Consider the following 70,902-nt stretch of genomic DNA (forward strand, 5'->3'; position numbering starts at 1 on the left):
GGCATGTCGGGATTTCCTATTTACCAAGTAATAAAAAATGTCTTGTTCTTTGCTCAGAGTGATGAATCACTCCCTGCATTTTCTTTTATAAAATGAATCACACCGATTTTAGCTTGTTTCCACAACCTTTTAAAACACCCTTCATGACTCTCAGTACCATTTCAATTCTGATAAATTAACATTAAATATTAAATTTCAACCTGTTTTTGACAAGGCCACCTTTCAGTTTTCTACTTCAGCTTAATAAATCCAGCTCTAAGAAGAAAAGAAATAAGGAACAACTAAAGCTGCTCGGTGGATGTCTGGTTTCTTTACAGTCTAAATAAGTGATGAAATCGTTTAGAAATTCCACAGTAATTAGTAATAAAAGCAAGCACAACTCATCTGCAAATGCAAAGCGGTGGGTAAGCTATGAATAAAAAGCATATGCCTGAGCCAGAGGGTGGATTTTTGCTGTCTAAGGCATAATGATGAATAATAGCCTTATCAACAAAGCACAACACATCCCAACATGCTGAGATCTTATCGCTGCTCATTTCCTCGGCTTGTGTATCCTGAATCTCTGCTGGAAAATGTGTTGTGTGGTCCCGCTCGCGCTGTAACTGACAGCCTAGTCATGTCAAAATACTTGGGCTTCCTGGCAGAGGTCTTTTCACGACACAAGAAAGAAAAAAGTGGCAGAGGTAAGCAGATGCATCAGCAGTATTTGCAAAAAGTCACCAAAATTCCCACCAGGGACATGTCTGTCATTAAAACAAACAAGAAAAGAACTGATGAGTGCATTAATCAGAGCCGGCCGAGCGTCGGTGGTGAGCTGTAGTCCCTGCCGCTCCTTCCCAGGATTGCACCTGAGGGAGGGGGGATTATCGCAGCTCCACGGTGGAGCTCCTTGTATCTGAAATCTGCCTGAGCTCATCGTTTCTGCTCCTTGCTAAGAGTCTGTGGCTGGATATCAAGCTCAGGCAATCTATTCCCCTGCAGAGCCCCGGCTGTCCGGCATCAATGCTGTGCATTGTCGAATTATTAATTAAATGTATGCAGGCATAATCAGATGCAGACATGGTCAGACCTCTGGGACAGCTAACATAGAATTGAAGCTGAATCTAAATTGCAGATGTCTTCTTGTTGTTCAATGCCAGCAAGCGATGCTGTTTTAGAAGCTAAAAGCCTGTGGCCTTTAAAACATTTTAGCATCACATTGCACTTAATCAACTTTTACTGGGATGTGAAACATTCACGACTAAGAGTTTTCTTTATGACCTATACTCGCCAGATATATTCATTGAGAAAAATCAATGTGTGTGCTTTTACACTCCAGCACTACAGTGGAGGCTGCAGCGCCAGTGTATTTACACGGACGGGATAGATAAGATGTGGGTGTATGCGATGGTGTATGTTGTTTTCAATCCTACTCCACATTATAGAATGTAAATGCCACAGCTTTCAAAAGTAAAGCAAAGTCCAGGTCCTGCCACCATATATTTCATTAACTTTTGTTAATGCAGTTGCTATGGCTCCAGGGTATTTGCTGAATGCTCAATGCACTTTTGCTGAAATAATAAGATCTATCAGTCATAGCAAAGCAAAAACAGCTTAATTTGCAGAATAAAGGTCATTCTAGCTGTTACTTTTGACGGACTCTGACAGAAAACTGTGCTCTAACACATTACAAGCAAACTCTCCAAGAAACTCTGCCTTGAAACACATTACAGCACACCGGTTATGGACGCTTTTTAAAATCAAAGTCAACTTTATAATGCTGAACCGACTTGCTTTGCCCTTATGAACTGGATCCGGCCCACTCATTATATCCTCACTGCTAAAGACTTTGGTTCCCCCAAATCCTGACACTGCTCAGGCTGCTCCAGACATTTTGCACTGCCAAAAACCGTCGGACAGCATATCTGGCCTATGGAGGAAACTATTTCTAAACATACGAGCTGACAAGTGTTTACAAATCCTTTAATTCAGGCGTGATTAGGAGATTACTGTGCCTGCATGGGTCCAGAAGCTTCTCTAATTGCACTTATTGGAGAAAAATAATAATAATCAATGTGTCATCTGAATCAAACAGAAGAGAAAACTGTCCACACGAACATCTGATTCTTTCTTTCTGTGAGGTCAAATCCACGCAGTGGACATCAATGTAAAATCAAATTCCCAACACGAAAAGCATTTTTGTTCCCTCCTTTGCCAATAGAATGTGTCCTTGTGAAGTGAGAAAGCTGTCAGCCCTCCACCGCCACACTCTTTCATTAATCAGCACTAATTAAATGTATTGATTGAGCCAAACATCGGGATTTCCAGTTGAAAGGGTTGACTAGACTGTAAAGTGCACACATGAATAAAAACAACACCAACAGAAAAGAAAAAAAAAAAGCACTCCACCCAACCATGAGCTACTTATGTGCCCTCCAAGGATTCGGAGGCTTTGGAAGAGCCCAGAAAATAAGACAACAATGTGTCTGCTCACTTCTCATTAAATAACGCCAGAGTCCAAGGCTTCTCAGAGGCAAATGCCGTCCTTGGATCTGCAGAGAGCTGAAGCCACTGGAGCTGAACTGAGTATCAATTTGTTTCCTGGCAGCATGACCTCTCAACGATAGAGAAAAGTTGCGAGAAAACACAGCTTTAAACCAGTCCTGACCCCAGAGGTCCACGGCACAGTAAACGACGGAAAGCTACATATCAAATGTTTTAATGAAAAACGGCTTCATTTGGAGGGGGAAATCACTTTCAGGCTCGACAGGGCTTCAGAATGCATACATGCCCTGGCAGACGGTGTGTGGATTCAAAAAAAAAAGAAAAAACCCAGATGAATCCAATTTTAACAGAAACTCTAGAAATAAAATATTGCGCTCACTGAATTTTTTATTTGACAGATATTACTGTTGTTTATTTTTAGAACGTTTTTTTTTATAACGTGCATGACTAAATGTGCCCGTTAATGGGACGAGGTGACTTAAAACCTAGTGGCCGTATCCTCCTAAAGAAAACCATGTACCATCAAATGAATTCACTTGTCAGATCAATTCACTGATTTGTTTTCTTAACAAATTCAACTGAAACTCTGCAAACCAGGGACGTTTCAGACGGATTATCATTTGAAGGTGACCATGAACATTAGTTCTGGGCTCATGGTGAGCATTAACTATTCAAGATGCTCAGTTTTCACAAGACAATGCCAGCAAAAAGAATATGGGGATATTTTTTTATTTCTTTGACAGACTTAATTACAGCTGCAAGGAAATGATAAACCCAGCAAAATGAGACGGGTATTCGTCCAAACATAGTTCAAAACAGCTGCTGACTTTGTTACTTCAGTGGATTAAAAACTAGTTAGGAAATGAAACTGATCATCTAACTTCTTCACACAAAGCAAACAGTATTTGTAAGTTAAACATGAGTTTGGACGATATGAATTATTTATTTGTGAATATGGATGTGTTGTTTGTGCAGTTCTCTTGAGAAACAAACACCAGAGAAGATTAAAACCGTGAAGTGACTAAATCCTGCAAAAATGGAGGCACCAGTTCCTCAAAAATGAAGATAAAAAAAAAAAAAAAGAATTCAATAACATATGCAGACAGGGAGGGAGAAATCTTACTTTCAAAACATGACCTGACATCTTCACACGTCAAGTGTCGGTGTGAGAGGTCAAAACGAAACCTGCATAGCTGCAGTGCCAAGGTGCATTTATGATAAATGACTTCATGACAAATTGCTGTAATGCGGAGACGCCATGCGGAGCCATGTGCCACAATGTATGCAGCTCTAACACAACAGGAGCTACTGTAGTTCTTTTCAAAAAAGACTGTGGATGCATGTGTTGGATGTGTCCTCCTGTGACTTGATGAGAGGAAAAGCTTTTACAAAAAGAAGTTTCTGGTCTGTTTGTCCTTCCACAAAGAAATCAGCAGCTTTAATGATTTCATTATTAAACCATGGTGCAGATCGGCCCATTGACTAATAGACTAATGCAACTTTAATAAGGTGATTTAGACTGCACTCTGTTGCCATCTAGTGGAGAAAACCTGATATAACACTTGAGTGTGAGGTTTTTTTTCTCTCTTCTCTCTCAGCACAATCAAAATGTTCATTACCGCTGACAGACTCGCTCCTAATCTTTGACTTTGAAGGACAGAATATCACATTAAATCATAGTTGGAGGAATTAATCTTGGCCGAAGACGAACGTTGTGGCAGTGGAGTCGCACAGACGCATCTTAAACTCCTGTTAATCTCCAAAATGTAATATCTAATAGCTGGCCCACAAAAAAATGAAAAATGACAATCTGCCCACAGAACTTATCAGAAACCCTAAAAGCATTACCATAAATATTGAAAACGTGCACTACAGTTATAATGGGATACTTATGCATCCTGTAAGACTCTTCACAACAATTAATATTCACTGCACCAGACTATGCTTTTTTTTTTTTTTTTAATCGCTGTGTCTTCAAACTAATGTTCTTTATTGGAGCACATCGGTGGGGCGATAACAGGCTACATGTCTGCAGTCGATTCTCAAACTCTCCGGGATGATACAGCCCTTTTCTTTGGCACGGCGCGCGCACTTTATACCCGGGATAGACTCGCCAATAGCCTAATTAAATAGAAAGCACACTTTGTCACATCAACTAACAGCAGACGCCATAAAAGAAAAAAAAAAAAAAAGAAAAGAAAAAACAAACACTGCACGGCAAGTTACTGCGGGCAGCTTCAACAAGACGAACAGAACAACACCTAACTAAAGCCATTCATCTCTTTTCACAAACATCTGCAAAGCTGTTTATCACCACTGATACGGTCGGTGGAGGTGACACGCCTGCTGCAGCATCATTAGCCTCCTCTGCCGATTAAATCAAGAACCGCTTTCTTTTGTTTTGGGTTTTTTTTTTTTATTAAATTCCCCAGAGGAAGTAAAATGCATTTGAACTTACCTTTTCAGAGGAAAACCTGCGCTTCAAAGTTATCGCCCTGAAGAAAATAAAATGATAATTCAGCGGGTCCACTCTGCCGAAACGTCTCCCATCTTGAGTCAGAGTGGGACTCGAGATAAAGGCGGTGCAGGTGGAGTTTCGGGAGTAATTTTTTTTTTTTCTTTCTTCCTCTCACGGGCACATGCACACGCGCGTACACACTCAGGTGAGAGGAGCCGTGGCAGCTCCGTCGCGCTCCTCTCTCCTCTCCTCTCCTCTGGGCGAAGCGCGGCCCACTTTAAACTCTCATGACGTCATGGGCGCTGATGCTGATGCTGACCCCCCCCCCCCCCCCCCCCAATCCACCTCCTTCCCTCCCTCCCTCCCTCCCCATCACCCCGCCCTGAACTTCTTTAGCCCCCCCCCCCCCCCCCCCACACACACACACACACTCACAGCATCAGTATCATTAGTACAACACAACTTGTGAGATGTCTCTCGACAGGCACACAACCTGTAGGATGTAAAGTGTTCTCCCCTCTAATTCTATAGAGAATCACTGGTCTGCTCTCCATACTGGGCTGCAATGTTCAAAATTACATGAGTGTACAAATTGCCTGGAATGGTGTAATCATTATAATTAGATACTATATATTTCTGCAAGGGTGCACACTTCACATCTCCATTGAACCAAAAGGAAAAGATGAACTCACATCAGATGGGGAGAAAGTGCCTTTTTTTCCCCCACTATTAAGATGATTGTCTGATATCCATGCTTACTGATGTAACCCAGTTGAGTTTCAAGAAGAAGTTGAACAGAGAAAGCCCTCACCACAAAGTTTCTTTGCTTGGATCTTCTAGAAACATGGTGCAATAGTAAACGGTGCTAACTTCATGTTTTAGTGAAGGAAGAAGTTTATGTTTTGTTTAGTTTTTCTGCAAGGGGGAGTTGTGAAACTCCACGTTGACCATTGGAATCAAGGACAATGGTGTACTCCTGCACTTCCGGTCCAGACTTGGCCTATGGTACATACACAAGAATTATTGACATTACTTAGATCATTTGAGGCCACGTCATATGGCCAATCTTGATTGTTTTTCATTTTCCATATGAGTTAACAGCAAAATGATTTGTCTTCACAATTATGTTTAGTAATATAAGTATTTAAGTGTCTCTTATATTCCACGGAAAAAACTGATCATTAGCACTTTTATTTGTTTTGAAGAAAACAGTCCCTAAACAACAACCTGTGTTTTATTCTACAACTAAAACAAGTAGTGAGATATCTAGTGGAATTATAATTGGAGCTGTCTGACATCAGATTTCTGTAGGAGTATAGATCTTCAGGCTTAAACTCCACCAATCAACACATCTACACGTAACAACGACCACTTTATTCTTATAAAGGTGATTATGACGAGTTGCTGAACTTGGTTCCCATCCATCAGGAAATCATGCAGACGAGTCATTATCATAAGGGTCATGTTTCCTTTGTTTCCAGTCTTTTTAACCAGGTTTGATCTCGATTCTTGAGGAAGTGATTAGTTTTTTGTGTTGCCTGTTCCCCCCTCTGCTTGTTAAGCTTACACCAGCCCGTGAGACTTTCTTTTACATTTTCTAATGAAGCATTGGAACTGATACTGATGTCTCTTCTCTTGGAAATACTACACAGTTAAAACACCTCTTAAAATATATGCACGTTTATCTTTATTCCCTTTAAACGCATCCATTTCCTTTAAATGCGCTCTTCATGATCGGTACGTATGGTGTTGTAAAGTCATGAAGCCCACTAAATAAATGTAATAGGAGTCTATTGTACTGTGTAGTGCCGTACACGCAACTCACATTTCTCTGTGCATTATTACAGTATGTGCTCACTCTGCTTTAAGTGCACACGGGTGAAATTATGGGGCCTCTTTAAATTGTTGAGGAAGGCCAGTTAAAGAGGTTCATTAGTCATGAACCCAAGGGCTGACCAATGACCAATCAGATTACAGCGCCACCTCATGTCACCATGGCAGCTCCAACCTGTGCGGGTCAACAAAGTCCAACCAAAGCAAACGGTGTGTGCATGCGTGTGCGTGTTAAGTAATTTACAAGCACTTGTTCAGGCTCAGTCCAGCTGAGCGCTGGACTTTTTGTTTCCTGACTTTATCAGAAATGTGCTCTCGGTCGCATTCAGTGTATGAAGTCCTCGGTGTATCATCTCTGGCCAGGCTCCAGATGAACTGCATCTGCTCCAAAGTGAAAGTTGCTTTTGCCTCTGTATTAGCTGGCTGAGTTATCTCACCCGAACAGAAGGGGACAGCTCCACCTTCCCATTGCCACAGGCTTAGGGACAGTTTGTTGTGTATGAAACATGAAAATCCATTATACTACTGAAGAATCTGCAAGCTAATTATTTGCAGGGGGGGGGGGGATCCGGTCCAGCAGTTATTTGTTTTATATGCCCTCGCTTTCTCCTTTGTTTTCTTTCGATTCCTTTTCAGCAAATAAATTATTCATCTTTTTTGAATTTCGTCTTCCTCTTTATAACCTTTACTCAAGAAAACATTCTACCTGAGGCAGATTTTAAACATTTAAGAAAGCAAATGAAGTTAAGAGACCCGAATTAAAGAGCGAGCTTCAGTCCCATTGGAAACTTGCATTCTGTTCACACGGAAGTCTCACTTAAGGTCAAAGAATTAATGCAAAGAATTTAATTCGATCAAAACAAATCAAATATTTGTATCAGTGCGCATTTTGTTGATTGTGGATTGAGGTAAGAATTTGAAAAACTCAACATAAGAATCATCAAATAAACATCACAGAAATTCTTAAAAAAAATTAATAAATCAAAAGCGACTCATCAAATAAAATGCTAATGCCTCTTGAGGACCCGCTCGTCCTGCCACTGCCTTCTCGTCCTGTAGTTGGACAGATTTACATGTTTGGGACCCCGACTACTGGCCTTTCTTCTCAGTCAGAGCAAGTGGCTGCTGTTATCGGCTGCTTCAGAAGCCGTCTTTGTGGCCCGCTGAAATCCCTGACCACAAATCCCCAAGTCCCCAAACAAAGTAGTGGTGGATGAGGCAACAAATCCAGAGTATCAAACAAGGCATAGCGTGCTCTGCTTTTCCAACCCCGCTGCTTGTCCTCCATCAGTGAGACTCAGCTCTTCACTTGCATGTCTCCCCGGCTGTCTCCTGTTGACACAGTGTGTTTGGAGAGTACAGTGACTATACCATCGCACTGTAAAGAAGACTCCACAGGATGGCAGCTTGGTGGTGTCTGATATTAGTTCAACATCCAATTTTCATTTTCCACATTTGTGCTGGTGTTTAGTGTTTATTGTTGATTTCTGCCTCGTCTTAATGCTACAGGCAATATTCTCAGTTTTTCCTCGTCATACTAAATATACACATTTAGTTTGAGATAAAAAAATAAAAAATAAAATAAATTACCACCGTCTCTTTAACAGTCTTCTCCATCTATCTTGCAGCTTTTGTCATCAAACTTTTTGGTTGCCAGTCTCAGGCTAGAATGAGTTGAGGCAGGAAACACCAGACAGGCTACCTCATTGGTGCCTACAGGCAATTTAGAGACACGGGTTCATTTCAAATGACGCTTTTGGATTGTGGGAGGAAACCTTAGTGGCTGGAGAAAACACACACATGATCGTATACAACATAGAAACTGCACAATTCTGAACAAACACACAGTCCAAAGTTTTCATTTTCACTCCATTCCAACAAAGATGAAACTGTCTTTAAAAACCTTTCGTCGAAGTATGTGGGGATGATCCAGACTTTCAGAGACACTGACTTGAGAAAGATAAATTGATGATCAATTTTTAAAATATGCCTTCCAGAGATTTTAGGATGTTGTATAAACAAAAACTCAGGTTTCAAGGACAATTTAGATGTGATTTTAAAAAAAAAGGGAATTTACTTGGATTAAAAAGTTTCAAAATTACATCTTAATTTTTTGATTGGAAAACATGTTGTAGATATATAGATAAATACACTAACATGTCTGCAAATGTAATCATTGTGAACTTGGAGCAGGTAAAAATAAACTGCTCAGGTGTAAACAACACACTGCTTTCGAAACATGCGCACATCATTCTCATACATGTAAAGATAACACTCGAATTAATTGAAGTTTTACTTACATTTCAAACTCTTTTAAACTCTCCTGTGATCAAAATAGTCCTTCCAATTATAGTCCGGAAAAATAGTCCGTCAGAAAATGTTGTCCTCCCAGAAACCAAGCCTGTTGTTTCGACCACTGTGCACTTCCGTTGTGGCTTTTGCTTTTGTGTTGTGGCGTTTACAGTTGCAGTTGACCCTTCCGGGCCACCATATGATACCTCTGAAACAGTGTGGGTGGGATTTGATATGAGCTGTGCATGCATGAATGCCCTCAGATTTCTTTCAGATGAAAAAAAAAAAAATCTTTGCATGGAAGAGTGGTCAGACATTTTCAGCTGGTCGATATCAGAGATTTGTGGTCAATTAGGCTTGACGCCCACAATAAGTTATTTCTGCTAAAGGGGGTAGTACTATAGCTTCTGGTGCCAAAGCAGCATTTGTGCTGAAATACAGGGTTTTCCACAGAATTATATTGCATCGATCGATAGTTTTGGTAAATGTATAATTGAAAAGGCTAAATTGTCTTTATTTGTTGGCACTGTTGAAGAAGATCACGTCCATCATAAGCCCAAAAAGCAGATTGTTTCTTTATTGCTCACATTGTTTTCACTTCCCAGTGTGCATCATCAGCAGGATCCACCCAGGACCCAAGCTTGAGTACCGGGAGTAAGCTCATGCATGTGCAGGGAGAACATGCCAACTCCACACCGCAAAGCCACTAACCAGGAGGTTTTAACGGGGGTCTTCACGGAGGGGGACTGATGACTTCAATGAAATGAATAATGCAGCTACAAACTGCCAGGCAGCTGTTGTCTCTCTAAGCATTCTATTTGCCTGCTTCCACATAGTCAGACACTATTCACAGTTCCTAAATAAATAAAAACTCACCTTCGTAGGAGCTGTCTGCTGCTGTCTACATGTTGCTAGTGTCTCTCTGCTCCTCGGATGCTGGTTTTCACGTATTCATTAGTGTATCAATCAATTTTCTTCCAGAAGCGTATTATACCAAGTTCTGCATAATGAGGAAAATTGTATTATCACCCAAAAAAAAAGAAGAAAAAAAAAGACTTTCATGATGATGGATTAACTCAAGCAGACCAAATTATCAAACATGCATAATTAGTTTTCTTCCAACTAAGTGATGTAACCTCATCATTAGACTGACCCACATGGTGTTAAAAGAGCAGCTAACTTGTAAGAACAAGATTCCTCTTGTAATTAGACACAAAAATGCGGGTTGTCAATGAGAATTGATTATAACATGTCAATGGAATCATGAATGAAAGGATGAGTTGTGTGATAATTTCTCATAACGACCAATGATGGCGATGACAACAACACAGCATGGATGACATGATTTAATTGATTCCTGATGGGTCTTGCAGCAGTTTCTTCCTCACTGTGAGAAGGTCGTGGGTTTGAATCCCAGCTGAGCTTTTCTGTTCAGGGTTTGCATGTTTTATCTCCACATCTTACTTTCCCAAACGAAATCGATGTGAGGTAAACAGTCACTCCAGAACTGCCAGAAGGTCTCAATGTGGGATTGTATTTCGGTTTTTCGCCCCCTGGCTGGCGACATGTCCAGGGTTTGTGCTGCCTTTGTCCATAGTTGGCAGCACTCCAGCAGGAGCCCTGACCTGGACAAAGCGGTATAGATGGTAGATGGATTGATGGTTCCTGGATGCAGCGTTCCCTCTCATAAATACAGGAGGGGATGGGAAAAAGAAAAATGTGTTTATGAAGAAAAAGATTGCACAATGATCTACTGGTGGTATTTTTCTTGCCACCATTGCGTGAATTTTGCCAACAAAATGCCAATATCTTGCTTTTCTAAACAACTGAAGAAAAAAAACTCAATTTACAGATTAAACTATAAGATATCTCTTTGTGTGTTTGCAAGGTTATTCTATTGCTTGCATTATTACAGTGGAAAGAAATATTTTTGTTAAAGCTGGCTCAGCAATAGAACCAGCAGGTGGCGGAAGAAAAAAAGAAGAAGCTCCATTATTATTTAATTCCAGAAATATTAAGTTATTTTTGTACCACTGAGTGTGAAAGAATTTTTAGCATATTGACGTTTGCTTGCCTCTAAGAGGTCTACTTGAATTGTTGTCTGGTTACAGTTATATTTGTTATATTTGTCAATCAACACAGAAGAGCTTGAATACTTATAGGGCATCTTTCAGAAAACTCTAGAAGGTTAATTCAAGAACATGCCAAGTGTCTTGTTTTTGTATATGGTCTGAGGGCTGCATGATGATGCCATGGATTTTCTCCAGATACACTGAGTTCCCTCCCACAGTGCAAAATAAAGTAGGCATGTGAGATTAATTGATGACACTACGCAAAGCAACAGTAGATATGAAGAGAATTGTGTTGTAACTCTTCAAATGGTAATCCTGTGAAAATGCGGGACATCAGAGGGGGAAAAAAACCCGGGTGTAGATGTTTCATGGTCGATGTGGGAGACCTGTCGTCAGGTCTGATATGCACAAATGGCCACAACCCAATTTGTCAAAAGCAACTTACAATTCAAAGGGTCCCTGTTTCGTGGAGCTCGAGATAGGACATGACCAATCTCTCCTCTCTGTCAGGCCCGCTTTATGAAGAAAAAGATGATTTTGGCAACAGGAAGCTTTTGGTAAACCAGGCACGATGCGCTGGCCTTGTGTCTGTCGGGACAATGTGTTGAGACTTCGGAGTAGTTTATAAAAATGGCAGGGAGTTTCAAGTTCTGCTTGATATCTAATCTACATGGTGCAGTTAGGCTGACAGCTGACACATCATTCACGAGGGAAGGTCCCCTGTCAAATTGAACCATTCAGTGGTAGTTCTGATTAATTCTTTCCACAGAGGTCAAATAGTCTGAGTAATACAGTGTGTGCCCCCCAACCACTCTCACCCCTAATAAACTGAAAGAATAGATCAAAAACATTTTGTTCTTTTTTATCTATTCCAGAGGTAATTTCTGAAGGTTGGGAGTGACCCCTTTTTAAAGGTGAAAATTATTCCCGTCCCCGCCGCCCCTCTCCCAACCCATCTGGAAAGAGTAGTTTAGTTCTGTAAAAAGATTGCATAATGCCATAGTCAGCAATTTACAATTTTAATTTAGAAGATGAGCGAGACTTTTAAATTAAACAGGAAGCCGTCGCCCCCGTCGTGTCTGTCCTCCTCCGTCTGCTGCTGATTTGAGACTCTCTGTTGATAGCTGTATCAAAGCCGATGTGTTCAATGCACCTGACGATGCAGGCGTGTGCACGTGTATGAAAGCCCAGGACCGGTGGGGTTATGAAGAGTGACAGGGTTCACATGGGGAGCTGGTCTGGAGGACCCAACAGGACCTCCATTGAAGAGACTGCTGGATGAAACTAAAAGCCAGTCTTAACTTGCTGTAACTTGCGTAATGATCCTTTTATGAATCTAAGTAGCTTGTGGCGTACAACATCGTCCAACATTGAACACTTCTTTAATGCCAATAACTATCAAATACACACAAGAGCCTGAACCTACTTCAGATTTCCCAAATACAAATGTTTAGTTGCTGCAAACCCTCTGAAAGTTGCACAGTTCTCCCTTATTCACAATAAATATGTGAAGAGGCTGAGACAGTTAATGTCAGTTATTTACAATCCTGGAAACACACATTAAAACAACATAATACGATACAATTTATGCATTATCATTATTATAAAGGATAAGTAGATATCTTTCTCAATTGTTTTGAATGAATAAGCGCATCTGTAGAATTCGGTTCAGAATCACACATAGCACACTTTATAGGAATTATCACTTTGCCAGTCACTAATATATTCTCAAATCATGGTGTTTATTCTGACCCCTATTTTTAGATCATGCCCTACATGCTACTCACAGAGTCCCTGAGGCATCATGTTGGACACTCCTGCATCAAATATGAGGACAATTTCTATTTGTTGACAATAAACTCGATATTTTCATAAACTAAGAGATGTACCAAAGGTGTATTAGTCAACTATTATTGTTGTTGTTTTTAGTTAGTTAGTTAGTTAGTTAGTTATATACAGAGCACATGGGTTTCAAGCATTATTAGTCTGCAACATGCTTGAAATGATGTCTTTATTTGTAACCACCAGAAGAGTACTAATCTACATGAAGAATCTGAAATTCAAACCTTTTTCTCCAATCTTTTCTCAATCGGACAAGATGTGCAATAGTTTTAAGTTTGTTCAACTTTTTTTTCACCACAAAAAAATCTGTGTAAAAATAGGACTAAAGGGTCATTGAAGTCACACGAGCTGCTGTTGAAATCAGCAGCAGCCTTTTTAATGCTATGAAGAGACACAGAAAGTGTCAACAATCATGTGAGAAACCTAATTTAGAAAGGGAAGTGTTAGATGGGTATTGCTGTGGATGAAATCACACCACACTGAATCCTTGGTGGTTTTGGTTCAAAACAAAAAAAAGAAGAAGAAACGGAACAAAATTAGCCTGGTTGCATGATAATGACCCAATATAATGAAGTCATTTTGAGCGAAACTTCAAACAGGGCCATTTGTAGCATCACAGACAATATGAAGACAAAACTAAAAGATTTATTAGTTTAATGGGAACTGTCAACAAACGGAGTATGTCGTCAAGGTTTACCACTCTAAGATCACAAGTTTGACATGCTTCTATATCTTATCTAAAATATGTGGGGTAATTCTACATTGTTCTAATCAAGCTACAGTTAAAGAATAAAGCTAATTAGATACATTGTATCAAGAGACTTTCAAATGAGTTCACAAATTCGCCTGAATTAAAATATTTTGTGCTTTGTGCAATAGTATTATAACAAGCGGTTTTTAATGGAATCTTTCTTTGCCTTCAACACATACACTGTTCACCAATTTCAGAGAAGAGTACGATTTTCAAGGTGTACTCAAGCAAATCTACAAAGTACTGTTGTCCAAAGCTCAATATATTTTTTAAATATTTTAACAATATTGATTATGTTGCAAACACATTCAATACTCAAATTATGCAACAAATTGTTGTGTATATAACCAGTTAAATTGGTTTAGATTAGATGCAATAGCTTCCCTTATATAATATGAAGTGCCTCAAGTGAAAGACCTTGGACCCCTATGTGTGTGTGTGTGTGTGTGTGTGTGTGTGTGTGTGTGTGTGTGTGTGTGTGTGTGTGTGTGTGTGTGTGTGTGTGTGTGTGTGTGTGTGTGTGTGTGTGTGTGTGTGTGTGTGTGTGTGTGTGTGTGTGTGTGTGTGTGTGTGTGTGTGTGTGTGTGAGAATCTGTAAATGATCGGTCCTGCCTGAATGAACTCTTTGAATGAAACAGCTTACTATTGTCACACAATGTCAGTACCACCTATCCCCAGCAGGGGGCGTGCTGTCACAGCATCAGTCACGCTGTCCGGAAGACCAATGTAAATATTTTCGTGACGTTTCATTCACGTCCACCCATTAAGAAGAATCGGATCCGCTGCAGCCCCGCAGCTCCACACGCCACTGCTGTGTTTCCTCCTGACAGTGTCCTCAGACCCTCCGATTCCTCTCCACACCGCAGATCCTCCACCTGCCCTCCCTGCGTCCATCCACCCCGCTGCGGCTGCACCAGCTGGTTGAGCAGAACATGCAGAAGAGACGGAAGCCAGAGCCCATCCAACTCAACCCGATCCCCGATGGAAACGCGATCAACGGCACCGGAGCCACCGAGTGAGTGTCCCTGACCACCTGCTGCAGATCTGTAATCCAATTAAGTCTGATTCCTGACTGCAGCCAATACCTGTGTGTGTGTGTGTGTGTGTGTGTGTGTGTGTGTGTGTGTGTGTGTGTGTGTGTGTGTGTGTGTGTGTGTGTGTGTGTGTGTGTGTGTGTGTGTGTGTGTGTGTGTGTGTGTTTATTGATTCCACTGATTAATAATTGAAACGTTTCATCTATGACAAGACCCCCACAGTGGTGCAGTGGTTAGCAGTCTTAACCCTGGTTTGAGTCCAGGTTGGTTTAGCAGGGATTTCGGTGTGTAGTTTGCATGTTCTCCCTCTGGGTACTCCTCCAGTTTCCTGCCACAATCCAAACACATGCATTTGATAATAACTGGTGAATCTAATATTGTTCAAGGGTGTATAGAATAGAATAGAATAGAATAGCAATACTATTATTAAGTGATTACTCTGTAATGGACAGGTATACTCTGCCTTTTGCCTGTTGTTGACTGGGATAAGCTCCAGCACCTCACTACACTGCACTGGACAAACTGGTATAGAAGGTGGATTATTCTGGAATACAGATTCTAAGAAAAATCTGAAGAAACATGTTGACAAACATAAGAGTAATATGAATCTGGCATTTTAAAGAAAATCTACACCCAGCATATGTGCTTCATTAATGCTGTCATCAAAATAGTTGGTGATTAATTTGTTGTCAGTGTCAATAGTTATTGGTACTAACCAGCAGTGATCCATCAATCCATACATACAGTTTCCCACAGTCACACCGACAAGCAACTTAGCGTCACTTAGGGACACTGCAGGGAAATGTGAACCAATTCTGATTTTCTAGCTCACAAGTGTCCCATATCCCATCAGTTTTTGTGACAGTGTGAATGTTGCCATTCCGATGTTTGCACACCAAAGCCAGGTAACAAATCCGACATGTATCCGATGTCTTTCATTGCGACCGCTGTCATGTATCCGCCTTCCACGTTAGTGACGGGATGCTGAGTCATGACTCTGTGCCGGAGGAAGCGGCACCGCCGAAATATTAAAAACTGTGCTCCTTTTTTCTCAATCTCCTTCTTCTTTCCCTCTTTACCATTTTGTCTAGATGTTTTCGGCTCCTATTGCACAACCACTTGAAATTGGATACACATGGGCTGTGGTTGTAGCGTCCATATTTACTTCCGTAAACAGCCTGCTCGGCGTAACGCCTTCTGCGCATTCCTGTCACTTTGGGTTAGATAAGCATCAAGACCTGCTGTGTGAATGTCGCCTCATGTAAAATACATGTTGCTGGACTGTGGAAGAAAACCTATGTATGGAAAGGGAGAACATGCAAACTGCACATGCCAACAACCACATGACTGCGTGGCCATAAACGGCAGCTTGAAATAAGAGAAAACAATTAGAGCTTGAAGTGAAACTGTCACAGAAAATTTAAACCATCCTTCAGTATTAGTTTGTCCCACTTTTATCAACACTTTCTTTTCTTTTCTTTTTTTTATTAATTCAAGAAAACACGGGATATGATAATAATAAGTCTGAATGTGTGTGTGGTTATCCATTTCTCTGTTGTTTGTCCTGTGATGGTCTTGTGAAATTTTAAATCAAGCACCTAGATCAGTGGATAGCCCTGCAAGAAGTCCCCTGGTTCAAACCTGCACATAATCGCTTTGTGGAGAGTTTGCATGTTCTTCGTGTGCCTGCATGAGATTTCTGCAGCACATTGTTTCCTAAAAGGCTAAGTGGTGGATCGAAATCTGCTGTACGTGGAGGTCGCTGATGGGCTGATGAACTGCAGTGGCTTTCTGTGGCTTTCACAAAATCACATGAGAATTAAACATTTCTATCTTCTTAGATATCTCTTAAAAGATGACAAAAAAAAATGACAGATGTTTTGTTAGAATAAAGACGCCTCTGTTGTCGTTATGTAGAACTGCGGTTGTTAAATTTATAGATGCAACGTAAGCTAGAGCTTTGGTAGATATAGCAAAAATCTATATACCTGAACATACAAGTTCATCAGTTGTTTCATTTTCATTTTGAAGGTCAAGACACATTATATTTGGTGCAATATGTTTAAAAACTAATCTTTCCTTTGCAAAATGTGTTTCCATCTGCTCCAGGGTGAAATGGTCTTTATCCTCAATTTAGATTAAGCATGTGTCAAAGTTGGAAGATTATACTGATGCGGGATTGATAAGCACTTCTCACACGTTTGCATTGTTATTGCGCTTCCACATCTTGTCTGTAATCTGCAGCTCCTGAGTCCTCTTCGTTGTGTTCTGTGACTCTCACTTTGTACGGAGACTCATTAGTCCTAGTTTGCCCTTTACGCGAAGGCAGCGTGTAGAATGATATAGCTATGTGTTGGCCTGCTCCCATCGCCATTTGACAAAAACAAAGTAAAGGAGATGTAAAGTTGTTGTGACACGGTGCTCCAGTTCTCAGTTCACACAGAAAATCTCCAGTCAGTCCTGCAATGAGCTCCGTCAGTGGCGATGGGAGTTACATAACATTTTCTTCCATTATGATGCCTCCTTTTCTAATGTGTTGAAGAGGCACAATATATCAATGTTGCATTATTGGATCACACATCTGAGGGCCATCTGTGTCTTTGGCAAGGAATTACTTCAAAAACCCAACACTGCAATACACTTCTTTTATATTATACCGCTTTATTGTGTCAACAACAGTTAGGAGAGGATACGAAATGGTGTGGGGATGTTTTTATTCTAACCTAGGAAGGGATGGAAGGAGCGCAGCACCTTAAGAGATACCTGAATACTCTTTGAATTGATCAAATTGTGATAGTTAGACAACCAGCACAGAATAAGACCAAAACTACAGCTTTTGTGGCATTCTCCCAGTCTGCAGCGGTCAGTACGTATCACAAGTGTTCCAAGGAAGGAAAGGGGTGAGGTGGTTTATAAAGTCTCTTTGATGCACGTGAGGAATGACGAGCTTCTATAGAACAAACTGCTACAGAAGGTCATGCATGTTTTATGTTTCTCTGCTCCCGCACACGTGATTTCATTGAATGGGTCATTAACAAAATGTTTCAAGAACACACTCGTATTCAATATACTCTCTTACTCCATAAAACATGCACACATTTCAATTTGAAGTGCAAGTTCAGCTTTATTTACCTACTTATGAATACATTATGTAATCTCAACCCTCAAAACCATGCTTCCACTGTTACATGTCTACACACAGTTGCTAGGATACAGGTGCACCTTTTGTAGCATTGAAATGTTTGTATAGTTGTTGTTGTTTTTTAAATTTTTCAAATATTTCTTTCAGTGAGGTAAGAAACAATAGCTCGGAATTCAACATAACTTAAAAGCATCAGAAATTACAACATTACATTCATATTTGTGGTAAATGAACCAAAAAGTGAAAACCTTCATGAAAATATCCCAGTGTGTTTATTGTCACCTTGATAACGTGAGATTTTCTTTCACGGTTCATTTCATTTAAATTCTGTATATTTGGAGCGGCTCCAGAGACGCAGCCGTTTATCAATAACTGAATATCCACTCGTGTAAGCTTTGGATAACAACCAACGCTCCTCTGAACTGGTGAGATTAAAGTGGGTGAAATAGACATTTGGCAAAATATGCCAGTCCATATCTTTATTATTTCCTTGTATTGTTACTTTAGACTCTTAAGAAGCCAAACGCTGAATGTGATTAAGATTAATTTCTTGTTTTACATGATATTACAGTGACAATTTCCTCTGCCATTAACTCTTTACAGAGCAGTCTGTAGCGTCCAGTGGTCATTTCATCCACAAAGCCAAGCCTCTGCCACAGCGCCACCACTTCCTTGTGGCGTGTGATTTGCTTGTGGAAACCTGCAGATTTGTCAAATCCTTACAGTCCAGTAAAGGAAATGATGATACTTGAACTCAAATTGGGTTTTTATTGCTCCACAGACGGTAACAGGGCTGGCTCACTCTTTCCCAGGGATTTAGTACAGTTTAAATTCACCGCCAAATGATAATTTCACTTCAATTCCGGTCTGTCCTTTCATCGTCATCTGATTCTTGATATGCACCTGCTCACCTGTTTCCTCGTGCTAGTGTACAATACAATCCCTGCTGCTTCCTATCAGCCGGACCCTTTGTGTGTTATGCATTCTGTCTGGTTTCAATCTTCTGCCTCTTTATTACATCTGGCTGCCTGGCTTTTCTTTTTAACGCCTAATTTTTTCCACTCCTACTGCAGCAACCCCATCCGCCGCCCAGCTCCATACCTTCTTTTATTGCATTACTTTTAATCAAAGGTGGATTATCTGAACTTTTGATCTGTGTAGCCGAGCTGCATATGTACGTTTATATAGTGCCGTAGACATTACAGACCATGATTGTTTTTCATTATCAAGGAAGCTTTGCTCCAGGAGTGCTCCACAATCGAATGCTGCTGAAGAGAGCGAGTCCACCATCTATTTTACATCAATTTGTGAAATCCACAATGTTGTTCATCTTGAGAAATTTAACAGATCAAATGGAAGACCATGCGCGGCTGCAGTGAGGCTTGGACCTTTTCAGTGAGGCTCCCACTCATCACGCCAATGTCTGGTTTTACATTTTTATCTCTCTCTCTCTCTCGCTCTCTCTCTCTCTTCCTATATACAGAATGAAATTCAGCAGAAGTCTGATTATACAGCTTTTGTTTAATTTGCTGAGCTGGAGCTCGGAGTTGCTCGTTATTGTGCTGCTTGTTTGGATGCTCCAACGCTCCAACGTGTCGTCTTGCAGTGAGTCGCTTGTCATAATTTATGAGTTCATTCTGAATATGATTCATTTATTAGATTCAAATGTGTTGTAGAAATGAAATTATGAAAAACAAGCAGGACTGTGGTTCTCAGGACCATAATTGACATCAGTGTTCTATAATGAGCTGTTCATTTGCGCCTCATAATGAGGTTTGAAGGGCGCTGTGTGTTAGACCTGCAATATATCACAACTTCATCATTTATTAATTATTCTTCAGTGCACCGTGCATTCATGATCTACATGTTAACATGTTTGGCCAATCTCTTCATATTGCAGACACCCAGGAAAAGTGACTAAGAACTCTGAAACACGACTGATGCCCATATGATTTAAAGAAAACAAATATAGAAAAACAAAGATTGTTTTAACAAGTTAAAGTGAGTCAGAGAAGAGAAAGAGCACAGTTATTTGGAAGTACAAATTTCAAAGCAGAAATACTTTAACATCATATTCATAAGTGTTTATATCAGTTTAGGTTAAGTTTCGAAAACTTTCAATGGCTTGGAAACACTAAATGTGCACATTTCCAATTTTACAAAGTACAGTGGATTAATACTTTGCCCAAAGTTATGGCATGAAACATTCAGAAGATTAGCCAGATAAAGAAATGCTCATATCTTTCTAAATTGATCTTATCATAACTTTTGACTCTGAGATTTGCAACGACCAGAAGACTATTTTCCGAAGAAAAAGAAAAAAATGTGAGGGAAGTTTCTTGATCGTGTTTAAAAGTGACACATTCATGAGTCCCTGCAACTCACACAAGTTTCATCTTAGAAACTCCTTCACAAACTCAAATCACAATTTGTTACAGCTCACTAATCCTCAACTTGAGAGGGGCAATCCTACTGAGGACACGTCCATCCTATTGAGGAAGATCCGATGTGACAAACACTCCTCGTCTCTCAATCCTCCCACACAGTATTGGTTTCACTATTCAGGTGTCTCTTAATTCAGACTTATTAGACCTCTTGTCTGCTTGCATCTCTCAGACCTTTTCCACAGTAGCCGACAATGAAAAGAACAGGCGGTCTGTTAGATATTGATGATGAAGTTCTTTCATATATCCCAGTTAGCCAAGAGGAGACATCCAGTCATCATCAATGTTGTCTTCATTTCGGTGTCCTTCCAGGTGGGCGTGCTTGATACGTCTTCAATCCTTTGCATAGTCTAATGTGTAGTGCACAATATGTGTGATCTATGGCCTGTTCTTATATGGATTGTCTGAGCCAGTGATTTGTCTTCTCTACAAGAAGCTACATGTCATGGCACTGACTCTTAAGTCAAAGTGTCCCTGAGAGGATGATAAGTATATCTTATCTTAATGAGTGGTAACCTTATGATCAGATACTCGAACTCCCTCAGCGGTATCAGTGCCAGGAAATCAGGCAACCATTGTTCATCCAAAAAAGAAACTCCTTACATTTATGATTAATCTGCTGTGATAAACCATTTTCAATACAATCATGTCTGAAACAAAGAAAGCCTGGCAGTTGTTTGGAATAGGAAGCAAGAAGAGGACTCACGTTTCCAAACACATTTAAATGATCACATTATTGTGGGTAATTTGTACCATGACACAGGATGATGGGATGCTGACAGAAGCGAGCAAATGTGTTGCATAGTGGTCGTGGATGAGCTTAATCCAATCGATGAGCCTCTTACTGAAACCAGACCATTGCACTCTGGTAAAAAAAAAAAGAAATGCCATTCCAGCCCGCCAAATGCTTTCTGAGAATGAAATGGCTTACAGCCATGGCGGGAAGTGTACTGAATGACCCGCACAATGCCAGCCAGACATGGGATATTATCAGAGGAGCTCTGAGAACAAATAAAAACAACCTGTTCTGGATCGACTTCTCTCGGCTATGAGCTGTTTGCTGATTACATTGATAAGTCCCTGTCATGACATCAGTCCAATTTACAGTGTCTGTGTGCCTTGTTTTAATCTTTGTTCATTCACCTTATGAGGGTTTGCTCTGTCCAGTCAGCAGATGTTTGTTCATTTCCTCACAATGATGGTGTGAATTTGAAATGAACTTGAAGTGTAAACAAATACATTGACCCATGTGGACGTTGGACATTTGTGTAAATAAGATCCATGATCATCTAGTGGCATCAAGTGTGTGAAGTAGCTAAGTTGCAATGACTTATTGTGGCAACTTCTGTGAAGAGAGCCGCTGAATAGAAACTCCTATTAGAGACTAAATGATATTAGAACTAACCAGATTTGTGAAATAAAGAAAATGAGCATGAGAAAAACTATGCTATTAATTGCCTCTGGATTCCAACACGTCATTAACAACTGTATTTTGTGATGTGAAATCCATGAAGAAGTCCAACTTACAACTAAATACTACCACTTGTCCAGAGACGAAGTAAGTGCAGCATCAGAGCAAGAGCGGCCATAATAAGGTCTGAGCTTTCTGAAGGGAGGCTTACACCATCTTTTATATTATGAAATGTATTTCTCTTAATCAGTTTAGGTAGAAAGCTGCAGATTTTATTGAAAACAAAAAGAAGTCCTTGACTGCAGCAATGCAATTTTGTTTCATAGTATTTTAGTTGTACGTATCTTTAACATCAAAGAAAACAAATACTTCCACATCTGCTGGCATAAATCATGTGACATGAGAAGCATATAGCTCAACACATTTTTCAGAGGACATGTCATCTTCTATTTGTTTCTTACATCCAAGCTTATGTCCTTGGATGTTTAATAGATGGAGCACAAAAGATGTGCCATGCTTACTTCACGCCTTGCACCTGGAGGGTGGGGGCTGTGCAGTAAACACTGTGGTCCTAGTCACGTATTGTGTTGAGTGTGTTCTGGGTTACTCCGCTCCGCAGATTCTACAGCCTCCTCCACCTCCAGCTCTTGTCGACAAAACGCCCACACCGCCCACATCAAGCTCAAACTCAGCTCCTCGTCTCCATGGATATGCAGGCTTGCTGTCAAAAATAAAACCACTTAACCCTCTCTTTACTGCGCGCAGGGAAGAGCATCCTTTCCTGCTTCATAGCCGCTCTCCACTGAGTCGTGATCAAGTGTATTAAATGAAAAGAAGATCATCATTAAACAGAAGGCTTGTTGAAAACAATCTTTCTAACCTGATTTGAGAAATACAGAAGAACAGCAGAAACTAAAAGGAATTAAGCGTGAACAAGACGCTTTGATTGACTCCAATATTATTTTGACATGTATTAATGTTTTGTTTTTGTTTTTTTAATAAAAGCAGAGTGGTACATTACACGGTGTGGTCAGCAGAGCTAAAAGATATTACCATAGGTAAAGGCAGAAATCCATCCATCCAGTTCAGTTCTGTTCAGTTTTAGTGTGTCCCCATAACAATTTGTGTTGCAGCAAGTGAAAAACACACAAATAACACACTTACAAACATACTACATACATGATATAAAAAATCTGTAGAACTGAATTAGAATGAACTAAAACAGTTTTGACTCCTAACAATATCAACTTTGAAATCAAGGTTGTTGAAACACCATCCTAATATAAGATCATGCCACCGATCAGATTTAAGTGTCAGTATGACTCCTCCTACCCTGTTCCAAATTCCATTCATCCATCCATCCAGAGAGACAACAACACCTACAGCCATTTACATCTATGGTCAATTAAATATATCAGTTCACCTTATTCACATGTTCTTGGACTGCAGGAGGAAAATGGAAAAAAACAAAACATACTAGGAGGACATGCAAATTTCACACAATAAGGGCTCAAACTCCAACTAATGTTGGGTTTTGCTGTGAGACAAAAGTGCTACCGCACTTCTCGAGTCTTGAACACAATGGTTTTAAAGCTTTACAAAGGCATTATTGTGTCCATCTTTTTCAATGGAGAATGGGACCAAAACCCAACACATTTCAATCCTTTCAGTCTGGTTGGCTCTATGCTTTGTTTGCTCTGTAGTATCAAGCAAAAGTCACTGTCATGAAGTTCCGTCTCATCTTTCAAAATAAGATATACATGTAGCCTATTTAAAGAGTTATGTCTGGATGAAGTTAGCTATGTTTCATTCAGGGACGAATACATGTTGTTAAAACATCTTTGTCTCTTATTTGACTCTATTCAAGAACCAACTTGGAGGCACTGCAGAAAAAACTGGAGGAGCTTGAGCTGGATGAGCAGCAGCGGAAACGCCTGGAGGCCTTTCTTACACAGAAACAAAAGGTGGGAGAGCTGAAAGATGACGACTTTGAGAAGATCTGTGAGCTCGGAGCGGGCAACGGAGGAGTCGTCTTCAAGGTCTCCCACCGACCCTCTGGTCTGATTATGGCCAGGAAGGTGAGCTGCATCGGTGAAAAGGCTATTTTCATTTTCAAGCTGAACAGTAGCGATAGTGATACTCGTATTGTAACGACTTGTATGTTCTTTAATCATCTGTATTTTCTGTTTTTACTCGCCTCCTCAAGCTCTTACGTTGTCACTGAATGCATTGTTCAAGTTAATTATTTTCTTTATTACTCACATAGTTTGTATTATTTTCCTGTTTGTGACAACATCTACAGCACGGCCTGGTTATTGTCTTTGTTTTGACATTTATGGAGGCAAATGTCCCTTCAGAGGTTCCAGTGTTGAATGTGCAATGTCCTGCCATTACTGCACTATATTTCTCTCTAATAAAAATATTAATAACAGTAATGAAAAAAAAGAGGAATCTATGTCAATGTGATGTTGCCTTCAGGGAGAGAAACATAACTGCATGTGTGAGAGGGAGAGATATAAGAGCATGAGTAAAAACCTGAGGTCTCCTGTGTTCCAGCTGATCCACTTGGAGATCAAACCAGCCATCAGGAACCAGATCATTAGAGAGCTGCAGGTGCTGCACGAGTGTAACTCCCCGTACATTGTGGGCTTCTATGGGGCCTTCTACAGCGACGGAGAAATCAGCATCTGCATGGAGCATATGGTACTTTTCTTTAATGACGTGCCTTCTGTAGTGTTTCAATAGTATTCACTTTGAGTCTCGCCCCCAGAGACTGCACTGCACAAGTGTCCAGCAGTTTTGAAAATTTCATGTACACTGGCGTGAGATCAAAGTGACTTTCTTTGCGTCTTGTTTCATAGAAATGATTGGGCATCAGTGAATGCTTTCCTTCAATTCATTCTCTTCTCCTCGCAGGACGGCGGCTCGCTGGACCAGTCGCTAAAGAAAGCAGGCAAAATCCCCGAGCAGATACTTGGCAAAGTCAGCATCGCTGTGAGTACTTTCAACACCTCTCCCACATATTCACGTTGCATCTATTTTTATTGCACATACAATAGCATTTGTAATCTGTGAATTCGTACTGGTAGTTTTGCTGTTGCAGGAACATATTGTTTGTACGCTGAATGTTCTGATGTGCAATGTTGGTCTTCACAGGTCATTAAAGGGCTTTCTTACCTGCGGGAGAAACACAAGATTATGCACAGAGGTCAGACCATCACTTCATTTTCTGAAATGAATAACGAAGCTCAGTCCCTTTAATCATACTTTTGGAACATAGAAATACCTTCTTCTATGTTACTTCTTTATGTTTTCTTGACTCCAAAATAGGTTTTCACACTTAGAAGTGTATGTCCAGCGTGTGGCAGTCAGCTTAGTCGAGTCAATCTCTTTAAATTTGTATTTACTATCACATCCTTTACAATAAATACAGCTATTTATTTTACCCCTCCATCTGACTAAATGGAATTTGTCTGGAGCTGCAAAGCATTCTTTAAACTAAACTCTATATCTGCCCCAACGACTTTGCTTTTTCCATTATATCGAAAGCAATAATACATGAAAACTAAAACAATGATGTCAGTTCATTGATGTCTATGTGTCGTGTTATTTTAGGTAATTTAGCCAGCAGGCAGTTAACCCCCAGCCTGTCCAATCCTGTAAAACCAGCATTGAGTTTTGTCCTCAGTTGAATAAGAAAAATGGCAGATTGACGAGTAAGCACAACAGAGGCTGGAGATTACGAACTAAAAAACTTGAAAAGAAATTTTAAATAAGTGGGCTGGATACAAACTGTGTGCTACTCCAGCTCACTTCTGCCATCTAATGTACAAAACGTTTCCTCAACTTTGATATACTGCACCTTTAAACGCTGAACATAAACCTGCAGTTGAAAGCTGCTGGGCAGGTGACATGATAGGATGTGATGTATGTTTTAGTTCACAAAATATAAAATAGTCTCCCTTTGGAAGATTGTCTGCTGTGCAACATTTAAAAAGGCTGATTAAAAAAAACTCTTGTGACATGTGATTTCTTTTTTAAAAGCCCCATGAGAGCAGTGTGCTTTCGACTCCTGCCTGACAGTGTAACATGCTGTAGAGATTTGTAGAAAACATCCCTTCGTCTCAATTGGACTGCCAGTATTCATCCCTGATGAGCTGCTGACTGCATTTTCTTTGTACAGAACAGAAATGTGTATTTGGTGCCTCATCACTTAAGACTGAAATCTCATCAGGAGGGGATTTATTACTGACAAGAACTGGAGTGATTCCAGTCAGCGAAAGACGCCAGTGTTCAGGATTTATTGTTCAAAGACAGGAATGAAAGATTCTGATGCCGTCCTTTTTGTGACATTTCTGTTAATAACCAGAAGCCAATGATCAATCTGCGGTTCCCTTTGTGTTTGTGTGTTAAAACAGATTCATTTTGTTGTGTGCTGCCTTCAGTCTCCTGTTGAACAGTTGCACAGTGTCCTCCTGAACGCTGCATGTCCCTTTCTTCCCCAGATGTCAAACCTTCTAACATCCTGGTGAATTCCCGCGGTGAGATCAAGCTGTGTGACTTTGGAGTCAGCGGACAGCTTATAGACTCCATGGCCAACTCCTTCGTGGGCACGCGCTCTTACATGTCGGTCAGTTAAAATGCACACGGTGCTTGTTCCTTGTAGCTCTCATTCACATCTTATGACCAGCACCAATATTACTATTGCGGTGGATGTGTTGCGCAGCCGGAGCGTTTGCAGGGCACCCACTACTCCGTCCAGTCGGACATCTGGAGCATGGGCCTGTCCCTGGTTGAAATGGCCATCGGACGTTTCCCCATCCCGCCGCCCGATTCCAAGGAGCTGGAACAGATCTTTGGTTTCCCAGTGGAAGGAGAGGCCGCCTCCAGCGAGTCCTCTCCGAAGCCACGGCCCCCTGGGCGACCCGGCAGCTGTAAGTCCGATATGAATTGTCCCACAGTTTAAACTGGTGGCGCTTGATGAAGCTGCTGCTGGTTAAAAGGTCAATAAAATAAATGAACACATCTTAAAACATGAGTGGAGTAGTAAGACGTTTCAATTCACTGCCTTTCTCCAGCATATGGCCCAGACAGCAGACCTCCTATGGCTATATTTGAGCTGCTTGATTACATTGTCAATGAGGTGAGTTCATTTACTGTAATACTGTACCAAGTCTTCATCTGAAAATTCATACCAATGTTTAACTGGAGGTTTATTTTTCAGCCTCCGCCAAAGCTTCCCGGCATATTTAGCTCGGAATTTCAAGATTTTGTGAATAAATGGTATGAAAAAGTTATTTTTGTAACATTTTCTGTGTTTCCACAATACCCCCATTTAGTCTTAACCTAGTACTACACCTTCCCTACTGAGGAACTGAATTTAAATGAGGTTAAAAATAAATCTAAGTGTTCACAAGTGTTTCTTTTCCTCTTCAGTTTGATCAAGAATCCTGCAGAAAGAGCAGACTTGAAGCAGTTGATGGTAGGTATTGCAGTGAGGAATGTTCTTGTGTGAACAGTCACCCAACTACTTTTCTTCATTTTCAAAATATTCAGGTGCACCAGTTTATCAAACAGTCCGAGGCAGAGGAAGTCGACTTTGCTGGCTGGTTGTGCAGCACCATCGGACTCAGTCAGCCTGTCACACCAACCCACGGTACCACCATGTGAGACTTTGTATCGTCAGTAAAAACGTGTTTATACAGAAAACGCAGTGTTTCCAAGAGTTGTGCAATTGATAGTTATATTTAGACTACAAATCTACATGCCAAGTGAAAATATGTTAAATAATTGTTTAGGCCTATTTGCAGGCCTGCTTGAAAAGCCATCTTTTTCTAAAGATCAACTATTAAGCTGCTCACCCTGTGTGCTCGACCCCCCAACCCCCACCCTGAAGTCTTTACAGTGCCAGAGTCTAATCTTTGTAAGCTTCTATGAAAATAAACGAGTCTTGTGAATTGAAAGTAAACGACGGGTTTGACTCGTATTTCAAACAACTTATTTATTCATCACTGAATTCCAGTGTGAATGAACAGGTTTACGCCGTGGGTTTGGGCTTTGCAGGTGCTCCCTTCTTTGCAGGCCTCTTCTTAGGGTTTCAGCATCTTGGCCTTGATCTATGGAGAGACCAGAAGAAGTCAGTCACCATCAGTAAATACGTTCAGAACTTCTGCCTGCACTTCTACCAGCCAAGGTTCTCACCGCAGGGTCATGCTTCAGGATGGCGTGACGTCTTGCCATCTTGGCGTAAGGGTTCAGTTTGCGCATGATCTGCAGGTTCTTCAGAGGATTCTTCTTAAGTACTCTGCGATTGATCTTCTTGCTGCAGTGACAAAACGACTCAGTGTGAACAGTGTGAAAGACAATCAACTCAGACTTCAGTGATAAAACTTTCTTGCATCACTCAGGACTTCCAAATAATCAGGGTTCAGCAACACGGACCGAAGTAAGAAATCATCATAGTCAACGAGCCAACGATGTATTTATTAAAAAAAAGTGCAAAGGAGTGCTTACTCGGGTGCACGGAGTGCCTTCTGGATCTCCTGACTCTTCAGGATCCTGCTCAGGTCTGTGTTTGTCATCTTGTGCATTGGCAGGCTGAAACAAGAACCATCAGGAATTTCAGTTTCACACACAAGTAAACAAAAGTGTTCCTTTTGACAGTTGTGTTGCTCAAACTCAGAACTTCAATAAATATCATTATGTTCAAAAACACGGACCGAAGTAGAAGCTCATCATTGTGACCGACACTGTACATATGTGGCCGTGCTCACAACTCACTTGTAGTCGATCTTGAGGGAGGAGGGTTTACGCCAGGTGCCGTACAGCTCGTCCAGCTTGCGGAAGGCGCTCTCGGTCCAGATGCAGAAGCGGCCAACATGACCACCAGGAGCCAGACACAGCAGGTTCAGCTTGTTCACGTTCTGCAGGGTGATGCCTTTAAAATACAGCAAGATTAACTAATGACCTGCAAGCTCAAGAGTACATTAAATTATGAGAAATTAGGTTACAGTAAGTTTAAAGAAAATCTTTTGCAAAGCAGTGTTAGCCACTTCACTCACCATTTCCATCTTGATTTGTAATCAGAGTTCAGTTACACTGCAAGTTTAAGAAATTAAGTCACAGTAAAAGACTCCACATTAAAGTTTACCTGGGATATTTCTGAAGGCCCGAGGCTGGTGTCTTGATTGTAGATGATGCACGGCCCTCTGCGCTGGATACCTCTGCCATTCCTCATCTTGCACTTACCAGTAGCAGACTTGAAGCAGTTTAGGGTAGGTATTACACAATGAGGAATTTTCTTACTTGAACCATCACCTTTTGGTTTTTTTTAAAGTATATTCAGGTGCCCCAGTTGCCAAGTGAAAATATGTTAAATAATTGTTTAGGCCTATTTGCAGGCCTGCTTGAAAAGCCATCTTTTGCTAAAGATGAACTATTAAGCTGCTCACCCTGTGTGCTCGACCCCCCAACCCCCACCCTGAAGTCTTTACAGTGCCAGAGTCTAATCTTTGTAAGCTTCTATGAAAATAAACAAGTCTTGTGAATTGAAAGTAAACGACGGGTTTGACTCGTATTTCAAACAACTTATTTATTCATCACTGAACTCCAGTCTGAATGAACAGCTTTACGCCGTGGGTTTGGGCTTTGCAGGTGCTCCCTTCTTCTTTGCAGGCCTCTTCTTAGGTTTCAGCATCTTGGCCTTGATCTATGGAGAGACCAGAAGAAGTCTGTCACCTTCAGTAAATACGTTCAGAACTTCTGCCTGCACTTCTACCAGCCAAGGTTCTCACCGCAGGGTCATGCTTCAGGATGGCGTGACGTCTCGCTGTCTTGGCGTAAGGGTTCAGTTTGAGCATGATCTGCAGGTTCTTCAGAGGATTCTTCTTAAGTACTCTGCGATTGATCTTCTTGCTGCAGTGACAAAACGACTCAGTGTGAACAGTGTGAAAGACAATTAACTCAGACTTCAGTGATAAAACTTTCTTGCATCACTCAGGACTTCCAAATAATCAGGGTTCAGCAACACGGACCGAAGTAAGAAATCATCATAGTCAACGAGCCAACGATGTATTTATAAAAAAAAAAAGTGCAAAGGAGTGCTTACTCGGGTGCACGGAGTGCCTTCTGGATCTCCTGACTCTTCAGGATCCTGCTCAGGTCTGTGTTTGTCATCTTGTGCATTGGCAGGCTGAAACAAGAACCATCAGGAATTTCAGTTTCACACACAAGTAAACAAAAGTGTTCCTTTTGACAGTTGTGTTGCTCAAACTCAGAACTTCAATAAATATCATTATGTTCAAAAACACGGACCGAAGTAGAAGCTCATCATTGTGACCGACACTGTACATATGTGGCCGTGCTCACAACTCACTTGTAGTCGATCTTGAGGGAGGAGGGTTTACGCCAGGTGCCGTACAGCTCGTCCAGCTTGCGGAAGGCGCTCTCGGTCCAGATGCAGAAGCGGCCAACATGACCACCAGGAGCCAGACGCAGCAGGTTCAGCTTGTTCACGTTCTGCAGGGTGATGCCTTTAAAATACAGCAAGATTAACTAATGGCCTGCAAGCTCAAGAGTACATTAAATTAAAATAAATTATAGTTAATGTTACAATATTTAAAACATAAGCTGAGAAATAAAGAATTCTGCAAAGCGGTGCCAGCCACTTCACTGACATTTTCATCTTAATCTAAATTTGAAATCTCTGAACTCAAGATGCACTGCAAATATAAAAATATATGTCTCCACATTAAAGTTTACCTGGGATATTTCTGAAGGCCTTGGTGAGGCCGGCATCTTGGTTGTAGATGATGCACGGTCCTCTGCGCTGAATACGTCGGCGATTCCTCATCTTACCCTTACCAGCACGCATGCGCTGAGAGGCGTAGACCTAGAGACACAAATTATAAGAAATACTTCACATGAACATGCAACCAAAACTTCCAAGTGCTCAACATAAACGGTTTAAACTTTTAGAACTGCACCAACCAAGTGATGCGTTTGATCCTTTGTCGGTGCTGTGGCTTTAAATTTTTAGTATTTGACAATCAATATTCATAAATGTGACAAATGCAATGATTAACAGAAATCTGAACATATTAACTTGATATTTGTGGTTTAAGCACAATGTTACAGGCTGCATCACCCGCAGGATAAACTGGAGGCTTTTGTTTTAATTCAGGTAACAGTTGTATCAATCTTCTTTTCCCAGTATACAGCTGGAATCAAAATGTACCTTCTTGATGTCATTCCAGGCTTTAAGCTTCTTCAGAAGGAGCACAGCCTCCTTGGTCTTCTTGTAGCCCTCAACTTTGTCTTCAACCACCAGTGGAACCTCGGGGATCTCCTCAATGCGATGCCCTAATTGACACAAACGTGTTCACATAAGTGTTCCCCTTGATTTACCATTATGCTCAGTGTAGCTGTGTCTTGTTCAGAATTTAACATACATCAATATCCCGTGACAGCATAGAGACAGCAGGCAACTGTCACTGTCCACAGGATCAGACGCAAATTACACCATCATGACAAGTCACAAGTTAACCCCAATGAACCTTATTAAAAGCTTTATACATCAAGTGCATCTTTTCACTTTACTTACCCTTTGACATCACAAGTGCGGGGATGGCAGAAGCAGCCAGAGCAGAGCAGATGGCATAGCGCTTCTGGGGTGTGTTGATCCTGCGGTGCCAGCGGCGCCAGGTTTTCGTGGGGGCAAACATGCGTCCACCACGGCACATCTAGACACGAGTCAAGGCGCTCAAACACCAAATGAAGGTGCACCAATACTAATTAAGGGTACCTGCTCAGACTTCAAAGTTCATCAACCAGCTATGCCAGTATGCGACAGACGGCAATCTGTCACTGGACATAGAGTCAGACGCAAATTACACCATCATAGCAAGTCACATTTTCTTTCAGCATACAAATTAAAGGGTGCAATTTGTGGGGGCTTTCAGTTATGGAAGGGATACATTTCCAAAAGCACCCTGGCCAGAGCGATGAGTACCGCCACCTCTCACACGGGGGATACGGGCCACAGCTCTTCCAGTTCCCCAGGACTCTGCGCTGGTCTGGTGGCCTAAAAATCAAAAACAGCACAAGTGTGGTACTATAAATGAAAAAATTACTTTCGCAGTCACATCACTGTAAATATTTACAACACCTAAAAAACAAATGTACAAATTCAGGGAAGTCAGAACACTCACCTGCCAGCTCACTGACAGCATAGGGCTGGCGACTGTTCTTGCGCATGTTGGTGTGCACAAAATTGACAACATCGGGGCGAATTGGGGCCTTGAACACAGCAGGCATGACCACATTTTTGCCTGCAGATTCTCCTTTCTCGGAGAAAACCGAGATAAGAGGTCGGGCACAGGCCTGGACGGAAAGATGGAAACTATCAAGCAGTGATCGTAAATGATGCCAAGACCCAGCAGAACACAGTTTGATTCAGATTAAGTGAACAGAGGCCTAACATGAGTTAGCATCCCTGTCTTCACGCTGCCGTATACTTGCGCCCGGTTCAAACCAACTCAGTGTTAATATGCTTGATGATGCGGATTAGGGCACGTTGACCGTACAAAACTTATTTGAACGTGCCTAGAATGTGACTGAAAGATCCCTCAATGACTAACTCACACGTGTAACTGACTTCGTTCCAAAATGGCTCCTCGTGTTAGCTTAGCTAATCGGCAGCACTGATACACCGCTCCCCTAAACCACAACCCTGTCTGTATTCATACACAAAATGCAGTATTGTTTGTCTTTAACAGTCGGTGACACACTCTCTTACATATAACTTGGTATATTAACTGTAACAAAAGTGTTATTTCTCACCATTTTCGGTATTTATTTTAGGCTCGCCGACACCACGCTCCTCACGCTATGGCGGCCACAGTAAAAAAGGAAGTCTGTGATGTATCCGGAACGTTTTATGCCTCCGCTTCAAAGCGCATCACTTCCGCCAGGGACATCAACTCGCTTATACGTTTGAATAACATCATGGAAATACGTGCAATATATCTTGAGTGTACATAGAAAATATAATTACTCAAACAGAGCTGACCAAATGTACTCAAATGACAGAAAATTTGAAGTTCTTTGCAGCCATCGGAACTATTTCTCTGTTCCACGTTGGCGGATGATTAACATATGGACCGAACTACTTTTTTTACAACAACGTTTTTTCAAATAAAGACGTATTTATCATTTTCCACAACAGTTTTCGTATTGCACTTGTCCTTTGAACATTTTAATTTTATTTATGAGTAATGAATAATCTTTTTTACGTATTTTCTTAAAACACGCGATGACCTGTGACCTCGTGTCGTCATCACCATCCGCTCCGCACAGAGCGCGCGAGTGTCAAAATCTCAACTGCTTTACTTCGTCTGAAACACTCCTGAATTTCCCTCCTGAGTTTGAATAAATCGTTTTTACATCAAAAGGAGACCCGGGACAAAACTCTGCAATGTTTGCAAAGGTGATATCCAAAGCAAATGAGTTTTCCGACACTCTCCGGTAAGCTTTGTCCTCATGTGTTTCTACAGTTAATGGAGCTAGTTGATTTCTGTAAAGTAAACAAGGCAATCAAAGTTGTTTAATTTAAGTTTTAACATTGCTCCAAACGCCACTACACGACAGTTTTGTAGCGTTTGGAGCATTTAGTGGCTAAATGCATTCTTTTCAAGGTAAAGTTATTTTCTTTTATTGGTCTCGTCTGGATTCCAGAAATCTCCAAGACGAGCGAAGCAGTGATCCACATACATACGAGGTAATTTCACTTTTGAAAAAACCTTTGATAGGTTTTAACGATGTATGAGTTTCTGAGATTGGTAAAACATAATGATTTGTTATTGCTTACATATTGTCTCAGTCTTTATTGGGGTTGTTGATAATCGTATGCTATTTTGTATTTTTATGTTTTACAAAGGTTATAAAAACTATTATAAAATATAAAGAACCACTTTTTTTTTTTGAGACACCTGACAATCCATGCATCAAACACCATGGGTTGTGAATAGTGATGCCTTTATGCAGTAGGTCTGGTGTAAATACTTGTTATGGTGTGAATATCTTTGGGGTTACAGGATGACATCCAAATAGTGAAGATGAAGGGAGACAGACTCACTGCGGGGACTCTATACTGTGCCAGTCAGACCGTCTTTGTCTGTGAGAAAACCGTGAGTAATGTCAATTATGATACACTGGCTTAAGTTATTCGATTATTTTAAAAAAGAAAAGTTTTTCTGGCTGAATTGAATTGAGAAACATGAATTTTGACATGCTATTCATTTCTCATTCAATATTCATTGAGATGTATCTTCAGTTATGTGTTTAAAAAAAAAAAAAAGAACAGAACTTAGTATACATCACTTCTGACTTAAGATACACCAACATCTCATGTTCATAGGACTAACCACTGAACTGTATTTTTGTCTGTCTAGGTTCCCAAAACAACTGAACCAGATGTTCAACAAATGAAGGAATCGTCAAATTGTGATAATGATGATGTTGATTCTGATTCTAATTCTAATAATGATGATGATGGTGATGGAGATGATGCTGACAGTGGTCTTCAGACAGAACTGGGACCACAGCCTCTCACGGTTAAAAAAGCAAGGTGACCACTGTGAAATATACGTTCATGTTCATTTCAATACAGGACATGGAGGCAGGGTTGTACATACTGGAAATACAAGAAACTGAGATGACAATCAAAAATGTGTATTTCTTAATATGTGTAGGCAGTTGCTTTCCTGGTACACGTTATCTCAGAATCCTAATATGTCGGCTGTGGACAAGAAGCCCCCCTTACCACCTCTGTGGGTGCGATGCGACATGTCGGACCCTTCCGGGACAACCTGGTTGGGAGCTGAAACGGTCTGCGTGGCCAATAAAGTGACTGGTGTGAAGATGTACTCAGTCACCTGCAAAGGTACTGTATCCCTCACACATTCACAAAGTTACATTTGTATGCCGAGTACTCTTGTGTCATTTTGTTTTGTTTTCCACATAAGGTTCCGCTGTGGACAAGAAATCTTTAATGAGTTTAGAGGACGTGAAACAAGAGCATAAGAAACGGCACCCCTCGTCCTCGGTAAGTGAGACTCCGTTCTCACGTTCCAGTTGGTCTGAAAGAGTGTTTGTTGACACTTCATCCATTGATTCTTCCAGATGGAGATTAAAGGCAGTGCCAGGTTCAACTTGTTTGGCTCCACCATGGTTGAAAACACCATGATTGAGTCCCTGAGTAGTGTGACCGTGGATTTGAAATGGAGCAGTGTGGAGAACATCCTTGAGGTCCCGTCCCTGTCCTCCACGGCAATACTAGTGAGCAGCCATCATTAACACCTTTCCTCCCCTATAAAATCATCATTTAAAATTCAGTCTGAATATGAACAAGGTGTTCATTTTTTTCAAACAATAAGTGCACAATTAATTGATGAAGAAACAGACAGAAGTTTGAACACCTTGTGAATTTTTACTTTATCTTCATGTACAGAATATCAAAATTGCCAGCGGAGACATGAGAAGTCCAATGTACGAGCTGTACAGGGAGTTGGAGTTTCTTCAGGTCTGTGCTTTTCTGTGAACTAACGTGACTAAGTAACAACAATAATCCGACGTGCAGCTAAATGTCTGTGTTCTCTGTCATTTCAGACGCTTGCTGACGGTTTGAGAACTGGTCAGACTGAATGGCTGGAACCTTTGGAAAGAACACCTGCCGTTAGTTTGACCAAAGCTTACGTAGAAGGTATCTGCATTGTTATTGTTTGTTTACATTTTGAAGGTATCACATTGAACCTTTCACAAAAGTAAAAGGCCTACAAAGGACTGGACAAATCTTGTTGTTTTTTTTGTAAAGATGTCTGTTTACATCATCTGTAACGCCTCTGAACTGTCAAAACACAAAATAATGTTTCATATCAGCTCTCCTGTCAGCTACGTTGTGACAACAACTCCCCTGATCCATTGTTACTTTACAATGTCTTTCGCCTCCAGCCTGTTTTCATTAACTAGTTTATTCATATCCTGTTTCTGCTGACATAATTTGGCATGTCCCTCCTGACTACACCAACTATCACATGTAGCAGAGAAAAAAAGCTTTACAAGCGTCTAATAGTCAATACAGTGGCTCCCGGACTTCCCCACTACAATGGTCCAATCACAGCGAAGCTTGTAACTTCAGCTTCTCGCCGTCTAAAACGGAAGTTATAATGAAAAAGAGCAGGAGAACCTGCACACACACTTTTTTTTAGCAATTCCACAGCCTCAGAATCAACATCAATCCCGGCATCTGTCATCCGAAGGTTAAATACAAAATTGCGTTCTTTGCTTTGGAATGTGACATTTAGCATTAGCCACTTATCGTTTCTGTGTTTGCTTTCAGAGCTTCAGAGTTTTTCAAAGGCCGTGCCAGAACGGGCCACCAAAACAGCTGAGGTGGACATATTATAACGGCTTTTTTTTTTTTTTTTGTTTGAAGATTTGCTCATTTCATAGCACTTTTGGTAAACTGTTTGCCTTTTTCCTCTTTTCTCAAAGAACACAAAGCCAAAGTCTGAGACTCCTATTTTCAGTTCTTTCTTGGAGAGAGGCGATCTGGATTTTGTTGAGCAGCTGTGGGTTCTCATGAGAAAAAGTGAGTCAGTTTTACTACGAAGAAAACTTAGAATCACTTGATTCATCATTAGAAGCAAACAGTGTGAACATTTTTTTCCCGTTTGGGCTCTATATCGTAGGTGTTACTTCCTGTCAGGACATTGAAGATTGTCTGAAGTTGGTCATTGAAGCTCTGAGAGGCAGCGACCTCAAACCCTGGGTATGAAATGATGCAGCCATTGAAAAGGGATCAAAGATGACAAATTGTTGACTGGCGTGTTTTTTTTTTTATAAATGCATTTTGTGTGTTTTCTTTCACTTCCCTCAGATTCACAGAGACAGCAGCAGCTCTCTCAGCAAACTCATTCTGCAGTGTTACCACCAGCAGATCGATGCTGTGTCTCTGACAGGCGTCGCTCCCATCAGCATGCTACTCGAGATGGGTTTGGACAAAATGAGGAAAGATTACATCAACTACCTCCTTGGTAAATTGGTCTTTATTTTATTAGATTTTTTTAATGCTCTGTATGTACTGGTTCATGATTGTTGTAGTGTCATACTTGGCATTAAATAATTAAAACCAACCCCGTAAGTATTGACATTTCTTTTTCTATTTATTTGGTCATCAGGTGAAAACCTGACAACTCTGAACCACTTGGTGAGATTAATGCAGCTTTCATTACATTGTTTTTTTTCCCTTCACATTTTTCCATCACATCGTGACACTTTCATTCATTTTGTCCAGAGGTACTACCTGAGCACAGAGGTTGGTCTGCAGGAGCAAGTGATCCGACTGCGAAAGCTGCACCATCTGCTGGAAATTGTTGTCACCTGCAGCACCTTCCTGGCTCTGCCATATGACCGCCTCTTCCTTCTTACTCAGTAAATCTCTCAAGTTTTTTTATTTTTTCAATGATTCGCTTTGATTGAAGGATTAGAGTGCATTTATTAGTCTTTTCTTTCTCATAGATCCTGTTTGCAGCACTACAAAACATCACCAGAGGATGAAGAGCATGAATTCCAACTCCAAATCAAACCTGCTTTGATCTGCCATTTTTACGAGACGTAAGGGGTCCAAACCTTTTTGCATAAACTGAGATATTTGAAGCTTGATTTATTCTTTATAATTCTATTTATTCTTTGAGATGTGCCTGTAGTTCAAAAACATTACAAAGATAAAAACAGAAGGTTGGAGATTTGTGTTTGGCTTTACTGTTCACTGCTCTTCTCCACTTGTAATGAGAAATCTGGTCCAGTGTTGTTCTGAGAAATACACATTTTCATACCTTGTATTTTGCACGTCATTTGAGAGAAACTGTACTCGGAGGTGTTCCTGATGTGGTCACACATTCCAGCCTCCTTCCACTCATTGCAAAAGTGATTGAAGAGTCCATATTTTGCCCTCTTCACTGCCCTCTTGTGGTTAGATAGTACAGTTACACAGGAAACAGTTCAGTTGTTGCTGACTGGAAGGATCACGAGACTGGGGTGGAAGTTTTCTGATGACCTTTTTTTTAGGGTCATCAGATAAGCTAAATAAAAACACATTTAAGAAGATAAAATAATCGAGGCATCGTGTCACTGAGGGAGTTCTGACTGAGCAGCAAACATGGTAACAGTCAAGGACACAGCATTTCTTTTTTTTATTATTACACTTAAAATAAGATAAAATTGCTTTGACCGCGGAGCTAAAGAAATAGAACAAGGTTGAAAGCAAAAACACAACACTATTTGGAGAAGTCTCTTTTCTAAGTGGTTTTCACTGATGTGTGCAGACTGTACAGATAGCACAGGGGGATAACGTCTGACTTTGTGTCGTCCCAGGTGTTTTATTTGTTGGCATACATTCTCAGATATTTACTTCTCAAGTCATGCTGCTTCTGTTTTTGATGGATTCTTTACTGATGTTTCGCAGTTGCCTCATGAGTCGCTTCTACTGTGATTGTGGTGGATGAAGCATAATTAGGGGGGTGATAGGAAATCATTGAGAGATGGTCTGTTTTTAGGCTTACAGTCTAATTCATGGAGCAATGGCAAGGCGTTGGCTGAAAAATATGAATTGTCATTTAGAGGGATGGAGCGATGGTGGCTGAATATTTTTGCTGATTGACTTCACGTCTGGTATCTTTACATTGGACTCACAACATTAGAAGATATTTCTGATCCCAGCTGTTCATAGCTGCTGTTGCCTCATGTCTGTGTGTTTCACAGAGAGCATCCAGTGCTGTGGGGCGTTCAAGTGTCGAGTGGCCACGGGCCTCGTGAGGTCCGGACGTGCTTACAGCTCAGCGACAGACCACTGATTGATCACGTCCTCTTTGACGCAGGTGATGCCTCCTCTCCAGATGAGTACTTGAGTACTTACCGCCTCATGAAAGTACAAATAACATGTTTACTTCTTAACCGTTTGTGTTTTTAGAATACCCAAATGAAACGGTGAACGGGGACTGTGAGGATCCTGCTTTCTTCTCCACTATGGTGTGCTGCAGCCTCGCCAGCTTTGCATGAATTTACATGTACAGATTCACAGTCGTCACTTTTTTGCATCTTTATTATTACATTTGCAGCTTAACAGTGATCTGATTTAAATTCGTAAGAGGAGCCACATGAACTGCCTGCAATGGCAATGTTCCACTACAGTATTTCATTGATAAAAACTCAACTACTTGTTGAGGGAATATCCTTCCACACTGCTCCAGCATCTTCTGTTCAACTCATTACTGAAGACTGATGAAATACATTACAGCAAATATTGAATGCACATCAAATGAGTGAAATCACTTGGTAAATTCAGTTCAAATAATATGTTCTTGTTCACACATATTTCAATAAAGAAATGATGCACCTAAGGCCAATCTTGTGTGAGCGTATCGTTGTAAACATGCACACTTTCTAGTTCCGCCTCCGCAGCAGGAACATGAGGAAGATGGCACTGAGCAAAATGGATAGCGTGCACACAGTGGGAACAACGATCTCAGTTACCATCTCCATGTGGCTCGTCAAAGGGTCTGCAAAACACACACACACACACACACACACACACACACACACACACACACACACACACACACACACACATTACCAACAGGCTCGCACCACAGCAGACTGCAGACACTCCTGAAGCGAGTAATGATGCTTAAGCACAGCACTCAAAGGGTTAATGTTTTCCCCCGACACGAAATCATATTTAATCTGATTCACAGTGAGCACGAGGGATTCCTTACCATGTATAAGTCTTAGAATATTGGCAGCAGTACTCCGCTGTTCCTCTAACAAGAGAAGAAAAAGTACTCAGAGTTGATGAATGACATGTTAACCCTTTGAGAACTGCATTCAGCCAGTGGCAAATATTTCATGAAGCAGCATCTGAAGTGGTGCAAAAATGTTTTTGAAAATGTCTCGACCGTCGAGTATATTTTCTTCATTTAATTTCGTTAGGGCGTCTGCAGGTTCACAAAGACGCTCTTGCTAATTCGAAATACTCTGGACACAATTCCAGCAGTGAGCTGATCGAGGAGCTGTGGTAAAATCAAGAGTGCTCTTTTTGCTGATTTCATTTTTTTCCCCGTTTTTTAAAAAAAACAACAACAACGTGTTAGTGTCAAACTGCGGAAGCCCAATGCTGTCAGTCAGTCAGTAAAACCACACAGGCACAAATAGACAAATCACAATTAGACATGTACCCTAAACTTCATCATGCACTGGCCAAACCTTTGGCATTTCTGCATGTTCCTGGGCCTTTCTTCTAGCTGTAGGGGCAAACAAAGAAGATATCTCAGATACTCTGAAAGGTTCTTGAAACCAGGTTTGCCTTTTCTGTGCTTTTTTTGTTAATTTGTTAACAAAACAACTAGTATTCTGAGATCCTTGAAATACAATTTCAGATCAAATTTCAAAAATAATGTTTCTTCATAGTCCTGTCCTGCTTTTCGTTGTAGATTTAAAAAAAAAAAAATTATTATTATTATTATTTGGGCCCCAATCTTTGTTTACCCCAGCTAGTGGTTCATGTATCACTGGAAAGCATCGCGGATGTCAAATGTAAACTGACCTGCCGCCAGGAGCTGGTTGCTAGAAGAACACGTCTCAACGGCCTTCCTTCTCCAGTTTTCAACCTGCAGAGATTCAAAGGACAAATGCAGGTAATCAGTGACTCGTTTCGTCAGAGTTTTGAGCTCCCGTTGGCAGAGGCAGGCCCTCGTCCCGTCGTCTCACCTCGCGCTGATTGGGAAATCCGTTGGAGCTGATGACGCGTTTGTAAAACTGAACGGACGCTTTGGGATAGCGGGGCTTGTTTTTGTTCCTGAAGTCCACGTAGTACAGGCCGAATCTTTCAGAGTAGCCCTCATCCCACTCGAACTTGTCCAGCAGGGACCAGGCGGTGTAGCCCTTCACATTCACGCCGTCTCTGATGGCTGAACGACAACGGAGGACAGAGAGTGAGACGGTGACACGACTTTCACACGTGTGCGCGATGTCTGCGCTCGTTCACCTTTCAGCATCTCATTGATATAGTCTTTATAATAATGTATCCTCCAGTCGTCACACAGCTCTGTGCACAGCATCTTCTCCGAGACGCCGTTCTCAGTCACATAAATCATTGGGTTCCCGTACTGAGTCTAGACGGGAAACAAAATCGATATGAGGTGCAGTGAGTTGCAGTTTAATTAGAGCGGCGATTCAGCTGGGGTGCAGAGCACGCTTTGAAAAGTCTGCAAAAGAGTCACCTTGACGAAATTGAGCAGACGTCTGAAACCCCACGGCACAGAGTAGAGCCACTCAGAACCCGGGTCAGGCCACCGCGGGTCAACCAGTTCAGCCAGGTCCCTGTCGGTGAAGTAAGTGTTGCCGCTTCGGCCGGACGGGTTGTTCTTCTGGGTGATGTAGCGTGTGGTGAAATGACCGATGCCAAGAAAGTCGCAGGTGCCCTTCATGTAGCTCTTCTCTTGTGGAGAAAATGCAGGCAGTCGAGATGTCCCGAGGCCCTGCTGGACACTTTTCCTTCCTACACACACACACACACACACACACACACACACACACACACACACACACACACACACACACACACACACACACACACACACACACACACACACACACACACACACACACACACACACACACACACACACACACACACACAGAGCAATAATCATCAGGCGACTGACCAAGACTACTTCGGTATCAACAGTTCAACTCACCGATAAAGTCTTTCATGACTTGAGGATAGTCTCCGTGAAAGATAGGCGTGGCAAACCAGCCCAGGTAGAACTGGACGTATCTCTCAGCGGCTTCAATGTCCTTCTGGTTACTAATGTCTACCGGCTCCCCCCAGTCCCCCGACAGGGAGATGCCAACCAGACCTGCAGAGAGGAAGAGCAGCTCTCAACAGAGATCATCACTCAGAGCGACATACAGAACCCGAGTCACTATAAAGTCACCTGACAGGAACTCATGCGCTCATGACTTGCGTATTTCTTTTAGCGTCACAGACTGCTCTCCTAGAGGTTATTACTTTACCAAACTCCTGTTTACTTCAGGAGCAGGTCAGTAAAGCTGATCCAGGTCAGTCCTCCTCACGGCAACATAAAACCCGCCTGTAATGAACTCGCAGCAGTAAATAACATTAACATGCCTTTATAGATCCAGTCGCTGTATGCATGTTGGTTTACCTCAGCTGTTTTGTTGCTGCTTCTTTTCTTTATTTTTTCACAAAGCTCTATAACATCAAGATTAAACAGCATCTTCCTCCGACTGGAGTAACTTTGGTCCTTCCTCCAGCTGACTAATGTAACTTTGTTAGTCCCGTACAGCTGACAGCTCAGATGATTTACCAAAGAAACACAAAGAAAGAGCTATGTGCACCATCTAATGACTGGACTGCGTGAAGCCACTTTGGTTACATTTTACAATATATTAGTATATACTATAATCAAGATTGAACTTTCATACCACAATACAGGTTAATATTCCAGTTTTGAGCTTGTTTACCTTTTTGCTTTGCCCTCCATTGAGAATCATACGTGTGCCAAACTTTGGCATGTGCCTATAAAGCAGAACAATTTGGTTTAAAGTTTGCTTATTGCTGAATGACTTTGGTACCTGGATCTGTCACAATGTCGGGTCCGTACCTTTATCATGTGGTGCGCGGCTTTGTAAGCTCCTGTTCCTCTCAGCTTCAGGCCGGGAGCATGTTCACCCGTCTCATAGCCTTCAACTGCTGCAGACTGGAGTTATATGTCAGCACAATAACACTTTGGTTTTTTTAGGACGTATACATCTTTAAAGACAAATGTTAGAAACTGTTTCAAGAATTGGCCGAGAACATACCCAGGGATTGTTGAACGTGATCCAGTATTTCACCCGGTTGCCAAATTTTTCAAAGCACAGGTTTGCAAATTCATTGAAATGATTGACCATGCTTATGTTTTGCCATCCACCGTATTTCTCCTGCAAGACCTAGAAAATCAAAGAATCCACTGAGTCATTTAACAAAGTTCTTAAGGTTTAACTGGTGAATTGGCAGTATTGTCACACCAACCTGTGGAAGATCCCAGTGATACAGGGTAACAATGGGGGTGATTTTGTTCTCCAGCAGATGGTCGATCAGGTGATCGTAGTACTGTATTCCTTTTTCGTTTATGTGGTCGGCTGCAAATAAAGTTAAGTAACTATTAAGAGGGGATTATCTGATGTGTGAAATGACTTCCAAAAAGCAGGAATTGACAGCGGGTAACTTACACTTTATGCCCGTGGGAATGAGTCTGGGCCATGAGATGGAGAAGCGATAGTGGTTGAGCTTCAGCTCCTTCATCAGGGAAACATCGTCCTGTACAGAGAATACACAGCAGACGGAGTGAAGAGACTTGTTTTAACTTCTACCGCATCCCTGAAAAAAATAACCAGAGCTGGAAAGTAAAAGTTTACTCCCTGTGCTTGAACAAAAGCATTTGTATTTTTCACTTCTTCAATTCTGGGAAATGGTTTATAACTTTTTTTCAACGATCCAGTTACAGTAAAAAGGGTCAAAGCAGCTGATGGTAACAGTTATCAAAATGGAAATTGTAGCAGTAATCAGGTTACATTAAAAATGGTTTAATGCCAATACTTCCTGTTTCAAACATAAAACTTTTGAACTGAATTCACAGAAGTCTTTTATTTATTAAGTCCAGTCAGGTTGTGACCAGTTTTCTGTTTAATTCAGAAAATTATTTAGTTTCTAATGTGTGTTACTGCGATTAAACTGTATATCCATGCTGACATAGTTTACTACTTCAATAACCACAGTACTGTATATATGTGTGAGTCCAACATGTGCATATGACGCCACCTCTACAATGGAAAAAGGGTTAATGTGCCTTAAAAGGGCCTTGTGTATCAATAAAAACCAAAAAAATGTATCTCTATTTTTAATTATGTGCTACTTTTATACTTCTACTTTAGTAAAGAAGCTGAATTGGAACTTCTTTATTCGCACAAGTGTCTGTGCTTCTACTTGAGAAAAGGATGTGAGAACTTTTGCTAATTCTGCTCTTAAATAACTCCACCTTGACTTTGTAGTAGCCCTCACAAGACGAATCCCCAGTGTCATTTTGTTGGACTTTGCCTTTCTTGTGACTGAACACGTCCCAAATGCTCAGTCCTTTTCCATCTGTGTCCCAGGCTCCTTCTGTCTGATAGGCTGAACCTCCGGCACCCCACGAAAATCCTAACAAAACACAACACAAATAGGTCACATTTACATGTTTCAAGCAGCTTGGGGGTACTAATAGCAAAGGTTTTATTAAAAAAAAACAAAAATAAAAAAGCTACATCTTTCTAAATTGTCCATACCAGCTGGAAAAGTGCCATAATAGAAGGAGCCGCGGTCGTTCTTTGTCCAGTCGAAGTCCTCAGCCGCAGACAGACACAGCACCAACACAAGCACATGGCACACACCGACTGCACAGCGGGGCAGCATGGTACTCCGGGGTCAGCAGCACAGACACGGTCTCGTTCTCCGGGCCCTCTCTGACGTCTGAACACAGACAAGAGCCATTCACCGTGCACGCTCTGGAGCAAACGTGTTGCATCCCAGCCAGAATAAACAGATGTTTGCAATCATGTTTGTTAATACCAAAACATTAATTTATAGAAGAGACAAAGTGTTTTCTTTTAGAATCACAAGCGGTCTGGAACCATCCAACGTGATGATGGACTGTGGGGGGTCCCATGTCCCTAATGCAATACCAAATGCTGCTTTTCAAACTCAATGGAGTGTAAGCTCAACTTGCTGAGGCAGGCAGATCCCATACAAACGATGGTTTTACCTCTGTAAGCAAAGCTAATGTCAGAGTGGTTGATATAATTACGGTACGCAATCACAGGACAATGGGCAAGCTATTCACAAAAAAAAAAATGAACTCAGAAAATTTAGAAGAGCTGCTTTGGTTGATGTGAAACAAAAGCTGCAGAATTTTCTTAGCAAACAAAATGTTTAACACTTTGTCACCCTTTTGTTGAAAAAGCCATTAATATTGTATGACACAGTACAGTAGAAGACACTGGACCCACCGTTTAATAATCCCAATAAAAGCCATGTTATTTACTTTATATTATATGTATTAAATACATATGTATCACCACCATTTGTTCAAGAAATTGTTTTTGCTGGTACCCCACTTTTGAATAAATTTTAATTGCTGTGATTATGGCCAATTTTCAGCTTTGATATTCTGTAAAAAATGCATTCGCTGACATTCATCATGCTCCTCATAACATAGTGAGTGAAGGACGTAAATCAATGGCACAGCAAAAGCATAAACGTTCTCATAGAATCAAATGGTTCTAACAACATGCATACGAGTTACCCACTAAATGTACATTTCTTATTTCCTAAAATCAGGATTTATCCATTAATGTTTTAATCAATATTGTAAAAAAAAATAATAATAATTACCCTCTTGTTCAAATTACCTGCAATCCTTATGCAGAATGCATTTGCAGCTGGCCTGCGTGCTGAAGCCAATTCTGCGGGTGGATGGGTGCTCGCCTACAACGGTGGATCAGGTAGAAAAGCTGTATATATCTATTGATGCAATCTCTATTGTACATCCCCCCCCACTGTAGCACCACCCAGCTGCCCCTGCTGTCAGTGTGAAAGCTGGTGTTATTGTGAGGCACCATGCATTGTTTTAGCTGTTTAGAAAATGCTGAATGGTTTTCTGGCGGAAAGTGTTTGCACTGCACTACCCATTGGCCTGCACTCGGCCAGGCCCAGAAATTTAAACTGATATGACTGAAATTCAATGTCGAGAAAATGTAATTTGTGTTCCTCTCGTATTGTGTCTGTAAACACACGTCATCAAGTCGGTGAACATTAAAAACAAAACAAAAAAATCAGTCATACAAAACATATGCAAAACATTTATTTTGTGCTTACGATGATCATTTCTTACTTAATGCATACACACTATGTTCTCATATGGCCCAGCCATATATTTTTCATCCACAAACACATACCAACACTTTTGTATTTTGGATTCTTTGAGTGAATTGCTGCTCTCTTTGTTAATGTCTAAAATGCACAATATGTCTAATAATCTAGAAGCACTTCATAACACTGTCTCACCGCATCAATTTCCAGACATTTTGTACATGTTTTGAAATCCTGCTGATGTGCCTTCACCCCGGCAGACAAAAAGAGAGCATGTTTGCTAGCACCACACATACTTACACTGTAACTGTTACTCAATCCATCCAAATAAATTAAACTTCCTGACCAACGATGCAAAACAGGAGAACACGTGGTAAACCACTGTTCGTGAATCTCAGTAATCGTCTTCGTCCTCGTCCTCCTCAGGCATAAACTCAAGCTCCTGGTCACCTCCTTCTTCGTCCTCTTCATCGTCCTCCTCCTCCTCCTCGTCGTCCTCCTCCATGTCACAATCCACGGCGGCGTTCAGTAGCAGTTTGGTTCGATTGATCTCGCCCTCGTCGTCAACATTAATGTGAACCTGAAAGTACGTGTGGAACGTTAAAAGGCTTGTGGGTGGAACCGACTGCACACATGGAAATGCTTCAGATGAATAAATGACAATAAATGTCATGATAGATGCTCAGGAAATGGCACTGTGTGCTTTGGTTGTTCATTCTCCACCACAGAACTTTTATGTCTGTTTGGCTTTTCCCTTTCACAGAGGTCGCCATGGCAACTCGTTACCACTTACACTGCAGACTTGGAGAGTTTTTACCCCACATGCACTTCTTGAACACAACTTAGATTTAGGCCTGAGGCACCACCAGACAAGTGTTTATGATAATAATGAATTAAAAAAACAAAAACAAAACAAAAACCTACAGCTGTCTGGGGAAGATTAAATGAAAAATAATTAGAAACTAACAAAAAGTATACTCACTAATATATTCAATTTGATCATGTATAATTTTAACAGGCAAAAATACACTAAATTAAAAAAAAAAAAAAAAAAAAAAAGACCAATAAGGTTATTGATCTAAATTGTTGAGCAAATGAAATGATGTAAAAATGAAAGAGTGGTTATCAAATTTGACTCTGATCAAATGAAAACTGATGATAAGGAACAACCAGCCAAAGAGTAACAGCCAAATAAATGATTAAAACTTACTCCAGTTGAAATCTATACAAGTACATAAGACGACTATGTCCTACATCAGACACATATTTATCAAGCGATTTGCTCTCTACTCATCATCTGAGCAGAACTTCTTCTCTGAAAACTACAGTACGCCTGGTCAGAAATGTGAAGTGAGCATTGTTGATGTGGAATATTGAACATGACACCAACAGTCACTCCTCTACCAGGAGTTCTGCGCTTCAGTTCCTGGCAACAAATGACATGTTCTACCCAGAAACAACTTTGTACATGTTCTTCCTACGCTGAGAAAACTAACAAATTGGAGTTGCCACACAGAAAACACAGTCAACTGAGGAACATTACTGCACTACAAACCTGACTACTTCACTATGTATGGCTTGTGATGTACATACTACGTGTCAACTCAGGCACTGAAGTAAATAGCCTGACTTCAACAAACACACATAACCAAATCCTGTGTCCTGTCTAAACTTCTTTACTTAGAATAACCTGATTTCATGTGGCCACCAGGCACAAACCTCTGAGCACATTGCAGGGTCCTGCCCCGACTGACCTCGACAACAATAGAGAGACTCACCTCAGGTTCTGGGGACAAACGCTGAGAGGCTCCCTCTTCTGTTTGTGCATTTATTATAGACTTTAATGCTCCTTCTTCAAACTGCAAAACAGACACATGAAACATAAACCACATGTTGTACACAAACACCAACACTATTTTATTTTGGGGAGGGGGGATTCACACTCACCTTCAACCTGTTCAGCTGGTCTTGTAACATGACTTTGATTTTGAGGAGAGTCTCCTCTTCCTTCTTCAGCTCCTGCAGACGACTGTGCATGTTGACTGCTGCCGTCAGACCATTCCTCAGCACTGCAGAACAGAACACAGGTCAGACCCTCTGTCAGTTTTAAAATGTAAATATTTAAAGGATACCCAAGCATTCATGAAGACAAAAGAATAGAGATGCTATTACAGGAAATATCATGTGTGGTCGAGGATGTATCAGTTGGTCGAGTACCTTTACTTTCTCCTTCGCTATAGTTTAGAAACAATATGCATAGATTGTGGAAAACAAAAACTATTTGACCAAGAGGCATACAGGCAATAAGAGCGAAATAAGAGCCATCATATGTGGACAGAGATGGTTAAGCTGAGGATCTTAAAGGAGATTGTGTGACGAGAGAAGAATAAAGAGAAAAACCACTTGCACTATCATTTTGTTGATTTTTGTAGATTAACTGCATTTTATTTGTAAATGGTTAAGTTAAGGTCGATATGTCTTTCCTGACACAGTTAGAGAAGTAATACTTCATGTTAAACAATGGATATACTCAAAACAAACACCTCTTCAGTCAGGTAGTACCTTTGTAAAGGTAGAATTAAATCTGTAGATAACATAGTGAGTGGAGACAATACAAGATACTCATAGTGGTATAATTGACCATGTTTTTATTTGTCCCGTTACTTAGTCTATAAAGATCCCATGTGACAATCTGACCACTTCACACTCTCCTAAAATAAAACACTTTTAAACACTACAGCGTTAAACCCACCAGGACCCCCTCAGGAAGGACTAGTACCACAAGTAGTAGTAGTAGTACATGATCTTCACAGCAGAAAAAACCCCCGATAAACTGTGTTGTTATTGTGAGCTAGCGGAAAACAATGTCGCCGAATAGCCTCAGAATTAAACGTGTCTTTCTGTACATGCAGCACAAAACTGAGCTGGAGATGAGTTACCTCTGTTTGAGAATCCTGCCTACAGCTCCATGCCAACGTGGAGACTGGCGATGGGGGGTCAGCGTGGCTCTGATGGTCGTTATTTTGTTGTTGTGCTACAGCTACGAGCTAAAGTTTGGTTCCACTTCCGGGCTGCGGCCGCTTTCAAGGGCTGTCGGAAATTGCGTGATTACTAGTCGCGATTGACCGATGTGTCGGATAAAATCAGTATTTCCACCATTAAAATTACTTTAAGGATCTATTTATTTTTATCCGAGGAAAAGAAGTAGAAGTGACAATGATTTCACTTTTTCTATTTTGCTTGTAAAATAAATCCCAACAATTGTAGATGCTTCTTGTATTATTATTATTATTATTATTATTATTATTATTATTATTATTATTAGTAGTAGTAGTAGTAGTAGTAGTAGTAGTAGTAGTAGTAGTAGTAGTTATTAATTGACACCCAGAAATACGAGCTCAGTATAAACACCTGAATGCAGCATTAACCGGAGCGGGACCTATTGGTTTGGCGCCATCTGGTGGTGAAGCTGCTTACTGCTTCATCTAGGAGGGTAAATAAAATAAAAAATATATAAAAAATATGGTTGTTTTATCAAACTTAAACCAAATGTTGGTGTCAGAGGGTGAAACGACGAAGGTACCTCTTAGTGTTTTTGAATATTTGTAACGAGGTAAGTATTATTGTAAAAGAAGCTGCAGTGGCTGGCTTAGCTGACAGAGCTCATTAATGTCCATCAGTGCAGCTGTGGAAACAGTCTCACAATGGCTGTCCTCCTCCCCTCCGAAAAATAAGGTTTGAAGTGGCAGGTGTCAACTTTATGGCACCAGGAAGCCTAATTTGTAACAAATGTAGTTCATGGTGTTAGCTCCCTTATAAAACACAAGGGTCATTCAAGTGGAAGACGGACAGGCTCTAAAATAGCTGCCTGCTCGCGATTTCACTAGACTAATGTGCACGGTGTAAATTTGCCTTTCAAGCTGGCAGGACTACAAATAATAGTTTTATTGTGCTGTTAGAATGACTGAAATTGAGTGACACTTTAACAACTAATCACAAAGACGGTTTAAAACAAAAAGAAACCTTATTATGCGTGGATATGCTCCTGGTGAAAGAAGAGGTCTCTTATCTCCATATTGAGATGTGCATTACCAGAAAGCACATAAGAAATTCAGCAAAGTCATAAATAAATCACAGATGGAACTTATTGACGCGAACAAGATCTGGTACGGCTCTTAATCAGTCGTCAGAAATGTTTGAAGAGCCCATTAGGTTCTTTATAGGATTTCTTTGCTAAGTCCTTCCAGATGTGTGTTTGATAATCACAGCAAGTGGGCTTGACTAGAAAGTCACAATTTAGCTAAAAGTAGCTCCAAAGGTGAGGCCACCTTTTCAGGTTGTTTTAATACACATGAGAGTCAGAGTATGATGGGATATACTGTTCACAAATGTTTCCCATTTTCTTGGCCCTTTTTATCATTCTTTCTCCACATTCTCAAACTGTGACGTGGGAATGCACACGGCGAGTGAATGAAGCACACATTTCTTAGGTGGGACTCTTCATTAATATTCAATTTCAGCCAATGGCGCTTTCTATTGGCCAGCCGCCAGGTTATCAGGAATAGTTTTATAGCTACTGCTGCATTATGTAAACTTACGATGACTTTTATGAACATACTTGTAACAAGCAGATGCTTCATTAGTCCATTAGCTCCTTCGTCGACCGTCTCCTCGCTGTTCTCCTCACCTCTCTGCTTGGGTTCGGCGGAGGTCTCGCTTTGTCCATCGCAGCAGAAGATAGAGCCTGCTCCTCAACAGGAGAGGCCAACTCTTCTGAGGAGTCCTCAGGGTCTGAGAAGCCAAGGAAAGTTGGAAAAGAAAAATCATTTAACAACTTTATAGAGTTCCTGCATCATTGTACTGAGCCATAATCTAGAAATATGTGACATGAGCATATATAGTTGGATATAGTTATATAGATATCAAACATCGTTCTACATGTTTTCATGGCTTTAAATGCCAAATACTGTAAAGACTTAATTTTGAAATGTATAAGTTAAAAATGTTCATTTGCCTTAGACAGCACTGTAATTACATCCACAGCTGTAGATAAAGACTGAAAACATTTATCAGTGTTTGCAAAAGCACCACTGAGGCAAATTATTTTCAATAGATATACAGCTCAACAATTTCCTTCAGTTTATTATTGTAAATAAAAAATACAATATAAAAACCATGAAGGCAAGCTGCAAAACTACTAAAAGCACCAGATCAAATTAACTGTCACTATGCAGATCATTTAAGATGGTGGTGTAGAATTTAATTCCTGTTGTTTGTACATTTCTTGTGTGCATCTTTACTTCAGTTTGATCATATTTTTCTCAACATTTTGCTGGACTGTACTGGGATTATTTGAATCGAACTCTCTAGCACAGATTTCAGTTCAATATCCATATACAGCCTAATTTGATCACAACTGGATTGGTAAAGAGAGAACATAACGAATACTGGTGGTTTCCCTCAATTTAAGTGCAAAAATCTATTAGTGCATCCTGAAAAAGTTCTCTTTGAATGCAATATTTTACAAAATCTGAACAACCTAAAATTCCAGATAAAACGAGAATACAGACCGCGAGTCGTACCACTACGGGTCCGCCATGTTTGTTTACAACTGGATGAGCAGGAGGGAGGGGGAGAGATGCGCATGCGCAGTAACAGGCTCCGGAGCCTCTGGCCGTCTCTGCAGGAGGGAATAGCGGCCTTGAAAGAATCTTTCTACCTTGGGAGCCGGATTAACAACTTGTGCGGATACAGTGCATCCGCACACTGGGGCCTTGTAGACGGACCTCCCCAAAAGTGAAGAGAGTTTTGCAGATACACTCGACTGGCCTTAGAGCCAGTGTTTGTGGATATGGTGCGTTCACGGCCCCACGGTTCAGGTGTTGAACCCACACGTCTTCACGTTTTCCCGCTGCCTCGGCTGTGGACTTCTCCCGGGTTGATGATGCTCGACGTGGAGGCATCTGGGGGTTTTAACAGGACAGCAGAAGAAACAGACACCGTGCAGAAGATTGCTGTTTGCTTCCTGACGCAGCAGCAGCAGCAGCAGCAGCAGAAGAGAAACCTGTCCAACCATTGACCGCTGACTTTTCTCCTCTGAGCTCCACACAGTCCAGACCAGCAAAGATTCAAAGTTAAAGAGTCCAACCAACAGCGCCCCCTGGAGGCCGTGGTAGACATCGACACACTGAAAATGATAGACAAACTCACAAGGCCGTGTTGGTCAACGACTATTGGACCGAATCAAGTCACATTTTATGGACTTGTTCTTCTGTATTTGCAGAAGTTTAGATTCAAGTTGTAATACAATATTTAGTGAGGAAACTATTGCGAAAAGTATCTTTCATATTATCAAAGAACACATTGTGTTATGCGTCTTGCATGAATCAAATCTGATGAGATGCGCAATCATAAATCCTAGAATGTACAGTTGTATCAGTTGTCATTTGTCGTTACTGTCAAACAAATAAATGTCCTTTTTTATGGACAATTTGCAAAAGTAGATTTTGTTTCCATTCAATAACTCATATCACTAGAAAGTGATCTGTTGGTTTATATCCTAGTTGCATTGACGAGCTGATGGACTAGTTGACTGTTCTTTACAGTATTGTCAATCTGCCATGGGATGTGGACAAGAACATTGTTGCTCTGGGAGCCAAGCACATAGGAAGCTTTGGGAAGCTGAAACTGGAGATGTGTGTCAGTGTAGTAAAGACCTCGAGGATTTTGGGGTCAGATGAAAAGGTGCTCTGAGGCGTGCGCCCCGATACCGCAGCTGCCAGCCACCCAGTCCAGACATGAGAGGCCCCACTGGGGCATGGAGGGGGGTGGGGGTGGGGGTGGGGGGGGTGGGGGGTCACCCTGGGCTGGTTTCAGCAGCTCGGAGGTGGCTAATACAGGACAGTTATCACTCTGCTCCTTGGGAGACCCAGTTGTTTTCTTCTTGTCATCACACAGACTGTATTGCAACTACATTGCAGTTTCTCCTCAGTCAAACTTCGCCTTGGCAGAGCTCGCGGCTCGTGCTGAGGCCTGGTGGCAGCTGAGGCAGGGGCTCAGTCACTGTCACAGTCACGGTCTGCTGCACTCCAAGGTGCTCCCACCGTCTGTGGAATGCAGCGCCGGGCGTTTTGGATGAGGGGCCATCCAAAAGGGAAAGGAGGGAAATGGGTGGGGAACCCTGAAAGAAAATGATGAGGGGGGGCTGGGGTGGGGGGTTCACTTTTAAACTGCACCATCACAAAATGATGACGCTGTTTTCAGGTATATTAAAACAGAAATAGCAAATGTCAATTCTCTGAAGTTATAGCTTCAGGTGACTTGTTTTTAGAGACAGACTCACCTCTGTTCGATTGCATGGTAATTTATTTGTATTGAAACTTATGATAGCGTTTATTCTTAAATGCAGAGGTTCAATGTCAAAGTCAATCGGGAGTATTATAAGTGGCTTTTTTTAATGATCTTTTTATGTTCAAAACCTGTTCATGCAGTATTTCGCTGCTTTATTTGTTTCTTGTAAAAAATCCAAACGTTACCTGCTTTCCTGTTAAATGGCTACATCTTCCTTTTTGGTGTAATGCGAAATCTATATATTAGTCTTATTTCTGATTCTTATTATCAATAATTTGATTAAATAATCAATATAAACTGACGTTGCCATAGGGACATCTGCATGTGGTGAACTTGAGATAGAGCAGTTTCCCCCAGAGTAAGACCATGGAACTTTGGAAAATTGTGAAGGAGAAGAGGATTGTACAGATTGTGTGTTAAGGTCAGATAAATGAAATTGTAAAAGAGCAGTGAAGAGTGAAGAACACTGTGTGTGTCACTGAGAGTCCACAGATTCACCCAATCAGAAGAGAGACAGATCATGGCTCGGATTGTTCAAGGAAGACAGAGTTGCTTGATTGTGATGCACAAACTCTGGGATCTCATTATACAAAAATGTCAAGACCTTATACCCAGTGAAGGAGAAGGGAAAGGTGGGGGGAGCAGCCCCAGGATGTTTCCTCTTCAGACTTTACAGTGAGGTGGACAGTCGTGCAGGAAGGGACGCGTGTGGGGATGCCGGAGCCTTTGTTATTAAGGACCTACCTAAACCTTTACATTTCCTTTCCTGAATTCCCACACACATATTCATGCAAATTGTCACGCACACGCAGCCGGGCAAATGTATCAAAGAGCGTTCACTGTAATCAGTCCAATCTCCTGCACGTACACAGAGCTTGAAGATATGGACGCATGCTTTAGTGGTGAATAAGAGGATGTAGTTATGCTCTGATACCAATCCATGCGTGCCCAAACATACATTGCATTGTTGCACTATCTATTCACAGACCTGCCCTATGTGTATTACAAAGAGTACAAAGAAAAATATATCATATTTCTTTAGAATTTCATCTACGTGTGGGGAAAGAAATACTTGGAATATTGGTCTCATTTCACTTTGTTCTTTGCCCACCGAAGCCTTTTGAACTAAGTCAGAAACCTCCCTGTGGGAACCCCTGTCACTGAATCTGAGTGGATGATTGATAATACTGTTAATCACCAGATGAACCGCAGCACAGTGGTAAGATGCACTCTGTGTTTTTTGTCTATCAGCGTGTGTGTGTGTGTGTGTGTGTGTGTGTGTGTGTGTGTGTGTGTGTGTGTGTGTGTGTGTGTGTGTGTGTGCATGTGCGTGTGCGTGTGTGTGTGTGTGTAGAGCTCTGCACAAACTGCAGCTCTGACACTGTCTTCATTTATCAACCAAGCACAGTATTAAGCCAAGCTTTACTTGTGTTTCCTCCTGGAGAGCCTGGTGATCGTTGCATTTTATTAGTTGAAGCACTTACGTTGCATGAGACACTTGGTTTTGGGCTTTACTCATGACACGCTCAGCAAATCATATTAATTCTACAAGCAGATTTGATGTCAGGTCCCCTATGTGAGTTTTCTTTTCTTTTCATTCTTTTTTTTTTTTTTAATAGCAAAGCAATTTATTTTTCTAGAGAGCTAAACCTACTTTCAGTAAAATATAAAAGGATGTCCAACATTGTGCGATCCGAGGAAGTGGAGGCTTGGTTGCTCAGAAGAGTGTAGAACACACTGAACTGAAAAGGGTCTGAACATGTTGGCAGATCCTGGATGTAAGGCAATCCACTGCAACAACAGAAGAAGAAAAAAGAAAAAAAAGAAAAAGCTCTTGATTTAGATTGGGCTAAATGGAGTGAGCTTCTCAATGTTGTAGCCCGGGGAATTCCTCGGATCACGACATGCGGCTCCGGCCCTGATATGATGTGGTTTGGTCTGGGATGGTGGGAGAGAGTTTGAGGCCAGCGCCGAGGAGAACGCCCGTGTCACAGCTGAAGTTTGTGAACTAATTGACCACCCATACACAGCATTCTTGTTCCACTGGCCTTTCTCTTGAGACTGACAAACAAACCCAGAACTTCAGCACCACCTCTACCAGACCCACGGACTGTGGTGTGATTAATTACATTTTCCTTTTCCTTTCTCTCTCTCTCTCTCTCTCTCTCTCTCTCTCTCTCTCTCTCTCTCTCTCTCTCTCGCTCACACTCTCAATCTCCTGAGCCTAGTGTGTTGGTCTGAGTGAATATTTAACCTCCCTTGTTACTCTTAAGTTAAACATCCTTGTAATGTCAGAGCAGCCAAAAGGAAATCCACTGTGTTTTCTTTTTCTCCTTTTTCCCCTCGTTTTTGTAGTTTTTCTTTATTAGTAAGTTGAGAGGCTTGTTGTTTTTTTCCGGTTTTTTTCTCCAGCGCGTCTTCTCAATCTGAAATATCAAATAGCTTTGCCACAGTTGTGTTCAACAATGTTTTGGGTTACATGAAATAATGAACAGAAATCTACCATAACCAAAGACGGTGGAATAATCTTGTGAAATACAATATATTGCAGTACCAAGCAAACGGGGGAGTAAAGTACTGATACCAAGGATGATGAAGCTTAAATGAAAACGCGTGATCGTGTCAAAGCGTTTGTTCGTAACAGTAGATATGTCACGCTCTAAAGGTGAAGTGAAATGTTTGACTGGTTATGTTGCTGGTTAGAATGTGCTGCCTGGGGCTCAGCATATATATTTGTTCTTTTCATTTGGCTTCTGTCCCTGTTGTGTATCGTCGCTGAGAGACTGAACTATTCTTATCAATTTATCTAAAGCAAATATTGACTATAAAGTGTTGGCCATTCTCCACATTCCCCATTCAGGGTAATTCCTTACTCACTTCTACCACTTCAGCCAAAATATTAATGTGTGCCATCACATTTACAATTGCTCAAAAGAAGACATTGTGTTGGGGAATATTATCTGATTGACAACACACAACAACAAAACAAACAAAAATAACCCCAAACACAAAAGTGCTAGTTGGAGATGAAGTTGAATAAACAGCTGAATATGTTCTGTATCTGCTATTGACAGTCTGATATGTTGATCATTAAAATGCCTCCTCAAGATTTTAACCCAATAGATTAATAATATGTGGAGGCCAACCCAAACCTCGGTGCACGGATTTGTAACTAGTAGTGTTGCACCATAACACCACTCACCTTACACTAACTAAACAAACCATGCCGACACTTGGCAGAACACAAACTAGCAGTGACGCCGGTACTCGACACTGAAACAGAGAATGGAGTCAGCAGAATAGCCGTGTGAGTCAGTCTGCGAGGAAAGTTCTATTTGATGGTAAACAAACGATTCAAAAATGAAATTCCTGCATCCTACAATTTGCTGATTCCACATGTTCAGGATGCTGTTTGATTCTGTTTCAAATGTTGTTGCAAAGCAGTTCAAGGCTGACGGCTGCTGGTTGGAAGGTTTAAACAGTCAGAGGACACGGATCCCTGAAGAGTGGAAACAGCTTTACAAGTTAGCCCGGGTTGTACTTTCAACACTGATCTATCAACGTGTTAATTCTTGTTTGTTGAATCGAGAAATGTGTTGTTGTTTTTTTTTAACAGAAATATCCTGCGCCACACAAAACAAACAACAGATATTAACACAGTGCAAATATATATATTTGTATTGTATGTATACTGATACATGACAATTAGCCAAACTATTAAATATTTGATTTCAAACCCCCACCAGTACAAGAATCATCAAACGTTAGATGCTACAGATGTCCTGCAAGTGGTCTGGCTCGCAAACTGTGATTCTTATCATCTCTTATTTCTTCTTAGTCTGTTTTACTGTTACCCGCCATTTTTATGACATCCAAATGATGGTGCTGGCAAGTATCAATTTTCATTTGTGAAGTCGTAGGAATACCAGCAGTACTCAGTACTCAGTATTCTACCCGCTGAGTGGTTGGAGGAATGTGTGAACACATTGACAAAACCATTTATTTACAGGCACTTCCACAGTGAGGTCTCACACCCACAGCCCAAATGCAACCCCAGGAAGGACACAGCTGCATGTGAACATTGTAGGGACGGTGCTGCGCGCTTTGATCGGCCGACATGTGAGCGTCCCTGATCTCTGACAACACCACCCATCTTGTTTGATATTCTGAGTGCACAAACTGAGACATTCCAGACATGAGAACTGCTCCTGACAAATGATCGCCCTTTGGGTTTTCTGCTTTTGCGTGCTGTGGGCTTCTTGGCATGCTTGGAGTGGGTCTTGGTTTTTCCTTTTCTGCAGTTTCAGTTACTCAGAGAGCACCTCAAAGTTTGGACAGGCTCTAGATGTAGACTTTCAAGCTGAAGAAAGTCTTGAAGGCGATTTTGTTTGTAACTTTCTTTAACCTAGATAGCCTTCATTCAGAACAGTGACATGCCTGTGTGTCCTTTGGCGTGCCATTGGCTGGATTAAATCAACTTCAGTAATCCAGATGCCAGACCCAGCTAAAAAAAAAGTTGCCTGTTGCCTTCATTTAGTTTCGGGCTATATCCCTTTGAGAAGTGAGAAGTGCAAATAACATTTATTACTGCCAGATTAGTCACTGCATATTAGGGGTGATGTTGGTTTTGATTGGATTCCAACTCTACTCCAATTTCTTTCATGGTTGCATGAAATATGTTCTTTTTTAATTCACAACTGGAGTCTTGAAGTGTGCTCCATGTTTTAAAAAGTTGTTATAGAAGCCCATTGATTTCTCCATTTCATTAAACAGGCCCTGCACTGTGCCATAACTGATGTCATTCTGCTGTTTCCTGTCATTTTCCAGCGAGGCAGCGTTCACCATGCCCCTCTCCAAAGTCTTTCCAGTTAAACCCTGACATGATTGATTCTTTTACACTTCATTTGTAGCATTCATCAAAATTCCATTGACTCATGAACCTTTGGATGACTATCATCCAGCGATATCCAACTGCAGCAAAAGAAATGCCAGGTCCTCCTGGGACAGAGATTTCCCAAATGAACAGGTGGCGTGTCGTAATACAAAGAAAACTGAAATGCTGCAGAGAAAATCAGCCATCCCCCAACCTTCAGTTTTGATTTCCAGAGTTTTCCTGTAAAGTTTGCATCATGGAGTTGCATTGTCCCAAAAGTTTGATTTGAACTGCTATAATTTGCCAACAGTTTTCACGATGGCGTGAGGGGGAAGAAATTCAACCTGTGACAGCTGATTTCTGACTTTCTCTGTGCAGCCTTGGATTAGTTTCCTGGTCGAAGTCAAAGTCCTTAAAAAAAGTTTGTTGCATAAAATTGCCTGCCTCTGTACTCCTGCTTTTGCTTTACTTGGGTGCAAATGAAGATTATTACCAGAAAAAGACGGCCGCACGCAGGATGAGCAGGAATGCTTTCAAGATCTTAACTGTTTGTGTGTGTGTGTGTGTGTGTGTGTGTGTGTGTGTGTGTGTGTGTGTGTGTGTGTGTGTGTGTGTGTGTGTGTGTGTGTGTGTGTGTGTGTGGACATTTGCACATGATTATGCAATTTTGAGCTCATGTACTTCAAGTGTTAGGAAATAGATTGTAATCTCAAGCACTACGTACAACCAGCTGTTGCATGCATAAGACTCATATCTTTGAGGAGAAGAAGAAGAAGAAGAAGAAGAAGAAGAAGAAGAAGAAGAAGAAGAAGAAGAAGAAGAAGAAGAAGAAGAAGATTGGATTGTGCTGTTTTTCTTGCATTTGCTAGTGGATTTCAGCAACACTGCACTTTTGGAGAGGCATCAATAAATCACAGCGGTTTAGCATCTTTCCTGGTTTCCCACTGACCCAGCAGTGCTTAATGCCCATTGTTGGAACCAAAAGGAAAATATGACTTGGATGTATGAAATACGTGGGGAAATATGTGCATTTCTTTTTTTTCCCATGGCCGGACTGTGAGGAAATGGTCCTTTATGACTGCGGGTTACATTGTGGGGCTCGGAGGGAAGTGTTGTGGAGGGGCTGTGAGGGTGTTGCTAGGTAACAGGGTGGGCAGCTTGGCGTAATGAGTTTGGGGCTCAGGAGCTGTCTGCTCAGTGTTCCAGGTCCTGACAAGAACGGACAGGCCTGCCTGGGACGGCCTGCATGGAGCTGCCACCATGGCCACCTGCTCACAGCAATCATCACCAGCGCTCCAGCCAGCCACCGATACAGCATACAGACCCAATTAAGAGCTCTGCATGTCCCCCTCCAGCCAGCCATCACTAACACTCTTGCAAGTCTGACAAGGCTGCCTTTTTCCCCTCAGCAAATCTCTAATTAACAACATTGGCAGTAGTGAGGCCAGGCAGTACGGAGCTGCTGAAAGGGGCTGGGACTCTGTTCGGGTAATCAGCTTAAATACAGGTTTATTTCCTGCCCCCTGTGCCTTGCCACTTCCAGCAGAGATTGCATTCTTTTATCTGTTTATCTCCAATTTCCTCTGACTTGTAATGTGTCTCTCAGACACACTGTCACCTCCACTTAAGTCCAGGCTGCCTGCTTCTGCGATCGGATGGTTTCAGAGCAGTGATCAGAGTTGGTTTTGGCAGGACGCGGCTCTCAACAACATCTCTGTCTGTTCCGTTGCTCATCACGCTTTCTCCCCGCTGCCCCACCACAACAGAAGCCTGTGATTGTAGCTCCAGAAACTACTACACAGGGATCACAGAGTCCTCTTCTGAAATCCTTCAATCTGTGATTGTTTTATCAAGAAAAGTTATGTTCCAGACAATATTTCCTCCAAAGTAAGGCTTGTGTAACTGGGAGATGCCGCAATTTTAATTGCTGCTATGTAAAAAAAGAAGGAAAATGTTGTGAAATGACCTCATCATCGGAGTAGTAGGATTAATAGAACTGTGTGCTCCAGTCAATACAAGAGAAGTTATTGTTGTTATAAGCCTGTGCTTAGCTGTTTTATTAGTTATTCTCTGAAATGGGAACTGTAAGCACTTACATCCTATGTACCAATGCTAAACCAACACTAAATACTCCAGAGAAATTTTTTTTCTTTCAAAGACAAAATAGGGATGCCTAATGACCAGGTTTCTAGTTCTTTTCTGTTTCTGCCGCTGGACACAGATATCATTAATGAGCTATTTTGTTAGTATTTGTTCCCTTTTTCCCATGAAAATTCATGATGCATCCAATATGTACTCAATGTATATTTCAAAAATTATGAGCAGCATGTTCAATATATATTGAAATGTAAGTAGAGTCTAGTCTGTTAATTTGGAGAAAAAATACTTTATAATGGAGCAGAGGACTCCTCTTGTCGTGGAACTCACTGACTAAAATGTGAAACTTATTAACTGTCAAAAAGCTGCGTCGAGGTGAAAAAAAACCTGAAACTGAACTAATGTCATGGTCACACTTCGTGCATGCTGGGACTGGCCTCGGTTCCCTAGATGGGATTGTAACCAGCAGACTCCTTGTGGAGAAATAAAAGCTGGGTGGATTTCTTGGGTTGAGCAGCAGAGGGCGCTGCTCATCAGACACGATGAACCCTTCGTGCCTGCGGAGAGTAAACACGGTAGAAGAACAAGTCTGTGTACTTATTGTGGTGATAAGACAGGTTATTCTGTCATTGTGGCTGTCATTAATGTTGAAGTCTTTTCAATATGCTGTAGAAGTTGAAAAACAAGACATCTTTGGCTTGTACTCTACAAATGCCACAAGCAATATTTCTTCATGTATTCAGCTCATCAATCAAAACACATCTGTCTTCAAGCTGCTGTACCTCGCTTTAGCTTTCAGGTGTTCACAGTGACGGTTGATGTATTAAATCAAACCGGATAAACCCATGACAGCTTAGGTGTTAGCTGAAAGGCTTCAGGGGGTTAAATCAGTTGAAACTACTTTAGCAATACCTGGGAACCCCTCTGCGGGGAGACACCATGCAATGAGAACATTTTCTTTGCCTCTGAAAGACAGACTGTCAAAGTGCATCCTGCAATACATCTTTCCATCATGCACCTTATTGGAATGTCAGCGTCTACATTTTTAAATAAGACAATTAATTCATCTCAGTCAAACCAACTTTCTCCACCTTGTGCTTCACAGATTCAATTTCAAGATGCCTACGATACTCTGATGCATCGCTGTTGGTTATTCTACAGGGTTTCACATGAATCTGATAAAGCTTTTGCAATATAAACGTCCAAACTATCCTGTGAAACAGACTGAAGGGTTCATGTGTGCAAACCTTGCACTCTTAAGTTATTAAAAAAGAACATTCTTAAAACAGATTCTTATTGATTCTATAGTTTTGTTCTTGTGCTGATTAGTAAACTTTACTTTTATTTATTTATTATTATTATTATTATTATTATGATGATGATGATGATGATGATGATGATGTCATTAAGGCAGTTGGGTTAACAATATAATAAAACTCGGTTGGCTGCTTTTTGTGTCGACAGTTGTGCATCAAGGCTCTCAGCTTATTGAGCGCTCTATTTCATTGCCTGCCATGCATGGAAACTGGTGTGCTGCCCAGCACTCAGTTTGTTCATACACAGGCATTGGTTTCAGTGCAGGGGGTTCAACAAATACCCAACTGGGGAGATGTGGGCGTGGGACTAAAGAGAGGGGAGCAGTGTAGCGCCCGGCCTTACTCTTTACCTGCATTAGGTCATAGGCTGAAAAGGGGAGGGTGTCTGCTTGCCCCTCCATGACCGATCATTCGGAGCATGCAGAATTTTTCTGTCGTGAACAATGAATTTGTAGTACCCGGTTCCCCTGCCCGGCTGTGAGGAGAGGAGGGGGGGCGACAGGGAGGGATGATGAAAGGGGGCTGTCATTTCTCTGGCTGGCCCTGGACTGGCAGGGTCTGCTCTGGTGAGCCTGGTCTCCAGGGCCTTCGTTTCACTTAGCCCTCAATATCCCTCTTTCTCTCTGTGGGGCCAGAGCAGCTCTGGATGAAATTTCAGCATGGGTATGAGGGAATGGTTCATGGAGTTTAGCACCTTCTTTAACATAGGCAAAATAAATGACTTCTCCTAATGCTCTAATTGGTGGCAGTTTTGATGATCGAGTATCACTGGCCTTCAGGCCTGAAGCACCTCGTTGTTTTGCTACGGCTCCATGAAAGAGCCAGTCTGTACCTGTTTTTAAAGTAAGGAGGCAGAAATGCTTGGTACTATGTGGTTTGTCAAGTCCTCTGAACTGTCTTTTTTTTTTTTCTTCCATGAAGTCGAAGTAAAACATTTGACATTTTAAGTTAAGCCTGGATACTGATCTATCTGCCTCAAAATCCCTCCCCCTGGCTGGGATCTCAATGTGGATTGTGAATAAAATGAGTGCTTTAAAAAAAGGTTCAACCTCGCTCTCTCTCTCTCTCTCTCTCTTTAACACACTTTCTCACCGTCTTTCAGTCTCTATGTCTTTGTGCGGTATGGTAAATGGCTGCTTCACCTTCTTTATAGTCTGCAAGTCCATGTGGTACAAATTTGGAGAACAAAAAGAACCAGAGGTGGATAAAACCATCTATAATCCAAAAGAGCGCCTCCTCAGTTTTCTAACACATTGTTTTATTTTCCCAGACACCAGTTTAGTCAGACCCCTGCTGCTCTGCTGCACTGGCAAGTAAAGCACACCCAGAAATAAAGTGTGCGCTTGGCTGTATCGATCTTCCTTCTTTGCGTGTGAATGTACAGGAATTAGTCTTCAAATTCAGACTACTAGTATTAGATTTCAGTGTGAAAAGACCAAATAACCCATCAATGTATCCAACATGGCTGTTTAGTAGAGCCATTCCTATATGTACAGAGTGGATATATCCTTCACAATCATTTGAGGATGGCATGTGAAATACATCTTTTTCAATCAGTGTGAGCAGTTCACTTTGTCCTTATCTTTTAGTATAGTTTGAGTAGATGAGAGGGAAGTTTAAAAAGTTAGAATATCTCAGACACAGGACTGAAGTGAAGGACAGCGGTACAGTAGTGTCTGTTTGTTATTGTACTGCATGCCTTATGGCTGCTGCATGTCATTTTCCATCACTTTCCCAGGTTAGCCCTGTGCAAGGCTTTGGCCTGGCCTGCTGTTTACAATACCCCCCCCCCCCCCCATCAGGGCCGCTGCTCTTCAATGAAATTTCTATTTATAGAGGCCACTGGCGTGCAGAGAGTCATCTGCTTGTTCTGAATGAGGTCTGGTGGTTTTGACAAGGTTAGCTGGATTAAAGCTTTAGAGGGGGGCTGAAGGACAGGTCACAGGGGCTGGTCAGGGTGAGAAGGCCACCATGAAAAGACTGGCTGCCTTGATTATATGCGATGGTCAACGTCGGTACACTATTTGGTTTAAATGCCGGACATGTGATGAAGCTAAAGTTAGCTAAACATTTACTCTAAACCCAAACTCCAGTTATATTCCTTTAATGTGGCATTCATGCTTTGCCCTTCACTTACACTGGTGCCAAGTATGCATGCTGTTTTTATGACGGGAAGTCAGCATAAAGTAACAAGTGTCACACGGAGTCAGCCGCGTCATGCACATTGATGTAATAATTTTGACAACCTTGTCCTATAGATGGCCTTATGGCCCCGCCCACTGACCCAATAATTGGCTCACAGAGGAAGCCGAGTTCTCCAATCAGAGCGTCAGTTTTCATAAAAGATAATGGTGGGGGGGGGGGGGGGGGGGGGGGGTCTGTCATTTCAGAGACACTTTTGACAGAACACATGATTATTTACTAATGAACTGAATGTTTGTAGTCAGTTTTTCCAAAGGTCCTTTACCATACCACATGATCCTTTAGGGCTTTATTTTCTGTCTCAAAGAAATGTCCACAGCAGATTTTACATGTGGAAAAAAACACATAGTCAAATTTCCTTACTGCTTGCAGAGTTTTTCCCCTTCTTCGTTTTCTGTTTTGATTCTTTGGTGTGTGGTGGTATTTCCCACATAGTGGTGCTGCAGCCAACTTGTCCTGCTCCATTGTGCTGCTGGCCTCTCTTTGAACCTGTACAGCTATAAACATGGCTAAGTGCTCTTCATCAGAAGCAGACTTGCAGGAGGACAATACTGTGACAGGAATGTACTCACACTGTCCATTTCCACACGCTGCCGCCGAAGAGAGAGGGCGACGAGAGGCAGGATAAGTCTGTTTAACACAGCTTAACTGCAAATTCTGATTCTTCAGACAAATCTTTGGATAAATGACAAACGTTGCAACCTGGTTTAAAGTGTGACTGATATAGTTTGGGAATACACAATTTTCCACAAAGTGAGTAATGTTGAGCTACTAGTAATTGTTGTTATCAGAGGTAAGCAGACTTTTTGAGGCTTAATGGCCAATGAAAATGTGCAGATGCACAGATTTTGTATGGTAAGCTTGAAAGTTGCTCATTTTCTGGTCAATAGAACTGGCCTGGAGAGCGTGCGTCTCACATTGCCCATGACTTTCCTCAACTGGAATCAGATGTACTTCATTGTGCCACCACCGAGAAACAGTTGAGCGATTTTTACATCTTCGCCTCAGACTTTGTGTGAGAAAACTGGAGTAGTGACCTGTAAAAACCCCAAACCCAGCCTGGGTTGGAAGTGTGGACATGCAGAACCCCACAAAAACACAAATTTTCATACGTTTACAAAGATTTTAAAAGATCTTTAAAAAGGTTGCTCATTTTATTCACTGCATGACATGGAGTTCATGTCAATGTTGAAGTCTAAGAAGTTTCAAGAAACAAATGATTTCTTTAAAAATAGCCGTTAATTTTGAAAAAACAAAACAAAGCAAAAATCATCAAGATGTTGTGACTACAGATATTTTACAGTCAGTTGGATCAATATCAGAAACCCTGAGGACCTACTGTTGCCTTCTTTTTGTTTTCGTTGTGTTTAAAATCCTTTTGGTTGTGATTGTGATGTTTGAAAGTAATTCTTCTGGTTCTCTTCCAAACAACTTTATTCCTGCAATATTTGCAAATGGTTTTACTTGGTTTGTTATTACAATGATTGAAGTCAAAGTGCGCCTGTGTTCTAAACATGCATTTCTCTTCTTCATCTGGAACCATCCGTGCTTCTGTCCCTCTAACGCTCAAACAACCCTTGGTGTGTTGACCACTTTTATTGAGGGGCATCAATAAAGGTTTTGCAAAGTCATAAAGATGATTCATGAAGATCATCATATCCAATGCTGAAAAGTAGAATATATTTCTAAGATAAGACACATTATCATATGAAATGGCAAAACAGAAATGCAATATTTGTAATGTGTGCTCCTGCAGTGGTGGCACTAATCTCGATGGTGTGAAATGTTAGTTCGGGGTCATGCACAAACACATATACTCTATCATTGTCATCGTCTGCCATCCATGTTCCTCTCGCCTTGGGCCATTCGTTCCTCCAAGAAGAGTTCAGCCAAACCTAAACAGAGAGCTGATCTTTTCTCCCGTTTAATATCGAAATGGAGATCTCCGTAAGCTGCTGATTTGGTTTCAAAGAGTTGGCCAGCTATCTCCTCAGTATCTCCCAGAAAAAACATTGTCACTGTGTGGTCAGGATAAGCTGTGTTGAGAAGGAGTGCAAATGAATGCCAGTGTGGTCGTGTTTGGACAATTTAGCAAGGCAGCAGAGGAAAAATCCTCAAAGTCATCTAAACAAAGGGACTCCTAAACCTCCCACTCTCTCACGGTCTTGATTTAGGGTTAGATGTTAGACTGCCTTTTAGATACTGCCACCAAGTAGCAGATAGTTCAAAATAGTTTGTGTCATAGCAGCATTGTAGTCCATCCTTTAAAACTTTTTTTAAAATAGACTTTGTTTGTCCCATTTGCTTCGTGCATGTGTATTTCTTTGCACCCCTGTTCTGGCCTGCTGTACAGCCACAGCTCAACCCAAGCAGCAACCCAGCCACCCATACAGCTTGGATACCATCTTGTGCATTAACACATGTTGTTGATAAACACAATGGGCCTCTGAAACACACTCATGTACAAATGAACACATTAATACTCATGTAGTAGCTGGAGGACTCAAAAGATTATTATTGGTGATGCATTTTTTCTCTCTCACTACATTTGTGCAGAGCATGCTAGTTTAAAGATCATATTTAGGGCTGAGAGACAGTTTCATTCAAGACTTCAATTAAGGTCTCCACAGCCCTTGACTCATTTTCCACTCTAATTTTTCTAATGGCTGGGACAGGAGGCTTGGAGCAGCACAGCCAGCTCTGCACTGCTCATTAGCTCGAGCACCGCCGCCCGTGCTGCATTTAACTTAATAATGAAGCCAAATTAACAGCAGCCCTGGCCTTGCTCCAGGTGCATTGTGGGTGAGAGTGAGGATTGTGAGGAGTGGAGGGGGAGTACCTGGCGAGAGGCGGGGGTTTAGACAAAGCACGGCAGTAATGACTGGAATACATAACATAATGGGACTGCCTCCTTAGTCGAGCTGGGCAGTATGCACAAGAAATTCTCTTCAGGCCTTTGGATGATTCATGATTTTAGTTGATATTTTGCTTCAGGTAAACTCAAGAAATCTCAGCAGTTTGTAAGTCCTGCAAAGATTTTTTTTTTCTATTTAGTGGAAATTGGATTTTTACAGTTTTGTGTTTTATATTTAAGACCAAGAGAAGACATCACTGAATGAGGAACCTGTCAGTTCTGTATTATTTTAGCTGTTTTGGATGGTTGTATTTCGTCCAGTTGCTATTCTATCAAAGGTATAAATAAATTGAAGGAAACAGATTTGTCTGATGCTGCAGATTGCAACAAACCTTTCTCGGTGTCATTAAAGTAAAGTGATTACTGTTCTCCTGTCCTCTTTTTTTGTTGTCAGTTGCAGCATTATTGCAAAGGCTTGATTGGCAGGGTTGGCATATGCAGGCATCTACAAGGAAGCAAAGATGGGATAATTTATAGAACTGCTCATCACTGCAAGTGCTCAAGCTGATTTGTGTGAGTGTGAATGACGCATATATTTATTTTTGTGTGGATGTAACGGTTATATATATATGATCCTTAATTTCACTTCTTTGTTTCTAAACAGCCATCTATTGTCGCTCATTCATGTAGTTAGTGAAATTGAAAATGTAATGATTTTTCAATGAAACTGCAGAGCAGCACTCCAGACACTGGCACATGACTTGGTGGAATTGGTGCATGCCAGCGGTGGGTGCTCTGTAGGGTGAAGTTAGGGTACAGTATGGATGCGTGGCTGGAGAAGACATGTCCTCATCTCCTGATGTGCCGAGGCAATGCAGCTGTGGTCATCTTCCAGCTCGACCCTTTGCCAAAGTGGGTGCTGCCAAGCGCTGAGTATTAATGAATTCAGGCAGCCTGGGACAGAGTACAAACAAACCAAGGCCTTGGAAGACAGAAACTTTTTGAAACTTTATATACACCCTTGGTCTTTATTTATTTTTTGTTCTGCAACATGTGTTTTTTGGGTTAGAGTGCTCCATTCAGAGGAAATGCCAGCTATGTCTGGCAAACACATGGCGAAAGCCCTTTTGGGCCATGCAGATGTGTTGTGAGTCAATTATTAGGCTGAGAATATCTAAATTACATGTTGTGAAAAGAGCATCAGCAGAATTGCCATTTTCGTGGATAAGTCTTAAGAAATTCACTTTGCTTTCACTGACCATATAACAGCCAAGACATTTGAACGGTTGTTGAAGAGACACCAGTTATCCCAAACACATATAAAACCACAAAAATGCAAGATGAGATGCAAAAAAAACCAACCTAAGTGAGGCAAGAAAGTCCACATACTGACAAAAAAAACAAACTACTCTGACAAGATGCAAAACAACCAAAGTAAAACATAACACGATGTCAAAGACACATTCGATGGGTCAGACCAGACAAAACAGCATTTAACTCCAGCTGTGTGCCAGGTGATAACAACATCAGCGTCCCAGTAACGGGGATCTATGAATATGTTGTAAAATGTTTGTTTACCAGCTCAGGTCCTGGCAGCAAACAATCGCTGCCGCTGATATGGTCATGTGACTTCTACCACCAGAGCTCTGATGTGAACCCTGACATTGTGGCAAGGCTAATGCCAATTCCATCTGTGGAACACCGAGGAAACAAGTTCCCATTTTCTCACTCAGGCTGGCACTTGTGACAGGATGCTCTGTATTTAGAAAATCATGTAATAGTCTAGTTTTAGACCGAAGCTATAGTAATGACTGGGAACAGTATAGACTGTTTATACAGTGTACAGGCGAGAGGTCACCACAGGGACGCATAGAGCAGATTTTCATTCATCGTACCCTTTGCTATAATTTATTCAGGCTTCCTTCAGTCAACACAGATGCAATGATGTAATGAATGAAGCATGTTTGTTTGTGCCTTGACACATGCAGAAACACACTGACAGCCTGCAGTGGTTCTTGTTCTCGTCTAGGTTTTCTTTTGTTTTTTTGAAGTTATTTGTTATAAATGAAGGACAACAATGGTATTGAGCTCCTTATGCAACTGTGGTTTTGCATTTTTTCTCTGCTGGTTATATACTTTTTTTCATGACCCCGTTATTAAATGTCATTGAGCTTGGCTCAGTGTACCGTTTTTTTCCCTTTGGGTAGATGTTTTTTAACCAAAGCGTTTGGTGTCATAATGTATTTTATCCAAGCTTTTAACTTCTTCCAGCAAAATAGCTGAGTAATATGTTGCTACCGAATCAAATGAATTTGCATCCCTAGCCCATATACTAGCCAGGTGTTTCACATTAGCGTGCGTTCGATGACTTGTAAGGAATGCCAGTAACTTCTCCAGCTCATCAGTGGGAAATAATGGGGTTGTCCTGCTTCATTCTTTTTAGTTGGCTGTAAATGACTGAACCTCGCAACTGCTAGCGGTCCACATTATGGACATTTTGAATTTGCTTTGAAGTTTTTATTCAAGAGAAATTAGGATTTTAGTATATTCTGCCTGTGTTTGTCTATTTCGTATCGACTTGACATGAAGAAGACTTGCTGCCCTGTCATTTTTTCACATCCATCACCTCTTGAGCGCCCAGTTTGTGTACTATATGCTAAAGTGTATGTGTGCGTGTCTATGTGTCTAGAACAGAGCCCCTGGTGTTTGGACAAAGTAAACACACTGTCATTACTGGCATGATTATGGGGCATTGGAAGTTTAAGCAAATACTCAAGAGGTTTTGTCTGTTTTTAAGTTAGTTTGTTTTGTTTTTGTTTTTTTGTACACATACAGTATGATCACTGTAATAGATAAATTGTTAACAAGATCCGCTGTGTTCCCAGCCCTGACCTAGTTTTCATGTAAGTAGGTGTGCAATCTGGCATCCATGTAGACAAATTGTTGAGCTGCATTAACATTCTCCACTCGGGAGGATTTGTGCATCAAGCAGCAGTTTACATCAGTAGAACTAGCATAGTGTGCAATGTGTTTAAAAACTTTACCAATGGTCGTGCCAATCAATCATGCTGATGTCATATTGTTCTCTTTCCATCTATTTTCTATGTCAAAAAACAACAACAAAAAAAACGTTTAACACAGCCAGAACTGTGGCAGTCATATAACAGCGTGATGCTGGAAACTGTTTAGCATGGGACAAACAGCAAGTCAGGAGGAATTTATGCAACATTAAAGGACTCTGCTCCCCTCCTTCACTAACTCCAAGATAAAATAATGTTGTTCTGGATATAATCATCCAATTAGGCTGAGGGAGGCAGGACTTGGCTGGGACAGGGATCACATTTCAAAGCCTTGCATCTGCTTGCCTGCGCACTCATGGCGAGATAGCCAGTGCTTACTGCTCAAGACTGTGTAGAAGTTAGTAGAAAACCAAAAAAATATGTGTGGTCATGTCCAATTATGCCAGTACTGCCAATGGTATAAGACATTATGCTCATTTTATTCAAATGCTCATTCCTGTTTTGCGTCTCTTCTTACAATAACCTGGGAATTTTAGAACCTTTTATGATTGCTGCTTGATCATAATACTAATTAATACATGCATACTATTGTTCTCTGGCACGAAGAGCATCATTTGTATCATTTGCCACCTTTAACTGCATTATCCAGGCTGCTTTTCTACTTTTTGTGCAAGACTGTGTTACCAACCCAGTGCTTCTCTGTCAGAAAGTGTACAAGAGAGAGGAGGAGACACATCCTGCCACTGACACGTTTACAGGCCACTGGGCCTGCAGAGTGCTAGAGGCGTGGCCTGATGGCAGCAGTGCTGTCTGAGTAATTACAGGCTTCCTGGTGGATATTACTAAGGTCCCAGCAATCCAGTCTCCACACAAGGCCACTCTCCCACCTTAGTTTAGGCAGCAGCAGAAAATAGTCTTCACCAAAGAAGAGTCAGGGAATGAAAAACATAAACCGTTTTCCTCTTTTGGGTCCAATTCAACAAGTGGAGCTCTGTTTTGTGTGTATAGTGGTGTTTAGATTTGGTCAGAAATATGCGGCTCAGTATAGGCACATTTTTATTATCCAGCTAGGCCCCTGGTATTTTGAAAATGAGGTAAGCTCAATTACCAACAAAGGGCTCCTCTCAGGGGTCTGTCATCATCCAAGGTCGGCTGGGAGGGAAAGGGAAGAAAGAGAGACCCCTCTGCCTAGGCTTTGATACTACAGGATTATAGGTGCAACAGCATAAATTGGGGGCATATTTCAGACTGCACTGAGTGGAGACCAGATGTTGAAATGACATGCAGGACAAGACAGTAGTGATGTGGTATTCTGTGGGAAATGCTAGTCTTTTGCTGCACAGTTAATCTTTGCGTGTTGAGACTTGAAATAAAGATGGGAATCTGGATGTTCTATTCAGGA

The 70,902-nt window shown here is 41.3% G+C and overlaps 5 protein-coding genes across 7 annotated transcripts; 2 read left to right on the plus strand and 3 right to left on the minus strand.

Annotated features, from left to right (window-relative positions):
• Positions 1-14,480: 14,480 nt before the first annotated feature.
• On the plus strand, positions 14,481-27,728 carry map2k1 (mitogen-activated protein kinase kinase 1). The gene is made up of 11 exons (XM_080476155.1): positions 14,481-14,747; positions 23,631-23,841; positions 24,320-24,466; positions 24,680-24,757; positions 24,920-24,971; positions 26,269-26,393; positions 26,490-26,697; positions 26,842-26,906; positions 26,988-27,046; positions 27,200-27,245; positions 27,320-27,728. Exons 1-11 carry the CDS (start codon positions 14,665-14,667, stop codon positions 27,431-27,433), a joined length of 1,188 nt encoding a protein of 395 aa, XP_080332281.1. The 5' UTR covers positions 14,481-14,664; the 3' UTR covers positions 27,434-27,728.
• A 1,606-nt stretch (positions 27,729-29,334) lies between these two features.
• On the minus strand, positions 29,335-32,891 carry rpl4 (ribosomal protein L4). Its single transcript, XM_080476156.1, has 10 exons — positions 32,603-32,891; positions 31,972-32,143; positions 31,738-31,844; positions 31,365-31,503; positions 30,999-31,123; positions 30,524-30,653; positions 30,138-30,294; positions 29,871-29,954; positions 29,557-29,677; positions 29,335-29,471 (listed from the first exon to the last, which is right to left on the minus strand). The coding sequence occupies exons 1-10, from the start codon at positions 32,603-32,605 to the stop codon at positions 29,391-29,393; spliced, it is 1,119 nt and encodes a 372-aa protein (XP_080332282.1). The 5' UTR covers positions 32,606-32,891; the 3' UTR covers positions 29,335-29,390.
• Positions 32,892-33,112: 221 nt separating this feature from the next.
• Positions 33,113-39,224, plus strand: zwilch (zwilch kinetochore protein). Of its 3 annotated transcripts, none has more exons than XM_080474351.1 (18): positions 33,113-33,286; positions 33,497-33,539; positions 33,856-33,948; positions 34,213-34,388; positions 34,513-34,703; positions 34,786-34,865; positions 34,943-35,098; positions 35,271-35,342; positions 35,429-35,522; positions 36,159-36,211; positions 36,314-36,410; positions 36,511-36,590; positions 36,699-36,855; positions 37,000-37,028; positions 37,116-37,252; positions 37,340-37,435; positions 38,582-38,697; positions 38,790-39,224. In XM_080474351.1, the coding sequence occupies exons 1-18, from the start codon at positions 33,237-33,239 to the stop codon at positions 38,876-38,878; spliced, it is 1,809 nt and encodes a 602-aa protein (XP_080330477.1). In that variant the 5' UTR covers positions 33,113-33,236; the 3' UTR covers positions 38,879-39,224. The 3 variants fall into 3 exon arrangements, with proteins under 3 accessions (XP_080330477.1, XP_080330476.1, XP_080330478.1); XM_080474350.1 differs by having other exon boundaries at positions 33,115-33,286; positions 33,457-33,539; XM_080474352.1 differs by lacking the exon at positions 33,497-33,539 and having other exon boundaries at positions 33,117-33,286.
• A 38-nt stretch (positions 39,225-39,262) lies between these two features.
• lctlb (lactase-like b) lies at positions 39,263-44,333 on the minus strand (the record flags this gene model as incomplete). Its single annotated transcript, XM_080474634.1, has 14 exons — positions 39,263-39,378; positions 39,595-39,639; positions 40,422-40,485; positions 40,586-40,785; positions 40,863-40,989; positions 41,098-41,375; positions 41,575-41,736; positions 42,365-42,419; positions 42,505-42,600; positions 42,704-42,832; positions 42,915-43,024; positions 43,115-43,202; positions 43,921-44,081; positions 44,207-44,333. The coding sequence occupies 14 exons, from the start codon at positions 44,331-44,333 to the stop codon at positions 39,263-39,265; spliced, it is 1,758 nt and encodes a 585-aa protein (XP_080330760.1).
• A 1,417-nt stretch (positions 44,334-45,750) lies between these two features.
• snapc5 (small nuclear RNA activating complex, polypeptide 5) lies at positions 45,751-48,879 on the minus strand. The gene is made up of 4 exons (XM_080474981.1): positions 48,728-48,879; positions 47,736-47,857; positions 47,567-47,647; positions 45,751-46,368 (listed from the first exon to the last, which is right to left on the minus strand). Exons 2-4 carry the CDS (start codon positions 47,823-47,825, stop codon positions 46,183-46,185), a joined length of 357 nt encoding a protein of 118 aa, XP_080331107.1. The 5' UTR covers positions 47,826-47,857; positions 48,728-48,879; the 3' UTR covers positions 45,751-46,182.
• Positions 48,880-70,902: the final 22,023 nt, after the last annotated feature.

Source organism: Lipophrys pholis (assembly GCF_963383615.2).
Source record: "Lipophrys pholis genome assembly, chromosome: 11".
Taxonomy (NCBI): Eukaryota; Metazoa; Chordata; class Actinopteri; order Blenniiformes; family Blenniidae; genus Lipophrys; species Lipophrys pholis.

Excerpts from the sequence above, each read along its gene's own strand:
- map2k1 (XM_080476155.1), top strand. The coding sequence starts at position 14,665 with ATGCAGAAGAGACGGAAGCCAGAGCCCATCCAACTCAACCCGATCCCC. Across the intron at positions 23,842-24,319 it reads GTCTGATTATGGCCAGGAAG|CTGATCCACTTGGAGATCAA; the intron begins GTGAGCTGCATC and ends CCTGTGTTCCAG. Across the intron at positions 24,758-24,919 it reads TTGGCAAAGTCAGCATCGCT|GTCATTAAAGGGCTTTCTTA; the intron begins GTGAGTACTTTC and ends TGGTCTTCACAG.
- zwilch (XM_080474350.1), top strand. The coding sequence starts at position 33,265 with ATGAGTTTTCCGACACTCTCCG. Across the intron at positions 35,523-36,158 it reads GACCAAAGCTTACGTAGAAG|AGCTTCAGAGTTTTTCAAAG; the intron begins GTATCTGCATTG and ends GTTTGCTTTCAG. Across the intron at positions 36,411-36,510 it reads GTGGGTTCTCATGAGAAAAA|GTGTTACTTCCTGTCAGGAC; the intron begins GTGAGTCAGTTT and ends TCTATATCGTAG.
- snapc5 (XM_080474981.1), bottom strand. The coding sequence starts at position 47,825 with ATGCACAGTCGTCTGCAGGAGCTGAAGAAGGAAGAGGAGACTCTCCTC. Across the intron at positions 47,648-47,735 it reads ACCAGCTGAACAGGTTGAAG|TTTGAAGAAGGAGCATTAAA; the intron begins GTGAGTGTGAAT and ends TCTGTTTTGCAG. Across the intron at positions 46,369-47,566 it reads GTTTGTCCCCAGAACCTGAG|GTTCACATTAATGTTGACGA; the intron begins GTGAGTCTCTCT and ends ACGTACTTTCAG.
- rpl4 (XM_080476156.1), bottom strand. Across the intron at positions 31,845-31,971 it reads TGCTGTCAGTGAGCTGGCAG|GCCACCAGACCAGCGCAGAG; the intron begins GTGAGTGTTCTG and ends TTTGATTTTTAG. Across the intron at positions 31,504-31,737 it reads GCCAGGGTGCTTTTGGAAAT|ATGTGCCGTGGTGGACGCAT; the intron begins GTATCCCTTCCA and ends ACTCGTGTCTAG.